At 40.1% G+C, this 72,089-nt stretch overlaps 2 protein-coding genes across 2 annotated transcripts; one reads left to right on the forward strand and one right to left on the reverse strand.

Annotated features, from left to right (window-relative positions):
• Positions 1–17,933: 17,933 nt before the first annotated feature.
• On the forward strand, positions 17,934–25,499 carry LOC113881728 (boLa class II histocompatibility antigen, DQB*0101 beta chain). Its single transcript, XM_027524786.1, has 5 exons — positions 17,934–18,132; positions 19,386–19,655; positions 23,288–23,569; positions 24,068–24,178; positions 25,143–25,499. Exons 1-5 carry the CDS (start codon positions 18,024–18,026, stop codon positions 25,154–25,156), a joined length of 786 nt encoding a protein of 261 aa, XP_027380587.1. The 5' UTR covers positions 17,934–18,023; the 3' UTR covers positions 25,157–25,499.
• Positions 25,500–43,515: 18,016 nt separating this feature from the next.
• On the reverse strand, positions 43,516–49,566 carry LOC113881513 (SLA class II histocompatibility antigen, DQ haplotype D alpha chain). Its single transcript, XM_027524519.1, has 5 exons — positions 49,404–49,566; positions 47,088–47,336; positions 46,360–46,641; positions 45,945–46,118; positions 43,516–45,793 (listed from the first exon to the last, which is right to left on the reverse strand). Exons 1-4 carry the CDS (start codon positions 49,483–49,485, stop codon positions 45,964–45,966), a joined length of 768 nt encoding a protein of 255 aa, XP_027380320.1. The 5' UTR covers positions 49,486–49,566; the 3' UTR covers positions 43,516–45,793; positions 45,945–45,963.
• Positions 49,567–72,089: the final 22,523 nt, after the last annotated feature.

Below are 72,089 nucleotides of genomic sequence, written 5' to 3' on the forward strand. Positions count from 1 at the left end.
TCTAGGTGTCATGATGATCGAGCATATCTCAAAAGTCTCTCAAAAGACTTGTCTCCTGACCTCTCATACCCCACTGACTTCCAGTTCCCATGAGCTACTGCTCCTTACCTTACAAACCAGGATTGATTACAGGAGTGTGGAGTGGGTCCTTCTATGCCAAGAAAAAGTGGAGAACACAACCTATAACATGAAAGCTTCTGTTTCCCATCTTAAATTTTTCTCACAGGATTAATTGCTTCCTAGGAATATGGTAAATAAATTTCTGACTCTCATTAATCTTAATATAAATTAGGTTCTGTTTCAAAGCAGTTAATTTTATTCAACAATTGTCTTTTTTTTTTTTTTGTAGCTGGACACACATACTTTAATTGTTTAACTTTATAACCACTTGTAAACATCTATAGAAAAACTTGGGCTTCCCAGGTGGCACATTGGTAAAGAATCAATCTGCCAATGCAGGAGATGCAAGAGGTGTGAGTTTGATTCCTGGGTTAGGAAGGTCTCCTAGAATAGAAAATGGCAACCCTCTCCAGTATTCTTGCCTGGAAAATTCCATGAACAGAGCAGCCTGGTGGGCTACAGTCCATGGGGTCACAAACAGTTGGACACTATTGAACGACTGAGCACACACAGAGAAACTCATCCTACTTTTCTTATTAATAGCTATTTTTGTACATTTATTACTATTGAAAAATTTTAAAACATTTTACTAAAAAATCTATCTTACTGATATTTAAAATAACTCCAAATCTGTAACTTGTTTGGGAGATCAACAAAAGTTTTCCTGTTCTGGAACATGGTATCTTTATTTATTTATTAAACTACTTTCTGTCTTTAAGTCAGCTCCTCTTCGATCCTATGGACTGTACAAATGACTGGTAGTTTATTACTTTGATATTTTGTGCATTAATTGCTCTTCAAAATGATTTGTTTTCCAGACCAGACTTAGTGGCTTAGTCTGCCAGGGACAAGTGACACTGCCTTATTAACTGGAGAAGAAAGTATTTAATGGTTTAACTTAAACACAACTTCTGTAATTTTTTAAAGCAATATTCCATATTTGGTTACTCTGTAGGCAAGTAAATATTTTCTGCCACCAAAAAAGCCTTCCTTTTTTCCAAGAGCAGGCATATGATTATTAATAAAAAAGAGTCCTCGGTGGTTATTTAGTTTTTCTTCTTGTCTTGAGTGTCTGGGCTGCTAGTTTGATAAATTTATTTCTAACCAAAGCATCTCTTCTCAACCTCATACAGTGAATTTTGATTCACAACTATTTCAAGCTTATCTATATTATAGTAATTTCCCACAGTGAGATCTATCTATCTATCTATTTATCTATATAGTTTTGGAGTATTATCAGTACAGAGTGCCCAGATTCAAACATAACTTTCAACAAGTTGTCTTTCTATAAGATGCTTTCAAAATAATCAAAATTGATTTGATCCATATAGACTTAGAGGGATTTGGATGGATTTGGATGATAATTTGGCATCATCATCAGCTTGAATGTTTTTCTGAGATCCTGTCTTACATCTCTGACAATCCCAAGACTAAAATTGAGAGTCATTTCCATGAAATGTGTCCACAGACACCATTAAAATGGTCACATTCTCCTTTGTTTTTCTTCATGCTTTTCCTGGTTTGTTTTAAAATTCAGCTTATTTGGAATAATTAATGCATGTTTATGACAAAAATTTGGTACTAAGAATCATTATAGTAGAAAACTTATCATCTATCTCCCAACCCAAACACAGAGTTACCAAGTGTGCCTCTGAAGAGGAAGCAGTTGTTAGCACTTTCTGTTTATCCTTACAGAAATATTCTAAATATATACAAGGAAAAATCATCTAGTCCAGCTATTAGCTGAATCAGTTCAGTTCAGGTCAGTCGCTCAGTCGTGTCCGACTCTTTGCGACCCCATGAACCGTAGCATGCCAGGCCTCCCTGTCTATCACCAACTCCTGGAGTCTACCTAAACCCATGTCCATCGAGTCGGTGATGCCATCCAACCATCTCATCCTCTGTCATCCACTTCTCCTCCTGCCCTCAGTCTTTCCCAGCATCAGAGTTTTTTCAAATGAGTCAGTTCTTCACATCAGGTGGCCAAAAGATTGGAGTTTCAGCTTCAATATCAGTCCTTCCAATGAACACCCAGGACTGATCTCCTTTAGAATGGACTGGTTGAATCTCCTTGCAGTCCAAGGGACTCTCAAGAGTCTTCTCCAACACCACAGTTTAAAAGCATCTATTCTTCTGTGCTCAGCTTTCTTCACAGTCCAACTCTCACATCCATACATGACCACAGGAAAAACCATAGCCTTGACTAGACAAACCTTTGTTGACAAAGTAATGTCTCTGCTTTTTAATATGCTGTCTAGTTTGGTCATAACTTTCCTTCTAAGGAGTAAGCATCTTTTAATTTCATGGCTGCAATCACCATCTGCAGTGATTTTGGAGCCCCCTAAAATAAAGTCTGACACTGTTTCCACTGTTTCCCCATCTATTTGCCATGAAGTGATGGGACCAGATGCCATGGTCTTAGTTTTCTGAATGTTGAGCTTTAAGCCAACTTTTTCACTCTCCTCTTTCACTTTCATCAAGAGGCTCTTTAGTTCTTCTTCACTTTCTTCCGTAAGAGTGGTGTCATCTGCATATCTGAGGTTATTGATATTTCTCCCAGCAATCCTGATTCCAGCTTGTGCTTCATCCAGCCCAGCATTTCTCATGATGTACTCTGCATATAAGTTAAATAAGCAGAGTGACAATACACAGCCTTGACGTACTCATTTTCTTATTTGGAACCAGTTTGTTGTTCCATGTCCAGTTTATAGATTATTAACATTAAATCATAATATGTTATACATTTTGATTTTTCTAATTAACCATTTATCTTTAATGTGTTTTCTTATCTGGACTTAAATATCTGCCTCATTTTGAAAATAGCCACTTAGTAGTCTGATAGTTATAGACAGTCATTTAGTTTTCTATCTATGTTCTTTTAAACAATGGTGCAATGAATAACTTAATACATTCATTAATTTATACATCTTCAATATATATGAACAATAAATTGTCAGAAGTAGAATTGCTAGGTTACAGACTTCATGTTTGTAATTTTGTGTCATTAGTGCCAAATTTTCCTTCATTTACAACTCACGATCAGTGTATGAGAGTTTAGTATTACACTTCTTGAGATTTGCTTATTTTATACATAAATATTGATGTCCTCAACTATTTCTGCCTATGTTAATTAGAGTGGGTCCAACTGCTATAACAAATTCATGAATGTATGATGGCTTCAAATACAGAAGTTTATATCTCACTAGGTAACAACAGGTAGTTCATGTTGATGATTAGTAACTCTCCTCTAGGTAGTGCTTCGGGGGCCCAGGCTCCCATATTTCAACATGTCACCTTCCATCTTTAAATGAAAACTAATATTTTAATTTTTTCTCAAGAGGAGACATCAGAAAGGGAGGCAATTGTGATCTGGAAGACTAAAAGAAGGTTAGTGAGATTTTCTACAGTGTCCACTGCTATAATTAACCTTGTGGCTGTAAGTAATCTTTATCATGGATTTCCTTCACAAGCCATTCTTGATTCCCCTCATCCTATGAATTTAGTTTAGATTATTTTTCTGCCTTGATTATAGAGACTACCAGCCCATAGATGTCTGTATTCTTATTTACTCTCCCCTCGTTGGGTTATGATTGTTTTAGCATCTGTTGTCAGTCATTACCATACATAAAAGTACTAAAAGACTGTCCAGTAAAATTCATGGGTTGCAAATATATTCCTCTCTGCCTTTATTGTATGTGAACAACATGTTTTCTATCACAATTAAGATTCATTTCTCCATTCAGTACATTAACTCCTTTGTTTACCTCTTGGTCCACTGGCATGAGCTGGCAATCATAGTCAAATTTTATGAAAACCTTATTGTATAATTTTGCAGAAGCATTTCTCTTCCAGGAATCAGGATGTCTACATTGGAAGAGCCCAAGTTTATAAGAACAGTTAGCATAAATTCCACACCTAGGTTTCATGGTAAGGAGAGTCACTCCATCTTGGTTCACATCTTTAGTTTAAGGCTGATATCACATCTTAGAGGACAGTGTCCTCCAGTCAACCCCGTTCAATCATTCTATAGGGTAGATACATTTTTATAACGGGCCATGTTGCCCATTGCCATTACTCCTTTGTTATTAAATGGGTTCTGTGATCTGAGGCAATTTTGTGGCTGGGTATTATCCCAATAAATATGGCATATCATGTATCTTTGGATGGTAATAATCCTGGATACACTGTGGGCAAAAATGCTGAACCCATATGCAAAAATATATACCAAATCTAGGAAGGAAAAATCACTTTCCCACCAAGATGGAAGGTTTTGATACAGTCTGCTGCCAATTAACTTGATATTCCCAAGGAATAGTGCAATATTTAAAGTTCAGGGTCATTGTCTATTTTTGGGAAGTTGGGCCATTGCACTCAGTGCATGTATATTTATCTTCCTTCCCTACTATGATGACCATGCTATTCATGGGCTCAATGCGCAATCACTGCTGTGGCCAATGAGAGAGGCAAGAGAATATCCATAGGATGAGTTGTCCTTGTCACTTTCAAGAGTGATCTTTGATGTAGAATGTGAAAGAAAGTCTTAGGAGAAAGAATAGCACATGAGTGACACTTTGCTATTCATTCACAGAGATCTACTTATGTACCTCTTTCACATTTTTCCTGCCCCAGATCTACTACACAAGTTCCTTTTAGAAATTTGATCACTCAGGTAAACTATTCCCCACTGCCCAAGAGTGAGTATCTATACCTCAGGCCACATTTCCTGATATTCTAAGGTGTTAACCAACTCCTGGAGAGCCATCATCAAGTGAGGCTGTGATATAGCAGCAAATAATGTCACCGTGCAATCCAACCCTTTTGAGAACTGAGTCAGAATTCATTTTTCCTTCGCTAGTTATTTAAACAAAGTTGTCATGATATATATGTAGGCTCAGGGAGAGATGAAAGCTCAGTAGAGGTAAGTAAGATGTGGGAACTTAGACTGTCCATTCACTAATGTACCTTGGATATATTCAAATCTGGCTCCATATATATCATTCTATTTACACAATGAATTGTGGTTGTGTATGCCCAAACCTATTACTCTACGAATCCTATAACATCCAGCATCAAGTCACACATTGCACACTCATTTAATATTCTAAGTGCTTATAGAGAAGAAGATGCACACTTGGTCTTATCTTTAGGGGATGTGAGTTCATGTAAACTTACTATTACAGAAGTTTTCTGCTGGTCAAATTTTGGAACATATGGTGTGATAGAAATGGTCAAAATTTTGAGCTAGGTCTTTCACTTTAAGCCGTGATAGAGTAATTAATAAGAGATATCACCTACTGATATAAACAACTAAAAACAGGAAAAATATACAAGGTGATTGTTTTCAAATTTTGGACAACAAGTTATAGGGATTGTGATTCCTGCGAGAGGAATATAAGCCAAGAGAAATACTATATTTGGTTTGGATTTCTTCCTAAAGTACCTTTTCAAAACATGGCACATAGGAGGAAGTCTCAAGCAGAAGAGGATGAATTTGATGAGTTGAAAAGAAAGTGATTTGAGTTTGGGAAGTCTAAGAAGGATAGACTTTCAGTTCAGTTCAGTCACTCAGTTGTGTCCGACTCTTTGCGACCCCATGAATCACAGCACGCCAGGCCTCCCTGTCCATCACCAGCTCCCGGAGTTCACCCAAACTCACATGCATCCAGTCAGTGATGCCATCCAGCCATCTCATCCTCTGTCATCCCCTTCTCCTCCTGCCCACAATCCCTCCCAGCATCAGGGTCTTTTCCAGTGAGTCAACTCTTTGCATGACGTGGCCAAAGTATTGGAGTTTCAGCCTCAGCATCAGTCCTTCCAATGAACACCCAGGATTGGTCTCCTTTAGGATGGACTGGTTGGATCTCCTTGCAGTCCAAGGGACTCTCAAGAGTCTTCTCCAACACCACACTTCAAAAGCATCAATTCTTTGGTGCTCAGCTTTCTTCACAGTCCAACTCTCACATCCATACATGACCACTGGAAAAACCATAGCCTTGACTAGACAGACCTTTGTTGGCAAAGTAATGTCTCTGCTTTTCAATATGTTATCTGGGTTGGTCATAACTTTCCTTCCAAGGAGTAAGAGTCTTTTAATTTCATGGTTGCAATCACCATCTGCAGTGATTTTGGAGCCCCCCAAAATAAAGTCTGACACTGTTTCCACTGTTTCCCCATCTATTTGCCATGAAGTGATGGGACCAGATGACATGATCTTAGTTCTCTGAATGTTGAGCTTTAAGTCAACTTTTTCACTCTCTTCTTTCACCTTCATCAAGAGGCTTTTTTAGTTCCTTTTCACTTTCTGCCATAAGGGTGGTGTCATATACATAGCTGAGGTTATTGATATTTCTCTAGGCAATCTTGATTCCAGCTTGTGCTTCATCCAGCCCAGCATTTCTCATGATGTACTCTGCATATAAGTTAAATAAGCAGGGTGACAATACACAGCCTTGACGTACCTCTTTTCCTATTTGGAACCAGTCTGTTGTTCCATGTCCAGTTCTAACTGTTGATTCCTGACCTGCATATAGGTTCTCAAGAGGCAGGTCAGGTGGTCTGGTATTCCCATCTCTTTCAGAATTTTCCACAGTTTATTGTGATCCACACAGGATAGACTTTGAAGGGCATTTATTAGAGAAAAACAAAAGCTGAAGAAAGAGCTCCAGAAATCTACTTGGTGTCCCTTTGAGTCTCTAACTTAATATGAAATGGAAATTCATTAACCACAAAGGGACTCTATGCTCTTTCTGATTAAAACTTGAATTCTACTCGGTGTGTGTCTCCTCTAGGAACTCTTCAGGTCACAGCTACTGGATTACTCTTTTCTAGACCTTGTAGTTTCACCCTATGAATTATTGCCAAGTTCAATGTCAAGGGTCTTATCACCCCTGCTATCCTCTAGGAATTTTATAGTTTCAGGACTTTAATCTGTTTTGAATTAATTTTTGAGTATGATGTTCAGTTTTGCAACACTTGATTGTTGAGACTCTGATTTCCCAGTGTATATGTTTGGCTTCCTTTCTTGTAAGTTAACTGACTCATAGAAGCATCAGTTTAACTCTTGATTTTCTGTTCTGTTTCATTAATCTGTGTGTCTGTTTGTATGCCAGTATCATATATTCTGATTAACTATAGCAATTAGTCAAGAAGAACTATACTACGAATACAGTTTTTAAAAAAATATTTATTTACTTATTTGACCATGTTGGGTCTTTATTATGTCACACATGATATTTTGTTGTAGCTTATGGACTCTCTAGTTGTGACCCATGGAACCAGCAGTGTGGCATAAGGCTTAGTTGCTCTGAAACATGTGGGATCTTAGTTCCCTGACCAGGGATTGAATTTCAAGCCTCAGCATTAAAGGTGGATTCTTATCCACTGGACCACCAGGGAAGTCCCTATAAATATACTAATAGTTTTGAAATATAGTTTGAAATCAGGAGCCTCTATGATGCCTCTAGTTTTGTTCTTTTTTTCTCTAGATTGCTTTGACTATTTGGGATCTTTGTTGTTCTGTACAAAGTTTAGAATTATTTCTTTTATATGTATGGAAAATGCCATTAGAATTTTGATAGGGATTGCATTGAATCAGGTAGATTGCTTTGGGTAGCACGCACATTTTAGCACTATTAATTCTTCCAATCCATGAACATAACATATTTTCAATTTATTTGTGTCTTCTTCAAGTGTTTTGTTGTTGTGAAATTCACTCAGTTGTGTGCGACTCTTTACCACACCAAGGACTATACAGTCTGTGGAATTCTCTAGGCCAGAATACTGGAGTGGGTGCTGCTGCTGCTGCTGCTAAGTCGCTTCAGTCGTGTCCAACTCTGTGCGACCCCAGAGATGGCAGCCCACCAGGCTCCCCTGTCCCTGGGATTCTCCAGGCAAGAACACTGGAGTGGCTTGCCATTTCCTTCTCCAATGCATGAAAGTGAAAAGTGAAAGTGAAGTCGCTCAGGTTGTCTACTTGAAAGTTATACAGTCATGTCTGACTCCTAGCGACCCCATGGACTGCAGTCTACCAGGCTCCTCCGTCCATGAGATTTTCCAGGCAAGAGTACTGGAGTGGGGTGCCATTGCCTTCACCACTGGAGTGGGTAGCCTTTCCCTTTTCCAGGGAATCTTCCCACTCCAGGGATCAAACCCAGGTCTCCTGCATTGCAGGCAGATTCTTTACCAGCTGAGTTGCCAGGGAAACCCAAGAATACTGGAGTGGGTAGCCTATCCCTTCTCCAGTGGATATTCCTGACCCAGGAATGGAACTGGGGTCTCCTGCTTTGCAGGCGGATTCTTTACCAACTGCAGTGTATGAGTCATCCAACTCCTTGGTTAAATTAATCCCTAGGTTATTTTATTCTTTTCATGAAATTAAAAATGGGATTACTTTTTTATTTTCTCTTTCTAAAAGTTTTTTATTAGTGCATGGAAATACATAGATCTCTGTTTATTGATTGTACAACCTGCAACTTTACTGAATTCATTTATTAGTTCTAGTAGCTTTTTCTCAGAGTCCTTACGATTTTCTATATATAATATCATGTAACATGCAAATTAGCAATGATTTTAATTCTCCTTTTCTTAGTTGAATGGTTTTATTTACTTTTATTGACTAATTGCTCTGGTTACAACTTCCAATACTATGCTAAATAAAAGTGGTGAGAGTATGCATCTTTGTCTTATTCCTAATCTTAGAGGAAAAGTTTAAACTTTTTGCCATTGAGTATGAAGTTAGCTGTGGGCTTGTCATAAGTGTCTTTATTATGTTGAGGCACATTCCCTCTACACCGACTTTGTTTAACTCTTTTTAAACCATTTATCATTTATTTATTATTATTATTTTTTACTTTACTATGGCAAAACCAATACCATATTGTTTAGCATTTTTATAAAAAATGGGTGTTGAATTTCGTGAAGTGTTTTTTCTGCCTTCTAGTAAAATGATCATGTTTTTATCTTTTGTTTTGTTAATGTGGTATATCACATGGATTGATATGCAGATGTTGACACTTGTATTCCCTGAAATATACTATTTATCATGGTGTATGATCTTTTTAATTCATTGTTGAATTTGGTTTACTAATATTCTTTTGAGATATTTTGGATCTATGCTTACCAGGGATGTTGTTCTGTAATTTTCTTTTCTTGTGTTGTCCTTGTCTGGTTTTGGTATCAATGTAATGGTGGCCTCATTTATATTTTAAAAGTATTCTCTCTTTAGAGCATTTTAGATATGTTTATTTTTTGGAAGAGTTTAGTAGAATTAATACAGATTCTTCCTTGAATGTTTAGTGAAATTCATCAGTGGAAGCATCCAGGTCCTGGATTTCTTTTTCTGTTGGGAGGTTTTAAATTACTGAACTAATCCATTTATTACTAATCGGTTTTTCAGGTTTTCAATTCCTTAATGATTCAGATTTGGAAGGTTGTACAATTCTAGGAATTTATGCATTTTCTATATTGTCCAAACATTGGCATAAAATTTTATTATTCTCTTATCATCCTTTATGTTCATGGTATTAGTGATAACATTTCCTCTTTCTTTCCTGATTTTATTTATGTGAGGCTTCTCTTTTTTTCTATGAGTCTAGCTAAAGGTTTCTCAGCTTTATTACTTCAAAGAAGTAGTTTTTATTTTCATTGATCTTTCTATTGTCTTTTAGTCTCTGTTTTCTTTATTTCTGTGCTGATCCTTGTTATTTCCTTCCTTCTAGCAGCTTTGAGCTTTATTTATTCTTCTTTATCTAGTTCCTTGAGGTGTAAAGTTAGGTTGTTTATTTAGATTTTTCTTGTTTCTTGAGGTATGCAGTAAAAATGACTATTTTCCTCTTAAAACTGCTTCTGCTGTATTCCATACATTTTGGTATACTTTATTTCCAGTTTCATTTATTTGAAAATTTAAAAAATTTCAATTTTGATTTCCTCATTGATCCATTGGCTGTTCACTAGAATATTATTTAATCTCCACATATATATGTTTTTCTTCCAGTTTTCTTCTTGTATTTGATTTCTAGTTTTGTACCACTGTGATCAGCAAAAATGTTTTGTTTCTGACTGCTTTGTAGTTTCTCTGTTTCTTTCTTCTCTTGCTTTTTATTGATTTTGATTCATGACTTTCTTTAGTAGTATGCTTAAATTCATTTCTTTTTATCTTTTGTGTATTTACTGTAAGTCCTTGCTTTGTGGTTACTATGAAGTTTATATATAACAACTTACATTTGTAACAGTCTATTTAAATTTGATAACAACTTAAATCTGAATGTATTCTAAAGCTCTACCTTTTTATCTCCTTCATGTTTTATGTTTTCGATGTGACATTTTACATCTTTTCATCTCTTGCTTCTCAACCAATTATTGTAGTTAGTCATTTTTTTTTTTTTTACTAGTTTTGTCTTTTAATCTTTTTGCTTTAGGAGTGATGAATCAACTACTTTTTAAGGTATATTTGCATTTACCATTGAGCCTTACACTTGTAAGTTTACACTTGTTTTCTTTTTACTAGTTAGCAAGAAGTCCCTATTTTATATATTTGTATATATATATATATGGTTTTATATATATATATATATATATATAGTTGTTAAGGCCAGTTTAGTTCTGATGAAATCCTTTAGTTTCCTTGTCTGGAAAACTCTTTATCGCTCTTTCAATCCTGAATGACAGTGGCAAGGTAGAGTATTCTTGGTTCAATTTTTTTTTCTTTCAGCACTTTGAATAACTTTCCCCTTCTAGAAAGTTAGTGCTAAAAAATCTGATTATCTTATGGGGGCTACCTTGTATGTAACCCTTTCTTTCTCTTGCTGCTTCTATGATTCTCTCCCTGTTTTTAACATTTTGATTATATGTGTTTTGATATTGATCTTTTCCCAACCCAGGGATTGAACCCAGGTCTACCATATTGCAGGTGGATTCTCTACCAGCTGAGCCACCAGAGAAGCCCATGGATCCCTAAGGATTGATTTATTTAAACTACCAGGTTCCTAGATCTGGATATCAGTTTCTTCCCCAGGTTAAAGAAAATTTTAGCTATTTTTTCTTCAAATAAAGTTTCTGTCTCATTCTCTCTTTCTCTCCTCCAGGAGTCCTAGAGGTAAATGTTAGTCTGCCTGAGGTTGTCCTGTAAGTTCATTTGCTGTCTTCACTGTTTTCCCTTTTTTTCCCCTCCTTTTGCTTCTCTGATTAGGGGAGTTGCTCTGGTCTTTCTCCCAGTTCACTGATTCTTTCCTCTGTTTCACCTGTTCTGCTGCTGAACCTCTTGTGTGCATTTTTCAACTTAGATATTGTATTTCAAATCTGTGTGTTCTGTTTAATTTTCTTCTATATATTTTTTTATCTTTTTGTTGAAGTTCTTACTATGTTCATCTATTTAACTCCCAAGTTTGTGAGCATCTTTTTTAAAAAACGTATTTTAAGATGTGAGAATGTCTTTCCATATTTCTTGTAGGATTTTTTTTTAAGTGAGCAATAACCTCAGATATGCCGATGACACCACCCTTATGGCAGAGAGGGAAGAAGAACTAAAGAGCCTCTTGATGAAAGTGAAAGAGGAGAGTGAAAAAATTGGCTTAAAGCTCAACATTCAGAAAATGAAGATCATGGCATTTGGTCCCATTACTTCATGGCAAATAGATGGGGAAATAGTGGAAACAGTGGCTGACTTTATTATTTTGGGTTCCAAAATTACTGCAGATGTTGATTGCAGCCATAAAATTAAAAGACGCTTACTCCTTGGAAGGAAAGTTATGACCAACCTAGACAGCATATTAAAAAGCAGAGACATTACTTTGTCAACAAAGGTCCATCTAGTCAAGGCTATGGTTTTTCCAGTAGTCATGTGTGGATGTTAGAGTTGGATTATAAAGAAAGCTGAGTGCTGAAGTTTGATGCTTTTGAACTGTGGTGTTGGAGAAGACTCTTGAGAGTCCCTTGGGCAGCAAGAAGATCCAGACAGTCCATCCTAAAGGAGATCAGTCCTGGGTGTTCATTGGAAGGACTGATGTTGAAGCTGAAACTCCAATCCTTTGACCACCTGATGCGAAAAACTGACTCATTGGAAAAGACCCTGATGCTGGGAAAGATTGAGGGCAGGAGAAGAAGGGGATGACAGAGGATGAGATGGTTGGATGGCATCACTGACTCAATGGACATGAGTTTGAGTAAACTCTGGGAGTTGGTGATGGACAGGGAGGCCTGGCATGCTGCGATTCATGAGGTCACAAAGAGTCGGACACGACTGAGTGACTGAACTGAACTGAACTACCTTTTTTATGAGTTTTTTCCTTTTTCTTTCACTTGGAACACATTCCTCTATTTCTTCATTTTGACTGACTTTCTGCATTAGTTTCTATGTATTAGCCGAAACAGCTACCTCTTCCAGTCTTGAAGTGTTTGCCTTGTGTAAGATATGAACATTACAGCAATGTCATCACTTTACATAGAAAAATCTCAGTTTCTATTTATATTGGCTCTTAAATCTTTTAAAATTGCATTTGTTTAGTCAAGATTTTAGCATTTTAAGGGCTCTTTTGCTAATTTCTCTGGAGGATCAATTCATAAAATTTACAAAATTCAAACAAAATGTTTTAAAACTATTTATGATGTTTATTCCAATCTATATCAAAATAAGTGTTAGTCGTTCAGTCATGTCTGACTCTTTGTGACCCCATGAACTGTCGAGGCTCCTCTACCCATGGGATTTTCCAGGCAAGAATACCAAAGTGGGTTGCCATTCCTTTCCCCAGGGGATCTTCCTGACCTATGGATCGAACCCAGGTCTCCTTCATTGCAGGCAGATTCTTTACCATCTGAGCCACCAGGGAAGCCAATTTATATTAAAAACATTTAAAACAACTTCTGAAGTTATCTGTGAAGTGTAATCGACCCGTTTTCATTTTGTCTTTACAAATACACTTGATATAAAGCTTCATGGAAACTGGAGCTGTTTGTTGACAGAAAGAGTGGAGTTCCAGGGAGGGAGAGACTAGGGCCTATGGGAGAGCAAGAGAGCCCCAGACATTTGGAGGTCTATGATTCTCAGGCCTCTAATACACTTCCAAATATGAACTTACGCAAACATCAGGAACAGAAAAAAAAAATGAAAAGAGTTTAGGGTATGTTAATTTTGGTAAATTTACCAAACTGGTCATTGGTACATGGGTTCCTCTGTAAACCAGGTTTTGGTAGATTGGGTTCATCACATTAACCTGGATCTTTTCTGGATCACAGTAATCTACAGGCCCTCTACAAAGGTAACTTCTAAGGTAGCTCCATGAATAGATAAGCATGTCATGGCACTCTGCTGCTTAAATTCCTTCTGCTTTTCTTGTTAAACCGATGAAAATCCAGGCAACTTCAATGGTACTATGATCAAATCTCACAGAGCATAGGGTACTTGAATCCCATCCTCTAAACATACCAAACCACAGGTTGTGAATGATCTCTGACTCCTCAGCCCCAGTCTTGCCAAACTTCTGTGTCTGCATTCAGGTTTGTGTCTTTGCCTGGAATGATCACAGCCTATCTTCTGAGCCAAAATTTCCTCTGAGAACTGCATCTGAAAAGCCTTTCTTTCAACCGTTTCATGACCTCGACACCATTAACTCCCCATCCTCATCTTCTTGAAAAATTATTATTTGTGAATTAATTCACAAATAATCATCACCTCCTAGGTCTGTGTTTCCAACCCTTTCCAAGAGAAGAGAAAATAACTGAACCAATGCTTTTCATTATCTGTAGTTTTAAATGTCCCCTGAAGCTTGAACACCACAGTCTTGTCTTTAGTCGGTAGTATCTGACATTCTCCTTAATGCCTGTTGCAAAATTTTTTCTCTTTTATTTTTCCCATTTATTTCTCCCCTCCAATGTTTGGACTCCTAGAAGCCAGGAGTCGTCTAGGAGTTTCATCTTTGGAACCCAGGACATTAACTTTGGAAGTGTATAAAAATATTGGTAACTGACAGTAACCACCATCTAGGGTCTGCTGGCTTTTGGGGAAGGAAGACAAAGCCACTAGAGACCAAAGCACATAGATGTGTCAGAGCTCAGACACAAGGGGGACTCCTGATAATGAGGGCTAGGAAAGTAGGGCACTCAGGCATGTGGAACAGGACAGGGTTTAGATATTTGGAAGAAGCTACAATGAGGAGTGGCCAGTCCCTCTTTCTCTAAATCAAATCAAGATGTGTGACATATAACCTTAGACTCTCTGTCATTAACAGTCTTATGAAACACACAAAATTGCATTCACTTTCTTCTTCTTTCATCAATTTTTGTTAGATTCTGTTTTGCACTCAGTTTCCACATTTATGAGCCCACCAAAAAGAAGACCAGGTTCTGAGATCTGAAATTATAGTTAAAATGGCAGTTCTTTGCAAGGGTACTTACGGGGTTCAGAGAGGGAAAAATGCAGTGAATTCATGATCAAATATGGCTAATGATCTTTCCCCTCTGTTTTTCTCCATAATGAGGTAGGAGTTAGGGGTCTGAAACCACAATGATTCTGTCATCTGAATAGAAATGAGAAATAACACTTTGTTAATGACCTCAAGAAAGATGAACTGACTACTGTTATATTAAAAATCAGTGTGTATGCACCTCACCATAGATTGCAGTGCACATCGACAAATTATATCTGTTTTCATGAAGTGGTCCTATGATGTGTGTATTCTTTCTGCCAATGAGGCAAAACTAAGTCTTTCAGAACTGAAGTGGCTTATACATGGTCACTCTGTTACTAATTTGACTCTTCCTTCAGATTCTGTAAAATGTGATTTTAAAGAGATAACTTTGTGCAAGTCCTTTGAGAAAGGACTTTCTATATGTCATGGAAAATTTTTATAATGGATTACCTAAGTGTTGATATAGGGGACATATATGAGTAACTTCACAAAGATTTGGAAAAATTTAAGGATAATGGCTTGACAATTTTATATTAAAGGGAAATAATATTCGGGGGAGAAATAATTCTAATTATATTACTACTGGCATTAAGGAGGTTATGGAAACTTTCATAATATACAATGAATGTTGCTTCCTGAATTGAATGCAAAATAGGGTCCTGGATGGCCCTTCTGGACAAGACGATTATTACTTTCACAGTTAACCCCACTGACCAAGTACAGATTCCAGTGGATGCTGACCAAAGAAGATGATTTCTCCCTGAATTTTCACAGGGACGTAGTTCACAGCTTTTATCTTCCACTCCGAGGGAACAGAGGATGTACCATGAGAGCTTCCCTACAGTGACCTTCACCCATATCAATGACTGTTTCTAGATCCCTCCATCTACTGAAGTGGGATACACACCGCCTCATCCTAAGCTCCCTGCCTCCACAGAGTGATTCAGGTAAATACTTGGAATCAGACCAGGCCAGGCCAGCAGTGACGGCCCTGAGTAACTCAGCACAGATAAGGACAGTGCAGAGAACTCTAGAAAATGTAGAGAATGTTACCTGGCTTGGGGGAAGCAGCAGGCAGACGCCCAAGCCACAGCCTTGCAGATGAGGTTGTAGCCAATCAGAAAAAAGATTTTAAGCTGACACGTGTTGCCAGTTAAAAAGGCTGTGTGAAGAGGCCTGTAAAAAGAGGGTAATCCCCAGGTCTGAGGCAGCCTTCACTGCACAGTCCCAGAACAGGGCGGAGGGAACTTCCTCCTTAGGACAGGAGTGGGGGGGAAGGGCCAGAAGCCTCTGTTTATTCCTAGAGACCCTGTGGTGGGCCTGAGGGAACTGAGACACTTTTGGAATCCCTCTCTGACTGTTCTTTGTTGCCCCACAACCCAGTTACTGGTCTGAACTTGATGTTCCTATTTTATGCTTTTATCCCATCCTGGAACCCTCCTTATTCTGGAGCTACCCTGGTCCTGAGTATACTAGAGTAGGTGGAAGCCCAGTGACAGATTTCCCAGTCTCAGGTGCCCTGAGACTATACACCTAATTCAGAATATTGAACTAACTCATTGCTTTCATGTGCAACTAAGGGAAACTTCTTGTCATTGCCTCTTCCCTATTTCTTTTTACCTGGTAAACTCTTTGTATTCTGCTTTTAGATCATCTCCTCTCTTCTGAAAGAAGAACCTAAAATTCAGGAAAGACAGAGAAGGAGAGAGAAATTAGAGGGAGAGACACTTATTTTCTTGTTCATTGATATATGCCAGACACTGTTCTAATTGCTCTGTAACCATTTTATACTGTCCTTAGACATGGGCAAGAGAAGTCTGATAAATAAGACGTTTATTTAATAAAGCACATTGATACTTCTGCCACTGAGATTTGATTCTTACGGTTGGCACAGCTCTCTAAACATCAACAGAATTCAAGCCCCAGGAAATGCTTCTTCACAATTTTGCTCTCTATCCTCAAAATTGAAGTTGACAATATCTTAATGCTTTTATGTTAGTTATGTTAGTGGACTATGCCTTTGCACAATCAGACTGTTCAGGAAGAATTTGAGCGGATGAAGATATTTTAAGAGAAAAATCAACTTAACTTTCCAAATACTTTAACTCAAAAGGCATAAATGCAATAGATTCTTTTCTTTTTTATAAGTGTGTTAGTTGCTCAGTAGTGTCTGACTCTTTGATACTCCATGGACTGTAGCCCATCAGGCTCCTCTGTTCTTAGAATTCCCCAGGCAAGAATACTGGAGTGGGTAGCCATTCCTTTCTCCAGGGGATCTTTCCAACCCAGGGATCAAACTCAGATCTCCTGCATTGCAGGTGGATTCTTTCTCATCCGAGCTACCAGGGAAGCCCTAGATTCTTATGTAATGAAAAATCACTTGCCAACAGGGCTGGCTGTCAATTTTTTAAAGTTTTGGCTGTGCCCCATGACATGCAGGATCCTAGCTTCCCAGAGATTGAGCCCACACTTTCTGCAGTACAGGGCAGAGTTTTAATCACTGGACTGCCAGGGAGGTTCTGATTGTCATTTTTTTTTTTGCTTGTTTTCTTGTTCCACATATTAACCTGATATTGCGAACAGTTACACATGGCAGCTGAGGAACATTCTGTAATATTAAACAAGTCATATTACCCTTAAGTTTGTATATATGAAGGTCTAGATATAAAATGCATGAAACATGATTCACATTTTATAGAGAAGTTTTAGGCAAAAGGTTCAGTATTTTGTTGACTCTCATAAAGCACATCAATGGTAGAACTGCAGCTCAAAACTATTTCCTTCAAGAACTCTGTTCTTCCCACCCACAACTTAAGGATCTTCAGGGTATCTAAGACAATAAAAGTAAACATCTCTGTGACAATAATTTTCCCTCTCTGAAATATGATCCCCACTTATTTTCCCTTGTGGCTCACACAGCAAAGAATAATCCTCTTGCAATGCAGGAGACCTGGGTTTGATTCCTGGGTCATGAGGATCCTCTGGAGAAGGGAATGACAAACCATTTCAGTATTCTTGCCTGGAGAATTCCATAGACAGAGGATCCTGGAGGGCTACAGTCCATGGGGTTGCAAAGAGTGGAACACAACTCATTAATTAACACTTTCACTTTTATTTTCCCATACCCCAAATTCTAAGAACAATAGGTTTTAAATAAATATCACAGAAATATCTACTCTTGAATCTTTTTTTTTCATTATTTAAACTCCTAAGGCATTCAATATTCAGATATTGTATAGCTGAGAGAACATTTTCATCTCAATCCAGTGTAATTTGATTAGGACACTGTGCCAGGCATTAGATTAAGAACCTTCAAAAAAAAATGTCTACCCAGAAACAGATGAAGTTTTTCCGCTCCACTGCTGATTGGTCCCTTTTCTAGGGACTCTCCAATCCTGCCATACATGGAAGCTCTCATAGGCTTTTATTCTGTGAAGTGGTCTCACCAGATCCACTGTGTTTGAGCTGTGTTGACTACCATTACTTCTTCCTTTGTTCTCAATTATGTCTGGGATGGTGGCTCTGCGGATCCCCAGAGGCCTCTGGACAGCAGTTGTGATGGTGACCCTGGTGATGCTGAGCACCCCAGGGGCTGAGGGCAGAGACTCGCCAAGTAAGTGCAGGGCAGCTGCTCCCTGGAGCCACCACTCTGGGGAGCAGGCTCTGAGGGACCCTTGGGGTGGGGTGTGATCTTGGGATACTGTCTTTTATCACACATTTCCTCCCATTGGGAATGAGGGCTATGTTACATTCTCATTTCCACCTTCTAAGGACAAGGTGAGGACAATTCCCCCCCACAGGTTTAACCCTGGGAATGTTGTAACAGGGAGGAGGAGACATAGTGTGTACCTACTACAAGTGCCAGGACAAAGTGAGCATGGGTATTTTTTTTAAAGATGTGACTTTCTCCAAAGAAGGCACTGCAGAATCTGTCATTTCAGGGTTCTCCAAGACCTTGTCTGCACTTACTGCTATGGGCTGGGGATGTGTAGGGCGGCCATGGTCTCTTCAGACTCAGCATCTGAGGGGAAGACTATATATTCCTGACTCTCAGTGGAGGGTTTGTGGAAGCAAACTTTTATTTCTTGAGTGGAGCTGCCTGGGTGACCACAGACAGAATTTTAATCTCAAGTTTCACTGATTTGTAGTCAACTGGTGACTTGAGTGATATTCAGAAACTTGAGGATGGACAGGATTTAGGACAAAGGAGAACATAAAAAGAGAATACATATTTGATTATATATTAGCTCTAATCTAATTTGAAAGTCCATACTCTTTCTGTGAATAAACTGCCCTTTTTAGGACTGGGGGGTGAGTGGGGTGGGGTTTGCTGGTCCCTTCAAACCACACAGGAGTCGGGTGCCGGTGGCAGAAACTCAAGAGTAAGCCAAGGCGTTGTAAGGACACTTGCTGGGGACCAAGAGAATACTCCTGTCAGGAGGAGGACAAGCTTAATTCTACAGGTCTTTTGCCATCCCTTGAACTCTCCTGCTCTCGTTTGTCTCTGAGGTTCCCAGGAGTTCAGGGTAAAATCGGATTTCATGTGAGAATCTTTAAGTACAGAGATGGATGCAAAATCAACCTGCCGTCCTGTTTACTTGATTCTGAGCCTCTAGGGATCACAGGTCCTAGGGCTCCCTCAGCGTCAGGCCTCCTCACATCCTGGGAGCCTGGGGAGGAACCGCTCGAGGACCCGGGTTCACAGCAGAAGGCGCAGGGCCGGGCTGGAGAGGAACAGGGGTTGAGAGGCGGCGGGTTTCAGGTTTAGGGACCCCGCTGGCGGCGGCCGGCACCTCCCCATCTGGCCGAGCGGCTGCCGCGTGGGGCTGTGGAACTGCGCCTGACCGAGCGGCTTTTTCCCCGCAGAGGATTTCGTGTACCAGTTTAAGGGCCTGTGTTATTTCACCAACGGGACGGAGCGGGTGCGGCTCGTGACCAGATACATATACAACCAGGAGGAGTACGTGCGGTTCGACAGCGACGTGGGCGAACACCGGGCGGTGACCCCGCTGGGGCGGCCGGCCGCCGAGCACTGGAACAGCCAGAAGGACCTCCTGGAGCAGAGGCGGGCCGAGGCGGACACGGTGTGCAGACACAACTACCAGGTGGAAGCCCCCTTCACCTGGCAGCGGCGAGGTGAGTGCCGGCCGCCCCCCCGCGGGGCCGCCCTCCACCCGAGACTCAACGCGGGATGGGGCCGGGTCTCCGGGGGCGGGGGTCGGGTCTCCAGGGAGGGGACCGGGTCTCCGGGAGGGGTCCCCAGGCCCGCGGATGGGATAGAGAGGCGCTGAGGGACAGGGGACCGAGGGCACAGCGTGTGGGGCGGGGGCATCGAATTTGGCAGCCCTGGAACCTTCCCTGCAGAGGCGGCCCGGCCTGCCTGGTGTGGGTCACCTCTCGAAGGTCCCGTCCTGTGCTGTTGTTTCCACTCATTCTGCACCTCCCCGCCTGGTGCCTTTGGCGTATTTGCTTCCTGGAGGCCTGACAGCTCAGCCTGGTGGCCTTAGGGTTACTTCCGGGTGCTCTTAGGGCAACTTAAACTCTTGGTGATGTATTACAGTCATGAAATAATACATTTTCACTTTTTGGTTTCAAATTATTATTCACCGTAATCCTGGTTTCTCAAATGGATATCACTATGTCACTGGGCCTGGACTTCTTTCAGCCACGGGGCTGTCTTAATTATCCCTGTGTGCCTAGTCTGACACACTGGCAGGTAGTATAAACTCTATAAAACTTTGTTAAATTAATGAATAAATGTACTCGGTTGCCTATCCACTTAGGCTCAAGAGAAACAGAAAGGTAAATAGGGCCTTAAAAATGACTTTATCAATTATTCTTTACTATTTTGCTCAATGCTTTAAAGTAAATTCTTATTGACTTGAATGGATTTAGAATTTGTGAATGCAAAATTAACAATGTAGAATTTGTGAATGCAAAGTCTGAGGGAAAAATGGTTTGCTAAAAAAAGCCCCCAACACTTGAATGGTATTGTAAGAGAGAGTTTTAATTTCTTAGAAAAGGTCAACAAATGGCATAGTAGAAAGACTGAAGTTTTGGGATAAATAAAGTAATGCCATTAAATTACTGAATAAACATTATTTCTAGTTTCTTTTGGCCTAAACCCTGCCTTGCTCCCTCCCCCCCCCGCCCCCAACATTTCCATCCACTTCAGGAATTATACCCATGTAATAAGCAGCTAGTTCTAGACAATTATCTTACCAAACACCATCTGTATTATGCTACTTCATTTCACAACTACCTTAACAATCAGCATCACCATTTTATATACACTATTTGTTGTTGTTCAGTCACTCAGTTATGTCTGACTCTTTGTGACCCCATGGACTAATATTGGTACATAATAAACAGCTTAAGTAATTACATCATAATTATTCCCTAAGTTGTGAAGTGTTCTCCGAATACAGAACAGTCATCATGTTCTTTACTACATGTGTATAGCGTCTAAAAGAAGCAAAGCCTCCGTTAAAGTCAGTTATGACCAGAAGCAGCAGTACCAGTCTGTTTCTGCCTGTTTTCAATGGTAGTGGGATGAAATGATATATTCAAGGGGCTGAAAACTCACTGATTAATCCCTAGTTTGACTCCAGTGTTATCTATACACGTTCATATAACTTTTAGCTCACTTCACAGTCTTGCCTTCTTCTGCATCCTAATGTCACTGAGTACTTATATTGAGGGCAGGAGGAGAAGGGGGCAACAGAGGATGAAATGGCTGGATGGCATCACTGACTCAATGGACATGAGTTTGAGCAAATTTGGGAAGATAGGAAAGGATTAACTGAAGCCTGGTGTGCTGCAGTCCATGGGGTCACAGAGTTGTACAGACTTAGTGACTGAACAACAACATATATTTTTGTTAATTCAATTCTTTTTCATGAAAATTATTCTAACATTTTTCTCTTGAACTTGTGCCTTCTACCTTTACTCCCAATCTGTTTAAGATGAACAGATTTTATAAGTCCACACAGCTGATTATGACTTCAGTCAGAGCCCAGGAAGAAGAGCCTGATCAAGAGTCAAGACCAAAACAAAAGCATTCTTCCTTCCAGATGATGGCTCATGAGTGACATGTAACTGGGGGTAATGCGACTGCCTGCTCACCTCAGCAAGTTACAGTTAAATGTTTATATAACATTCTCATTAGCTCAGGCCAACTGCTGCAAGAATCTCAGAATATTTTCTATAGAGAATACATGTGATAATGTCTGATTTCAGAACAAGACAGTTATTCTTAATAGCAGGGGAATGGAGTAGGACAGGGAGCCAGTAGTTACACTTGAATATTAAAAGAAAAATAGGGAAAAAGAGGAAATGAGAGAACATAACATGTTATCAAATAACTAAACCACACGTGAAGTATTTACTATGGTTTCAGGCTAAGAGAATGAGGGTGATTCAGTACAATGCCTAGAGAAATAAAGGATAAGATGTGTTAAAGAGATTGGGAGGTATGTTGCATTTGATGATGAGTAGCAATCCTAGAAGATAAAGGAATTGAGACATAGTCAAACATTTTATCATTGTTACTTGTTTTTAAAGTCCCCTTTCCTTTACTTCAAAAATTACAAACTTTTAAAATAACATTCTTTTTTTGTTTGTTTCTAATATTAGATTGCAAGTTCTGTGAAGTCAAGGGCCATGTTCTTGTATATATCATTGGATTCCCTGTGCTTGTCAAATTTATGTTTGTTGATTGTATTAATAAATGAATCAAGGAATGAATAAAATATAGGTGGCATATATGATGTGGAGATGGAAGTTTATATATCATTTAAAATTATATGTGTAGCTAATTTTATTTATTTATCATTATTATTTTTGGCTGCACTGAGTCTTCATTGCAGCGCTTGGGCTGCAAGCGAGGTTTTAGTTGTCCCACCATGGATGGAACCTGTGACCCCTGCATTTGGGAGTGTTGAGTCATCCACTGGACCACCAGGGAAGTCCCTGGAAGTTTATGTATCTTAATGCAATTTGTGTGTGTGTGTGTGTATGTGAGAAGTTCACTGAAGTATGGCATCTGAGCTAAGGTTAGGCTAAAAGCTGAGAGAGGTGCTTTGTTGACTGGCAACATGTAAGAAGTACTCTTGCTCTCAAATTTTGTTAATATTGCAGGCTAAGAATTATAGAATATAGCTTGTTTGAGAAGCATTACTTGTAGGAAGGATGGAATAGTCATTGTTTTCCTACTTTGCTGGACATAGAAATGTCTATACTTTCTTAATTCTTAGTCCATGTTGCTGTTCCTGAGGCCATGACTAATGTTGATCATCTCAGCCAGCAGGTAGGAGTCAAAGCTGCAGGATTTTCTCTACTGTGGGGAGCACAGGGACTAACAGAAAACAGTATCACTGTCCCAGCACAAGTCACTAGTGCTGATCCTGATGGTGACCTTTAGTAGGTGGGGGAGAAAACAAGTCCAGGTGTTTGTTTTTTTTTTAATTTTTAAAAATTTCACAAATAGTGGTATAATATAGCAATTTATAATTTTAAAATGCTCCATCATCAATTAGTATTGACAGAATAACTCCCATAGAGCGATTACAATGATTTTTTGAGACTGAAAAGGAAACTGACCAATGTGTTTATCCAAGCTAATGAGGTGATCCAGCATAAATCTAAATCCAAGGCTTGGAATCCAAGGATCTTTCCACTCTGGTCCCAAGGAAGGACTCCTGCCCGTGGCAGATGTGCTGTGCAGTCTCATGCCTCATTGTGTCTTTTCCTGTCTGTTCCTCCCTCAGTGGAACCTACAGTGACCATCTTCCTGTCCAGGACAGAGGCTCTAAACCACCACAACCTGCTGGTCTGCTCGGTGACGGATTTCTATCCAGGCCAGATCAAGGTTCGGTGGTTCCGGAATGACCAGGAGGAGACAGCCGGTGTTGTGGCCACACCTCTTATTAGGAATGGGGACTGGACCTTTCAGCTGTTCATGATGCTGGAGATGACCCCCCAGCGAGGAGATGTCTACACCTGCCGCGTGGAGCACCCCAGCCTCCAGAGCCCCATCATGGTGGAGTGGCGTAAGGGCACTTGGTTTCCTTTCACTGTGGGCCCTACAGGACAGAGCAGACAGAGCTTCCCCAGTCCGTGCCCTCTCATCCCTTGTCCCCAGCATCACTACTGAACTGGAAATCACAGGACACAAGAGTGTTCATGCCTCCTAGCACAGGCATTAGAAGAGCCAAATCACATTGTCTTTTCACATACAGGGAGCTCACTCTACACATCATTGCCCCAGAGCCCAGCCTGGTAGCTCTGTAGAACTGACTGGTGACCACAGTCTCAAAGTCTAAGGTTATGGAAGTCTCCCTGAGAGCAGGGATCCACTTTCACCTTCTCTCACCTGCCCACTGTGTCCAAAGATCCAGTGGTGGGTCCCTCCCCTGGGGGTGGTCAGAATAGAGAGCCAGGTTCCCCTGACACCTCCACCTCCTGATTCTCAGACTAGACTTCAAGCTTCATAAAGGGACACCGTGAGATGTGGGGACAAATGCTGACACTCAGGCTCTGCTCCCCAGGGGCGCAGTCTGAATCTGCCCAGAGCAAGATGCTGAGTGGTATTGGAGGCTTCGTGCTGGGGCTGATCTTCCTCGGGCTGGGTCTCATTGTCCATCACAGAAGCCAGAAGGGTAAGGAACTCTGGGGAAATGGGAACATGGGCTGTGATTGAGACAGTCTGTTCAGGGCAGCCTCTGCCTCTGGATGTAGCTCTTTCTTCCTGATCCTGAAAGGGGGAGGTGATGCTGGGGGTGGGAGGAAATGAGCAACCTAGGGAGACATTGGAGTCTGACTTTACTGATTTGAAAGGGTAGCCCTGCCATGGAGATGACAGGTGGGATTTATTCTAAGACTTCCTTAAAGTTCATCATTGTCTCATGGGCTCATTTCTGAAAACTTCCTCCATTAAGAGGGTCAGAGCACTGGTTTCCTTTCCTTCTAGTGACAGCTTCATTCATTTGGGGGAATTTTAGCTTAGGGCAGTTAAGGCATGTGGTCAATGGATAAGAAAGAAATACATTCCCCTTGAGTTGCTTATCTCATTTCCCTTTGGGGTGAGTAAGGCAGTGGCTGTTTGTGTCATGAGAACTTTTGTAGGACATTTGGGCCCCTACCAGCAGGTGCTCTATTTCTGTTCTGTGTCAGTGGGGATTGTGGGGACAGATAAAGGAGGGAAGGGTGTGAGGTGAGTGTGCCTGGGCGCAGTTACTCATTCATGACCTGTTCCCTGCAATGGAATCAAGAGTTAGGGAAGAAGTTTCTGTAGGAGGTTCTGTAGGAAGCTCCTGAGGTTGTTCCCCAGAACCAGGCCATAACTTTGATGGCATCTTTCTGTGACACTCGGAGCCAGAGCTCTGGTTTGAAAGATAGACACCAGGATATCACCTACTTTGTACCACATGTTGGTGGCTACTGCCTGTGGGCATTTATAAGTGATTGAATGTGGTGGAAAGAAGGTGAGCTATCATTGAATTTACTAAAAAATTGAAATCTTCATGTCCCCCAGAAGGACAACAGCTGCTCCCCTGCTTCCTGTGCCTCCTTGTCAGGTTGAAGTGTGGGTCCTGTGTGCTGATCACTCTCTCTCTTTTACAGGGCTCATGCGCTGACTCCTGAGGATATTTTGGGATTGGTGTTTGCTCTTCTATAATGCGTGCCTGACCTTGCCGGGAATTCCCAGATGCTTGTCAGCCTGTCCCACTCTGAGATCAGAGTCGGTCACCAGGTCATTTCCTGTGGCCATCCCCCAACCAAGGATCTGGCTTTGGTGCTGCTTCCTCCACTGACCCTGGAACCTCTGCCTGTGCTTTGTCAGCTGCATCTACTGAGACTCCAAGAGCTTCCTCTGCTCCCATTTTTACCCAACAGAGTGTGCAAAAGAAGCACATTGAAATAATTTACCAGGCTGTAGAGTTTTTTCTAAAATCATAATTAAACATGACTTCACTTTCACTTTTCATGCATTGGAGAAGGAAATGGCAATCCACTCCAGTGTTCTTGCCTGGAGAATCCCAGGGATGGGGGAGCATCGTGGGCTGCTGTCTATGGGGTCACACAGAGTCGGACACGACTGAAATGACTTAGCAGCAGCAGCAGAACCTCCTTAAATGAGTAGAGGTAGGAACTACTGCAGAATGAAGGAAACTATTTTGGGGTGAACCAGCCAACTGAGGACCAGGAGACTAGAAGCACCACTGTGTGCCATGTAGGGGTGGGTGGACAGAAGAGAAAGAGAATAAACTTTTCTCTGTCTACACCTTTGTCATTATGTATCTGCATCTCTCTATTTTCTGCATCTTTCTTTCTTACCACCTCACATCATATCTCTGTTTCTGTGTTTGTGTGTATGACCCTATCTCTGTTGTATCCTATCTCTGGATTGTCTTCCAGAGTTTTAATTATTCTAGGAAGGATTCTGTCTGGCCCAGCCTTGGTAACATGCACACCTTTCAGAAACATCATCCTGTACATGGCATGCAGACTCCTGGCATTGAGCCCATTCCCCTGATTAAGAAATGACTTCCCAACGTGGAGAGTCTGCATCAGTCACATGGAGTATTCTGGTCTACAGAGCCTCCTTAGTGTGGAGTGGCGTAAGGGGAGTTTGTTTTTTGTGGACCCCAAAAGACAAATGGCAGAGTTCCCTCTGGCTCTAGGGTCTCTCATTGGAGGTACTGACTCACATTCATCCCAACCCTCATGTCCTGCACAGTCATCTTATGGCACCACTCAGGTGAAATTCTCAGAAGATAGAGTTCCCCTGTCAATTTGTGATGATATTTTCTTCTCAGGTCACTGTACCTGGTGGCTCCAAAGACATTGATCCAGCCCTAGAGGCTAGTCTTCATCTCAGACCCTGGGATTAATCACTAAGATGTGTGGCTGGGTGCTTATCTTTGAAGTTATGGACAGCTATGCCTCTGAGGACGAGACATCCCCTTTTCCCTGATCACTCATCCACTCACTGTACCTGAGGGGGCAATGGCAGGTCATTCCCTCTCCTGGGAAGTTCAGGCTTTCTTGAGATCTTTATCTCTTGTACCCCAGGATGCACTCCAGGTCATCAGCCAGGGACATGGTGGAGTGTGGGGACTCCAGATTCTGCTTCCTAAGGAGGTCCTGGTCTGAATCTGCCCAGAGCAAGATGCTGAGTGGAGTCAGAGGTTTTGTGCTGACTTTGCCATCTTCCTTAGGATGGGTGTTGCCATTCACAATAGGAGTAAAGAGAGAGTGATATCATGGGAAAATTGGAAGGGCTTGTGAGGGGGGTCCAGGGAGACGGGCTCAGTATGTAGCTCTTTGATTTTGATCCTGCAAAGGCAAGAGACAGGACTGGAAATTGAACCAGATTCACAGTTTAGGGAGACATCGAGATATGACTTTTTAATTGAAATACAAGACCTTTTCACAGGAGTGAAAAGATGAGTGTATTCTATGACATTCTTACAGTTCAACTTTGTCACACATGCCCCATGCAGGAAGATTCCTTCTTAATGAGAGGTCAATATCTTCTTTAATTCCTGTCTGTGACAGTTTCATAGAAATAATTTTTTTTTTTTGCATCCAGATTTCATTAGGAAATATAATCCTTTATTGATCATTTAATTTAAAATAACAAGTATGTTTTTGGGAAGGTGAAGTAGAAAAGAATAGTTTTATTGCTTTTCCAGGCAAAGGGGCCACATAAGGCTCCTGCCTTTGAAACAAGTACATCTTTTATATACAAGTATGCTGGCCAAAAAACTCAGTCTTAGTAAACATGTAGCTTGGAGAAAAGTACATGTACCAGAGAACAATCTGTTTGTCATGAGCATTTGGCCTTATCATCAATTACATCAGTCAGTATGTCTTTCAGGGACAGTGGTGTTCAACAATATTTCATGAGCTTCTGTACATTTCCCAGCCTCCTCTGCAGTTAAGTTGGAGTCATGTGACTGGCACCAGCCAATGAAACTTAAAAGTGGGTGTAAGTTCTGCATGCTCTCCCTGTTATTGCAAGCCTGGAAAGCATTGTTGAGGTGATGGTGTACAAGATGCTGGAAACTGTATAACCTGAATTCCTTGAATGACTGCAGAATGGAGTCCCTTTTAGTGAGCTAAGCCATTGAGATTAAATTTTTACTGCAGTTTAACATCTTACAGTAACATAACTTTGCTTGACTATAATGCTTACCTGAAGAATAAAGTTCTTAAGTTAGAAGATGAGCCAGTGGAGTTAATGGAAGTTAAGAGATGATGAATTTTTAAAAACATTTATTTGTTTGTTTTTCTTCTACCCGACAGTATAAGTATTCCCAGTGACTAGAACAGTGCTTCTGCAGGGCATGCTGTTGAGAGGGTAACAAGTAGGAAAGCCAGGGGTCTCCAAACGGAGGAAATAGGCTACAAGCGTCTCTTAAAATTCTGTGTTGCCATGATGACACCTGGTTCCACCAGAACTTAATTTTTCTCAAACCTTGGGCTGATAATGGCCCAAAAAACCAGTATTAATATCAATTGTTTTATGGCTGGGGGATGACACACCTCATGCCATACTATCTCAAAAATGCATATTGTGGGAGAGGGGCCCGGTGAGAATCCTTCAGCTTTGAGGTGTCTCTTTTATCTGATTAATAGCTTTCTAAACATCCGGCGCTAGTAAATAATGCTCAAAATTCTCCAAGCCAGGCTTCAGCAATACATGAACTGTGAACTTCCTGATGTTCAAGCTGGTTTTAGAAAAGGCAGAGGAACCAGAGATCAAATTGCCAACATCTGCTGGATCATCGAAAAAGCAAGAGAGTTCCAGAAAAACATCTATTTCTGCTTTATTGATTATGCCAACGCCTTTGACTGTGTGGATCACAATAAACTGTGGAAAATTCTCAAAGAGATGGGAATACCAGACCACCTGACCTGCCTCTTGAGAAACATATATGCAGGTCAGGAAGCAACAGTTAGAACTGGACATGGAACAATAAGCTGGTTCCAAATAGGAAAAGGAGTACGTCAAGGCTGTATATTGTCACCCTGCTTCAGTCAGTTCAGTTCAGTCGCTCAGTCATGTCCGACTCTTTGCGACCCCATGAATCGCAGCACACCAGGCCTCTCTGTCCATCACCAACTCCCGGAGTTCACTCAGACTCACGTCCATTGAGTCAGTGATGCCATCCAGCCATCTCATCCTCTGTCATCCCCTTCTCCTCCTGCCCCCAATCCCTCCCAGCATCAGAGTCTTTTCCAATGAGTCAACTCTTCGCATGAGGTGGCCAAAGTACTGGAGTTTCAGCTTCAGCATCATTCCCTCCAAAGAAATCCCAGGGCTGATCTCATTCAGAATGGACTGGTTGGATCTCCTGGCAGTCCAAGGGACTCTCAAGAGTCTTCTCCAACACCACAGTTTAAAAGCATCAATTCTTCGGCACTCAGCCTTCCTCACAGTCCAACTCTCATATCCATACATGACCACAAGAAAAACCATAGCCTTGACTAGACAGAACTTTGTTGGCAAAGTAATGTCTCTGCTTTTTAATATGCTGTCTAGGTTGGTCATGCCTTTCCTTCCAAGGAGTAAGCGTCTTTTAATTTCATGGCTGCAGTCACCATCTGCAGTGATTTTGGAGCCCCCCAAAATAAAGTCTGACACTGTTTCCACTGTTTCCCCATCTATTTCCCATGAAGTGATGGGACCGGATGCCATGATCTTCGTTTTCTGAATGTTGAGCTTTAAGCCAACTTTTTCACTCTCCACTTTCACTTTCATCAAGAGGCTTTTTAGTTCCTCTTCACCTTCTGCCATAAGGGTGGTGTCATCTGTGTATCTGAGGTTACTGATATTTCTCCCCGCAATCTTGATTCCAGCTTGTGTTTCTTCCAGTCCAGCGTTTCTCATGATGTACTCTGCATATAAGTTAAATAAGCAGGGTGATAATATACAGCCTTGACGAACTCCTTTTCTTATTTGGAACCAGTCTGTTGTTTCCTGTCCAGTTCTAACTGTTGCTTCCTGACCTGCATACAGATTTCTCAAGAGGCAGGTCAGGTGGTCTGGTATTCCCATCTCTTTGAGAATTTTCCACAGTTTATTGTGATCCACACAGTCAAAGGCTTTGGCATAGTCAATAAAGCAGAAATAGATTTAACTTATATGCAGAGTACATCGTGAGAAATACTGGACTGGAAGAAGCACAAGCTAGAATCAAGATTGCTGGGAGAAATATCAATAACCTCATGTACACAGATGACACCACTGTTATGGCAGATAGTGAAGAGGAACTAAAAAGCCTCTTGATAAAGTGAAAGAGGAGAGTGAAAAAGTTGGCTTAACCTCAACATTCAGAAAACGAAGATCATGGCATCCGGTCCCATCACTTCATGGGAAATAGATGGGGAAACAGTGGAAACAGTGTCAGACTTTATTTTGGGGGGCTCCAAAATCACTGCAGATGGTGATTGCAGCCATGAAATTAAAAGACGCTTACTCATTGGAAGGAAAGTTATGCCCAACCTAGATAGCATACTGAAAAGCAGAGACAGTATTTTGCCAACAAAGTTCCATCTAGTCAAGGCTATGGTTTTTCCTGTGGTCATGTATGGATGTGAGAGTTGGACTGTGAAGAAAGCTGAGTGCCAAAGAATTGATGCTTTTGAAGTGTGGTGTTGGAGAAGACTCTTGAGAGTCCCTTGGACTGCCAGGAGATCCAACCAGTCCGTTCTAAAGGAGATCAGTCCTGGGTGTTCTTTGGAAGGAATGATGCTAAAGCTGAAACTCCAGTACTTTGGCCACCTCATGCGAAGAGTTGACTCATTGGAAAAGACTCTGATGCTGGGAGGGATTGGGGGCAGGAGGAGAAGGGGATGACAGAGGATGAGATGGCTGGATGGCATCACTGACTCGATGGACGTGAGTTTGAGTGAACTCCAGGAGTTGGTGATGGACAGGGAGGCTTGACGTGTTGCAATTCATGGGGTCGCAAAGAGTCGGACGTGACTGAGTGACTGAACTGAACTGAACTGAAACATCTGGCTAAAGACTAGCGGGGGAAGGGGCACTCTCTGTCCCCCTTCTGATGTCTATGTCAGAAACTTTGTCCCTTTTCATACTTTAATAAAACTCTGCTATGCAAAAGCTCTGGAGTGATCAAGCATGGCCCCTGGTCCTGAAGCTAAATCTTCTGAGATCAAGAATCCGACACCATTCACTGTAAGCTAGCATTGTCCTGATCTACCTAGTCTCCACCTTTTGGGAATGAAGGGTTTCTTCCCTCAGTTGTTGGGAATGTTCCTGACTGATACTTCTCAGCTGTTTGTCCTCCTTTGGAATTACTTTAGGTGAGGAGAGCTGTCTATCCAGGTTTGTTCCACTTCCCAAGGGAATTCACCTCCAACGGCAGCTCATTGCAGGGCTATAAAGGCCGTGAGTCTTGCCTTAACTTGTGTCAACTCTGAAGGACTCTTACAGCTTTGGAACTCCCTGGGATTAAGCTGAGGACATTTTCTTGACTGCATAATGGCCTAGCTTCTAAAATCAAGAGTCATCCTATGTAATTCTTGTTTTAGTTTCTATTAGAATTTAAATATGTTTATTTTTGTGTCTTTTTCCCTTCAGTATGACCAGTGTTTTTATCACTCTTCTTAGAAGTTGAAGGTATTAGTGTCACTATGCTTTCCTTCACCTCTTCTTTTATGCTTCCACTTGCCTAATTGTGGTGTCAGGTCTTTTAAAAAATACATTGTCAAAGTTGGAAATATTGGCATTCTCTGTAATAGTAGTTGTCTTTTGGCTTTGCTCATAGCTTAATTTTAAAAGTTGGGTGGGGGGAAGTTCTTTATCACTTTTAAAACAACTTTATGGTCCAGAGGAGCTAAGATGGTGGAAGAATAGGACAGGGAGAACACTTTCTCCCCCACAAATTCATCAAAAGAACATTTAAAAGCTGAGTAAATTCCACAAAACAACTTCTGAATGCTGGCAGAGGACATCAGGCACCCAGAAAAGCAACCCATTGTCTTCTAAAGGAGGTAGGAAAAAATATAAAAGACAAAAAAAGAGGCAAAAGAGGGAGGGACGGAGCTCCGGCCTGGGAAGGGAGTCTTAAAAAGAGAGAAGTTTCCAAACACCAGGAAACATTCTTACTGCTGAGTCTGTGCCTAGCCTTGGAAGCACAGAGGGCAACATAACAGGGAGGAAAAATAAATAAACAATTAAAACCCACAGATTATGAGCCCTGTGGTAACTCCCCCAGCAGAGAAGCAGCGCAGACGCCTGCATCCGCCATTAGCAAGTGGGAGCTGGGCAGGGAGGCGCAGCGTGGGCTGCATTGCTTAGAATAAGGATCTGGCCTGAATACCCCGAGCGCTACCTGGGCGAAATAATTTGGGCTAGCAAACCAGACTGTGGGATATATACCATGCGAAAAGCCAGCCCTAACCTAAGACACCCCCAGGCCCACGCACAGAACAAAGGACTGTACAAAGATAGCCAGCTGCAGACCATCCCCCTCTGGTGACAGGCAGCCAGAGCCGGAAGGGGGCAATCGCAGCCCCAGAGAGACATTATCTACAAAACTGTAAGCAGGCTTCTTTGCTAACTAAAACTTCTTGGGGGTCTGGACGGTCAACATCCGCATGAGAAGGTGCACCGGTTGTACACACAGATAACTGAGCAGCGGGGAGGCGATAAGTCGCAGCAACCGTGCTCGCCAAACACCTCATCATTGAAAGACGAGTATATGTCTTGTCTTTCTTGTTTGAGCTGCTCAGACCTGGGAAAGGCACAAAACGCAGGCCCAACCGAGTCTGTGCCTCTGAGGACTACTTGAGTGCCTGAACCTGAGCGGCTTAGACCTGGGAGGTGCAAGCAGCCCAGGGCCAGCTGCAGATGGTGGCAATCTAGAGCCTGAGCAATGTGGGCAGGGAGGCTACATGCGCAGTGAGCGGGGGCAGACCCAGTGTGGCTGAGGCACTGCGAGCACACGCCAGTCTTATTTATTTGCAGCGTCCCTCCCTCCCCACAGCACTACTGAACAAGTGAGCCTTAAAAAAAAAAAGGTGTCCACCACCGCCCCCTTTGTATCAGGGCGGAAATCACATACTGAAGAGACCAGCAAACGGAAGAAGCTATAACAGAGGGAACCGCCTTGGAAGCGACAGGCAATAGATTAAAACCCCGTGGTTAGTACCGACTACATAGGAAGGGGCCTATAGATCTTGAGAAATATAAGCCAGAACAAGGAACTAGCCGAAAATGAACTGAATCCACAATACCCACAACAACATCAGAGAAAGTCCTATATATATTTTTACTATTTTTACGATCATTGTTTGTTTCTTTTTTTTAATTAAAAAAGTTTTTTTAAGTCCTCTCTTACTCCTTTAATTTACACTTTTATAACCTACTATTACTTTGCAAAAAAAAAAAAGACCCCCCCTTTTTTTAAAAAAGGCAAATTTCATATATATATATATTTTATAATTTTTGTGACCTTTTTTTTTCCTTTTCTTTAACATTGTATTTTTGAAATTCCAAACTCTGTTGTAGATTTTTAATTTTAGCTTTTTGGTATTTGTTATCAATTTTGTACCTATATCTTCTTTATAATTTTTCTGACTTTATTTCTTTTTGTTTTTTTCTCTTTCTTTTTCTTCTTCTTTTCTTTAACATTTTTTTTTGAAATTCCAAACTCTACTGTAGATTTTTTAACTTTTGCTTTTTGGTATTTGTTATCAATTTTGTACCTGTATTTTCTTTATAATTTTTGTGACTTTTTTTTTCTTTTTCTTTTTCTCTCTTTCTTTTCCTTCTTCTTTTCTTTAACATTGTAATTTGAAATTCCAAACTCTACTCTAGATTTTTAATTTTTGCTTTTAGGTATTTGTTACCAATTTTGTACCTTTAAGAACCCAATCTTCAGTACCCATTTTTTACTAGAGAGCGAGATTACTGGCTTGACTGTTCTCTCCCCCTTTGGACTCTCATTTTTTTTCCACCAGGTCACCTGTGTCTCCTCCCTAACCCCTCTCTACTCTACCCAACCCTCTGAATTTCTGTGTGTTCCAGACGGTGGAGAACACTTAGGGAACTGATTACTGGCTGGATCTGTCTCTCTCCTTTTCATTCCCTCCTTTTATCCTCCTGGCCACCTCTGTCTCCTTCCTCCCTCTTCTCTTCTTTGTATAACTCTGTGAACATCTCTGAGCGGTCTAGTTGTGGAGTGCACATAAGGAAGTGATTACTGGTTAGCCGGCTGTCTCCTCTATTGATTCCACCTCATCTCATTTGGGTCACCTCTAACTCCCTCCTCCCTCTTCTCTTCTCCATGTAACGCTGTGAACCTCTCTGGGTGACCCTTATGGTGGAGAAGCTTTTCATCTTTAACGTAGATGTTTTATCAATGGTGCTGTATAGAAGGAGAAGTTTTGAGACTACTGTAAAAATAAGACCTATAACTGGAAGCAGGAGGCTTAAGTCCAAACCCTGACTCCAGGGAACATTAATTGACAGGAACTCATCAAATGCCTCCATACCTACACTGAAACCAAGCACCACACAAGGCCAACAAGTTCTAGGGCAAGACATACCAAACAAATTCTCCAACAACACAGGAACACAGCCCTGAGCTCCAATATACAGGCTGCCCAAAGTTACTCCAAAACCATAGACATCTCATAACTCATTACTGGACACTTCATTGCACTCCAGAGAGAAGAAATACAGCTCCACCCACCAGAACACCCACAAGCTTCCCTAACCAAGAAACCTTGACAAGCCACCTGTACAAACCCACACAGAGTGAGGAAACGCCACAATAAAGAGAACTCCACAAACATCCAGAATACAGAAAGGACACCCCAAACTCAGCAATTTAAACAAGATGAAGAGACAGAGGAATATCCAGCAGGTAAAGGAACAGGATAAATGCCCACCAAACCAAACAAAAGAGAAAGAGATAGGGAACCTACCTGATAAAGAATTCTGAATAATGATAGTGAAATTGATCCAAAATCCTGAAATCAAAATGGAATCACAGATAAATAGCCTGGAGACAAGGATTGAGAAGATGCAAGAAAGGTTTAACAAGGACCTAGAAGAAATAAAAAAGAGTCAATATATAATGAATAATGCAATAAACGAGATCAAAAACACTCTGGCGGGAACAACTAGTAGAATAACAGAGGCAGAAGATAGGATTAGTGAATTAGAAGATAGAATGGTAGAAATAAATGAATCAGAGAGGAAAAAAGAAAAACAAATTAAAAGAAATGAGGACAATCTCAGGGACCTCCAGGACAATATTAAACGCTACAACATTCGAATCATAGGGGTCCCAGAAGAAGAAGACAAAAAGAAAGACCATGAGAAAACACTTGAGGAGATAATAGTTGAAAACTTCCCTAAAATGGGGAAGGAAATAATCACCCAAGTCCAAGAAACCCAGAGAGTCCCAAACAGGATAAACCCAAGGCGAAACACCCCAAGACACATATTAATCAAATTAACAAAGGTCAAACACAAAGAACAAATATTAAAAGCAGCAAGGAAAAATCAACAAATAATACACAAGGGAATTCCTATAAGGAAAACAGCTGATCTTTCAATAGAAACTCTTCAAGCCAGGAGGGAATGGCAAGACATACTTAAAGTGATGAAAGAAAATAACCTACAGCCCAGATTATTGTACCCAGCAAGGGTCTCATTCAAATATGAAGGAGAAATCAAAAGCTTTACAGACAAGCAAAAGCTGAGAGAATTCAGCACCACCAAACCAGCTCTCCCAACAAATACTAAAGGATATTCTCTAGACAGGAAACACAAAAAGGGTGTATAAATTCGAACCCAAAACAATAAAGTAAATGGCAACGGGATCATGTTGCTGTTGCTAAGTCACTTCAGTCGTGTCTGACTCTCTGTGACCCCATAGATGGCAGCCCACCAGGCTCCCCCGTCCCTGGGATTCTCCAGGCAAGAACACTGAAGTGGGTTGCCATTTCCTTCTCCAATGCATGAAAGTGAAAAGTGAAAGTGAAGTCGCTTGGTCGTGTCGATTCTTAGCGACCCCATGGACTTTAACCTTCCAGGCTCTTCGATCCATGGGATTTTCCAGGCAAGAGTACTGGAGTGGGGTGCCATTGCCTTCTCCAATACTTATCAATAATTACCTTAAACGTAAATGGGTTGAATGCCCCAACCAAAAGACAAAGACTGGCTGAATGGATACAAAAACAAGACGCCTATATATGTTGTCTACAAGAGACCCACCTCAAAACAGGGGACACATACACACTGAAAGTGAAGGGGTGGAAAAAGGTTTTCCATGCAAATAGGGACCAAAAGAAAGCAGGAGTAGCAATACTCATATCAGATAAAATAAACTTTAAAACAAAGGCTGTGAAAAGAGACAAAGAAGGTTACTACATAATGATCAAAGGATCAATCGAAGAAGAAGATATAACAATTATAAATATATATGCACCCAACATAGGAGCATCACAATATATAAGACAAATACTAACAAGTATGAAAGGAGAAATTAACAATAACACAATAATAGTGGGAGACTTTATTACCCCACTCACAACTATGGATAGATCAACTAAACAGAAAACTAACAAGGAAACACAAACTTTAAATGATACAATAGACCAGTTAGACCTAATTGATATCTATAGGACATTTCATCCCAAAACAATGAATTTCACCTTTTTCTCAAGTGCACACGGAACCTTCTCCAGGATAGATCACATCCTGGGCCAAAAATCTAGCCTTGGTAAATTCAGAAAAACTGAAACCATTCCAAGCATCTTTTCTGACCACAATGCAGTAAGATTAGATCTCAATTACAGGAGAAAAACTATTAAAAATTCCAACATATGGAGGCTGAACAACATGCTGCTGAATAACCAACAAATCACAGAAGAAATAAAAAAAGAAATCAAAATTTGCATAGAAACTAATGAAAATGAAAACACAACAACCCAAAACTTGTGGGACACTCTAAAAGCAGTCCTAAGGGGAAAGTTCATAGCAATACAGGCATACCTCAAGAAACAAGAAAAAAGTCAGATAAATAACCTAACTCTACACCTAAAGCAACTAGAAAAGGAAGAAATGAAGAACCCCAGGGTTAGTAGAAGGAAAGAAATCTTAAAAATTAGGGCAGAAATAAATGCAAAAGAAACAAAAGAGACCATAGCAAAAATCAACAAAGCCAAAAGCTGGTTCTTTGAAGGGATAAATAAAATTGACAAACCATTAGCCAGACTCATCAAGAAACAAAGGGAGAAAAATCAAATCAATAAAATTAGAAATGAAAATGGAGAGATCACAACAGACAACACAGAAATACAAAGGATCATAAGAGACTACTATCAGCAATTATATGCCAATAAAATGGACAACGTGGAAGAAACGGACAAATTCTTAGAAAAGTACAACTTTAGAAAACTGGACCAGGAAGAAATAGAAAATCTTAACAGACCCATCACAAGCATGGAAATTGAAACTGTAATCAGAAATCTTCCAGCAAACAAAATCCCAGGTCCAGACAGCTTCACAGCTGAATTCTACCAAAAATTTAGAGAAGAGCTAACACCTATCCTACTCAAACTCCTCCAGAAAATTGCAGAGGAAGGTAAACTTCCAAACTCATTCTATGAGGCCACCATCACCCTAATACCAAAACCTGACGAAGATGCCACAAAAAAAGAAAACTACAGGCGAATATCACTAATGAACATAGATGCAAAAATCCTTAACAAAATTCTAGCAATCATAATCCAACAACACATTAAAAAGATCATACACCATGACCAAGTGGGCTTTATCCCAGGGATGCAAGGATTCTTCAATATCCACAAATCAATCAATGTAATACACCACATTAACAAATTGAAAAATAAAAACCATATGATTATCTCAGTAGATGCAGAGAAAGCCTTTGACAAAATTCAACATCCATTTATGATAAAAACTCTCCAGAAAGCAGGAATAGAAGGAACATACCTCAACATAATAAAAGCTATATATGATAAACCCACAGCAAACATTATCCTCAATGGTGAAAAATTGAAAGCATTTCCTCTAAAGTCAGGAACAAGACAAGGGTGCCCACTTTCACCATTACTATTCAACATAGTTTTGGAAGTTTTGGCCACAGCAATCAGAGCAGAAAAAGAAATAAAAGGAATCCAAATTGGAAAAGAAGAAGTAAAACTCTCACTGTTTGCAGATGACATGATCCTCTACATAGAAAACCCTAAAGACTCCACCAGAAAATTACTAGAACTAATCAATGAATATAGTAAAGTTGCAGGATATAAAATCAACACACAGAAATTCCTTGCATTCCTATACACTAATAATGAGGAAATAGAGAAATTAAGGAAACAATTCCATTCACCATTGCAACAAAAAGAATAAAATACTTAGGAATATATCTACCTAAATAAAGACCTATATATAGAAAACTATAAAACACTGGTGAAAGAAATCAAAGAGGACACCAATAGATGGAGAAATATACCATATTCATGGATTGGAAGAATCAATATAGTGAAAATGAGTATACTACCCAAAGCAATTTATAGATTCAATGCAATCCCTATCAAGCTACCAATGGTATTCTTCACAGAGCTAGAACAAATAATTTCACAATTTGTATGGAAATACAAAAACCTCGAATAGCCAAAGCTATCTTGAGAAAGAAGAATGGAACTGGAGGAGTCAACCTGCCTGACTTCAGGCTCTACTACAAAGCCACAGTCATCAAGACAGTATGGTACTGGCACAAAGACAGAAATATAGATCAATGGAACAAAATAGAAAGCCCAGAGATAAATCCACGCACATATGGACACCTTATCTTTGACAAAGGAGGCAAGAATATACAATGGATTAAAGACAATCTCTTTAACAAGTGGTGCTGGGAAAACTGGTCAACCACTTGTAAAAGAATGAAACTAGAACACTTTCTAACACCATACACAAAAATAAACTCAAAATGGATTAAAGATCTAAACATAAGACCAGAAACTATAAAACTCCTAGAGGAGAACATAGGCAAAACACTCTCTGACATACATCACAGCAGGATCCTCTATGACCCACCTCCCAGAATATTGGAAATAAAAGCAAAAATAAACAAATGGGACCTAATTAAACTTAAAAGCTTCTGCACAACAAAGGAAATTATAAGCAAGGGGAAAAGACAGCCTTCAGAATGGGAGAAAATAATAGCAAATGAAGCAACAGACAAACAACTAATCTCAAAAATATACAAGCAACTCCTACAGCTCAGTTCTAGAAAAATAAATGACCCAATCAAAAAATGGGCCAAAGGACTAAATAGACATTTCTCCAAAGAAGACATACAGATGGCTAACAAACACATGAAAAGATGCTCAACATCACTCATTATCAGAGAAATGCAAATCAAAACCACTATGAGGTACCATTTCACGCCAGAATGGCTGCGATCCAAAAGTCTACAAGCAATAAATGCTGGAGAGGGTGTGGAGAAAAGGGAACCCTCTTACACTGTTGGTAGGAATGCAAACTAGTACAGCCACTATGGAGAACAGTGTGGAGATTCCTTAAAAAACTGTAAATAGAACTGCCTTATGATCCAGCAATCCCAGTGTTGGGCATACACACTGAGGAAACCAGAAGGGAAAGAGACCCGTGTACCCCAGTGTTCATCGCAGCACTGTTTATAATAGCCAGGTCATGGAAGAAACCTAGATGTCCATCAGCAGATGAATGGATAAGAAAGCTGTGGTACATATACACAATGGAGTATTACTCAGCCATTAAAAAGAATACATTTGAATGAGTTCTAATGAGGTGGATGAAACTGGAGCCTATTATACAGAGTGAAATAAGCCAGAAAGAAAAACACCAATACAGTATACTAACGCATATATATGGAATTTAGAAAGATGGTAACAACAACCCTCTATACGAGACAGCAAAAGAGACACTGATGTATAGAACAGTCTTTTGGACTCTGTGGGAGAGGCAGAGTGTGGGATGATTTGTGAGAATGACATTGAAATATGTATAATATCATATATGAAACGAGTCACCAGTCCAGGTTCGATGCACAATACTGGATGCTTGGGGCTGGAGCGCTGGGACGACCCAGAGGGATGTTATGGGGAAGGAGGAGGGAGGAGGGTTCTGGATGGGGAACACATGAATACCTGCGGCAGACTCATTTTGATATATGGCAAAACCAATACAATATTGTAAAGTTAAATAAAATAAAATTAAAAAAAAAAAAACAAAACAACTTTATGTAATCATGTTAGGCTTGCCTCGGAGCTTCAGTAGTATGATTTCTTTTCTTGTCCTGGGTTGAATCCACTGTTTCTTGGATTCCTTGCTTTACTATTTTCTGAATAACAGCCTCACTTTTCCAAGTCATATTCTTAATCAACAAGTCATTATCTTAATCAACAATCAGTAAAACTATGTGTGGTAGGCAAATTTATATCCTTTCATTTCTAACATTATTTTTATTCTTTCTTCATGCCTGATCATGATTTTGAAAAGGTACACATTTGTTAATAGAAATCATTTCCTTTAGAATTTTCAGACCTTTCTAATTATCTTAATTATATAATTATAGTAATATAGTATAATTAATTATAGTAGTAGCTGGCAATCTGATTTTTGTCTGTTGTAAGTTTGTTTTATTTTTTTCCAAAACCAGGATGCTTTATGGTCTTCTTTTAAGCCTTGAGCTCCTGAAAATTTTTAAATGATGTATTTAGGAATGAGTCTTTTTTCACTAATTTTGCTAAATATATGATAGTCCCCTTGCATGCAAAGAGTTAGGTTCTTCATATCTGGAAAATTTCCCATTGCTATTTGTTTTGGTAATGCTGCTGCTGCTGCTAAGTCACTTCAATCATGTCTGACTCTGTGCAACCCCACAGATGGCAGCCCACCAGGTTCCCCTGTCCCTTGGATTCTCCAGGCAAGAACACTGCAGTGGGGTGTCATTGCCTTCTCCGTGTTTTGGTAATATTGTATCTTAATTTTTTGTTCCTCTCTCTAGCTCTGTTACTTGATGTAACAATAGACTTTCCTGAATGTATTCTCTATGTCTTATCTTTTCTTCTATATATTACGTTTCTTTGTCTTCTTTTTTTAATTTCAGAGAGATTTTCTTGGTTAATTTTCCAAGCTTTATGTTAAATTCTTCATTTTTAGCCCCCATTATTAATTTTCTATTGGTAAAGAACCCACCTGCCAGTTCAGGAGACATAAAAGACATGGGTTTGATCCCTGTGTCAGGAAGATCCCCTGAAGTAGGAAATGGCAACTCCAGCATTCTTGCCTGGAGAATTTCATGAACAGAGGAGCCTGGTGGACTACAGTCAAGGGGATCGCAAACAGACATGACTGAGCACGCACAAGCAAGCAAGCATTACTTTTATTAGATGCAGTATCTTTTTTCCTTCTGATAATTCTAATTAGAAAGGTTTTAAAGTTTGTTTAAACAATTTTGTTTGTCCTTTTTTTTCCAGTTTATTTGTTCTTACATTGAACTTTCTTTACTAAGTATGTGATGATTTTTATTCTCATCTTTTATTTCATGTTGTAAGATTTTCTCAAACATTTGCTCTGCCCTCCTTAACTTTGTTCTTTATCTACTATGCACCATCTTATTTCATCTCAAAATACATTTCTTCGAGTCTCTTCTAAACTCTACCAAATTTTACGTGGTGTCTGTGCAATACTCTTTTGTGTTACCTTTTATTTTTCGTTAAATTTTTCAGAGCTTCTGATTATATCTTTGTGGAATTATTTCATGTGTGTATATTTCTTCGCCTGGAGTGTAAATTCTTTGAAGACAATGAATATATCTGTTTTCATGTTATTTTAATATACTGAGAACATAGAATTGTATGTGTGATAACATTGGTATTCAACCATTTTTGCATTACTAATTAAATTAATCATCAGGTTACCAGAGTTTGGGGATTAATTCAGCCAATAATAAAGGGAAAATTACTTTGCTTACCTTTACTATTATTCTTTGTTGCATATATATATATATCTTTAGGGTTACATTTCTGAGAGGTTCCTATAGTCTGGATTAGCATTTGTATACTCCAACTTTCCTAAGTATGATAAAACTGAAGAAAACTTTAAAAAATGACATAACTTTAAATAGAATGCCCCTCTGCCTACTTTTTTTTGCTTTCGCTGATTTTTTTTTTAAACTTTGTATTATGGAAAATTTCAACTACATACCATAGTAGGGAGCATAGTATCATGTGTCAGCAATCCAGCTTTAACAATTATCAACTCATAGGGAATTTTGTAAACCCATCTACTTAATCTTACACTCAGACTTGGAAAATAATCTCAGAATCATATCATTTCATTCATAAATATTTTACTGCAAAAATATAAAATGTAATGAGTTTTTAGAAATAATAATGCCATGAACATACCTAAAATTAGATACATAATTCCTTAGTGTTTTTAGTGTTCCAGTTTTTCTGATTGTCTCACAAGAATTTTTTAAGTTATTTTATTTGTATACGAATCCAAACAAAGCTTAGCATTTGGTCCATATATTTTTTTAATGTATAGTTTATCTGTTCTTTATTTTTCCTAGCAAATTATTTGCTGAAGAAGTGGAATTATTTGTCCAGTAGAACTTCCCATGTGCTTAATCTTGTTGGTTGCATCCTTCTGATATAATTTACCATGAGATTTATGGTTTGGGTTCCAGAAAATAACAATAACACAAATTGTTAACATTTGTTGACTGCTTAGTATGTGCCAACTATGTGTGAAGTGCCTGGTTTGTATATTAAATCCTTCAAAATCCTTATCTGTATGTGGTAAGTACAAACTTGATATATTTTTATGTGATTTTCAATTTGTAAATTTAAAATAGCATATTGAATATTAAAGTTTTATATTATGCATGTACTCTGAAATAATTCAAATAATTGTTCAAGAATCATATAATTTGAAATCATGAGGACTGATTTCCATCTTTGTTCATAGTAATGTCATATAGTGGCTGATAAAAATAAATATTTGCTCTTATTTTTTGGAATTAATTTTATTTCTGTTAAACTTACACAAAGACTTAATGAATGAATCCCTTTAATAAAATGCAACTACCATGAAATTTGTTTTCCTTAGTATCTCATGGGCAAGGAGTAAAGCATATGTCTATTTCCAGGACACTGATAGTAATGCTATACAATATAACCCTATATTATGATAACACATATAATGTAAACACACATACTACCTCCAATATTCTGGGTTGTTAGCTGGTGAATCATTATATTTATATAACATTTACTTGAAATTCTATTGCCAAAAAATTCTCAGCCTATTTATGTATTTTTAGGTGACCTACATTTCTTTCCATATTAAAATTGTTATTTTATACATTTGAGATGATAATTACCAATCTAATTTTATTTAATCACTCATTTTAGAGTAGGTTTATTTTCATAGCAAAATTAAATGGAAGGCAAAGAGTCCGACACAACTGGCGACTGAACTGAACTGAACTGAACTGTAAGAGATTTCCACATATCTCCTGCCCTTACTGTAACTTCCCTATTATAAACCTCTCCTAATAGTGGTACATTTCTTACAAATGATGAACCTACACTGACACATCGTTAGCATGCAAAGTCAATAGTTTATATTAGGAGTCACTCTTAACGTACGTTCTGTGGCTTTGTGTGACATGTATGTACTATTGTAGCATCATACAGAGTAGTTTCATTGCCCTAAATATCTCTTATGCTCTATTACCTATATTTTCATCACCAGCTCTGGTTCAGATTCCCTGCATTTACTAATTCCTTGTCTGGACTTTAAATTATTCTCTTGCTTCTACCTCACAGGCAGCTTTTAATTCTACTTCCCACTTTTCCTCAAAATAAGCATGGATAAAGATCTGTTGCATATACCATAGCTTGACTAAAAATTCATAGGCCATAAGGAGGAGATATATCTTTTATTAGAGAGTAAAAACACAAAGTCAAATATTACAACTTGCCCTGAGTTCTCTCAGCAACCCCTTCATCAGTGATGTGTCACTAACCACTATACCCTGTCTATTCTCTAAGCCTAACCCAGTCCCACCTCCTCTCATTTTGGAGAGGAAAAAAAAATTCTCCAATAACATATGAAAAGAAGTTCATGTATATCTCAAAGTTTGAATATCTTAAATCATTAAAGGGCTCAGAAAAACAATTTTCATATAACATAATCCATCCTTTTAAATAAAATATGGATATAACTAACAATGTTTTCTTCTGTATTTCTATACTATGTATACTATGTATAAGGTACTTTCTATATAACAAGACTATTCAAATTCTGTCAATAACTCTGCAAAGAAAGTATTACCACTCCTACTTTATGAATGGGAAAATAAGATTCAGAAATGCTAGATACTTTGCCTAATGTTATAATTTAAAATCCTAGCTACAAAGTGCTGAATCCTGTATTTGGATTTAGGTTGCTTTGCACTAAAATCTGCTCTATCAGTTACGGTGTTCATATTGTGTCTTTTTTCCCAGACACATTTTTAAACATTTTTTTGATTTAAATATATTAAAAAAAATCTTTACAAGGTAAGTCAGAAAGAGAAAAACAAATATAGTATATTAACACATACATATGGAATTGAGAAAAATGATATGATGAACCTATTTGCAGGGAAAGAATGAAGACACATTCTTTCAAGGAATGGATTTGTGTTCCAATCACATTTTAAGCTCAGTGATGCAGATGGCCTGGGCAAGGACAGTTTCATACATTTCATAGTTGTTCCATAAAATAATCTGCAATGCAATGTATAGACTTAGTAATTGCAGAGTGGAAAGACTGAGACAATGAACCTAAATAATTTTCAGCGGCAAAATGACTCCAAGTCAAGTCACATACACTCCCAAGAGTGAGGCCTTGGACACACTGAGGACAGCCAGAGACTCTCATCTGTTGATCCATCCCCACTACAAGGACTTCGAGACTGTGAGTCTAGAGGAGGATATGGCACCCAAAGCTGCTGCCACATTATCTCTTCTATGCTATTCCTCCAGAGATTTCTCTCTTGTAAGCTTATATTTCCCTTTGCCAGGAGGGGTGAGGAGCAGGAGCTGAGGATACTGATCAGTTATTTCCAGGGCAAACAGGGATGCACCGAGATTCAGTGAGCCTGACTTAGGCTTATCTGCCTAGGAGCATCCTGGAGCCATATTCACTCTATTGTTCCACACATGCCACGTCAGGAAAAGTCTATATGGTTTTCTAGCAGGGATTCGCATAAGACATGAAGCAAACTACAGTTGTGTTCTTAAATATGCCTGTGGTTTCTACATCCATCCATTTTCCCATTGCTTCTAACCCTAAATAAGGACAAAGTACTTGGTCCTTCTCAGGCACCTGCTTTATTGTCTTATTCTAATGTTCTCCTAACAAACATATTTCTTTTCCTACCTATATAATTCTTATCTCTTCAAGTGTGAGAGGGAGAGAAGAAAGTTTTTCTTATCACCACTAATTCTTTGACAATTAAAAGTTCTGAAAACTAATTTTGACTCTTGGTACTTTAGAGATTCAAAATTCCTTTTTCCCAACTGATTTCTCTGTCAAAATTTTTAAAGTGATATTAAAATAAGTATCACTTTACTTTTTGGTTTTTGTATTTTTGTTTTAACAAATCTGCACCAAAGGCAGAGAGTATATATTACCTTCATTGATGTCTGAATTTGGGGTGTGTGGCAGTGGTTAAGGATGGTAAAAAAGGAAGACAGAAATCTTAACTCCAGCTAAGATACCAAAGTATTATCAGTCTCTACAAGCTGCTCCTGTGTTACTGGACATGAAACATAATCTGGGAAATGAGGTTAAATGGGCCTGAAGCAGAAGATGCCATGGTTCTAATCAGCCCTGAAATGAAAGATGGGAAAAAGTAAAGACCTCATAAAGGCATTTATTTCTTCCATGGATATATTAGTTTAAGGTCATTGGTGGATTAGGTAGGTGGGTGGGATATCTCAGGGATCCCATAATAGGTAACAATGGAGAAAAGAAAAAATTAGAAGGTCACGGGGAGAATCCCAAATGTATGTGAGCTCTGAGATGATACAGCACCTTAAGTCTCAGAGAAGTATGAGGAGGAGGGTAGAAGGAGAGAAGGTACACGATGGACTTGGTCAGAGAATAATTCTAGGTTATCCATTTTTTCTGTTCTCGAAGATGGACATTGCACCTGCAACAGGAAAGACATGAGATCAGTGGGTTCCAGGGGGCTCCTGTGCCACTGTCATGCTGTTTCCCAATTTAGCAACTTTCAACCACATTTGTGTCCACAACCTCTTCCCACTTTCCCTTGTCTGTACTATGTCCCCAGGAATTCTTACCTTCCTTCTGGAGTGTGACTCACAACGGCCCCTGGTGTCTGGAGGGGCCGCCTGAGCGCAGACCTCGGATGATGAGGACAGTGCCCACCACGATGCCCACGAGGCCCACGGTCAACCCCAAGGCACAGACCACAGTCTCTGTCAGCTCTGACATAGGGGCTGGAATCTCAGGTTCTGTGAAAGTGAAGTTGTAGAACTCAGAATACAGAACGTTTTTGTGCATATGGGTGGGATGGGGCGAGGAAGGGTTGGCTCCACACACTTGGGGAATGGGGCTTAGGGAGGAGAGTGAGGTCTGTCATTAGACACCCTTGGAATGTGAAGTTTATGGCCATGAGATTTAGCAGATAATAGGCAGGGTGTTCTGGACTTGACAGAGAAAAGAATGTTCCTAAAGGGTGGAACTCGTACATACCCCAGTGTTTTAGCAGTGGCTTATCCAGGCCCCAGTGCTCCACTTTGCAGTCATAAACATCATCATCAGAAGGAAGGAAGGTGAGGTAACTGATCTTGGCGAAGGAATGATCATCCTTGGAGAGGAAGCTGGTCTCAGAAATACCCTCTATGACCAAGTGCCCGTTCCTCAGCCATGTAATGTTGATCACAGGAGGAAAGATGTTGTCCACGTGACAGATGAGGGTGTTGGGCTGGCCCAGCATTACAGGAGACTTGGGAAACACAGTCATCTCAGGAACCTCTGTGGTGAGGAAACAGCACAGATGTGAAATGGGAATATCACTGCCCATTGCCTCTGGAGGAGCCCTCCCAGCAATGTCTCCCAGTCTAATAGTGGAGGAGCTCTTGCTTCCCTTCTGTTTGGGAGGCACCATGTGTTGCTTCTGCTTTATCCCTGTCCCTCTGTTTTTTGATGACCTGCCTGTCAAGTGGGAGGTCTGTGGGACCTCTCCATGAAATATTCAAAGACTGCATTATGGGAGTAGGGATCTTTCTATCATATGGAAATACGTGAGTTGGAAGAAGGCAGAGGATGAGGGTTCAGCTATTACCATGAGAAAATGTGGTGACTCCTTGGAAGAGAGAGAGTTTTATAGAGTGGTGAAGGGTATCTATCCCTAGGGAAAAGGGAGTGAGGCCTGGTATGAAGGGTAGATTAATAAAGAGAGGCAGAGTGGGGACACATACTGTTGGTAGCAGCAGTAGAGTTGGACCTTCGAATCATGATCTCCAAATTGTGCTTCGTCGTAGCTATGTTTCTCAGCGCACCCTGAGGGTCAAAACTTGTAAATTTACTAAACACAGGCAGACGCCAGACAGTCTCCCTCTTTTCCAGGTCCACGTAGAACTCTTCATCTCCATCAAATTCATGGGTATAGTAGCCAGAGGGACCATATGTGTGGTAGACGTTTATGCCATAGGCACCAATGTGGTCAGCTGAGTCGGAGTGAGGAGCAAGAAAGGGAAAAATAGAGAAAAGACCCTTATTAAGCAAAGTGAAAGAAGAAATTGACTATCAAACATTGTGGGCTTCATTTGTGGCCCAGTTTCTAGACAAAATTCCCAGTACCTGCTCCTTCTTCGCTCTGTGTTGATAGTTGTCCAGTTAGTTAAAAAGCCTTGCAACAAAGCCTCCTTATCTTTACCATGAATCTTGACTCCTTTTCCAGACAGGAATATATGTAATATCCTTTTCATCTGATACTTGTCCTGGGCTACCAACTGTTGCTGAAGAACATCATTCCACTGTGTCAATTGGAACTAATTCACTTTTACAGTTTTAGCCTCAGCTGGATCCATGGTCCTGCTCAGTAGTGGTCCTTCTGCTTTCCTGCACCATTTCTTTTCATCCCTAATCTGTATACCCTCTAGGGGACAGAAATCACGTCTTTTCATCTTTGAATCCCCAAAATTTAGCTTGCTGTGTTCTCAAAAATGTGTATTAAGCGTCAGTTGTTATTCTTGAGAATTACAGAGATTTGGGGGAAGACTGACAGACATAGGTGGCCGAACCATAGGGAAGTCAGAATCAGCAGTGAGCAGAGCTGCATTATGGCTTGTGAGCCTTAAGTGTTGTTGCTTTTGTGAGTGCCTCCTTTTATAAAAATATTAAAAATGTATTTTATAGCCATATGATACAAAGATAAACGTAATTCAGTTTGGATTAAAATTTAAAGCATTTCCCCCTATTCTAAAAGTCTGCTTTTCTTCTAATTTTTAAGGAAACAATTTTTATGAGCCCTACAAGCAATGCAGGCCCTCGGCACTGTGCCCACTGCGCCTAGTGTGTAAATCAAGGCGGACAAGGATGCTCTGGTGCGATGAGGAAGAAGGGAAAATTGGAAGTGCTCTGGAGAAGCAGGTGAAACTTGCACTACCACACAAAATTAGAGTGATAGCTGCCGTAGTTAATAATGTTGTTGAAGGTTAGAGTAATCTTTCTTTCACCTCCCCTTTAAACCACTTGGCTTTTCTACTTTGGTTTTTACAAACCCACTTTTTCTGTCTATGAAACAATAGAGATATGAGCCAGGGATGGATCCTGGAAGGAAAGGAAGATGAAGAAATGTAAGAAGAGCGGGTGGAAAGAGGGGGACAGCAAGGCAGAGGGTCCTAAGGGACCATGTAATTAACCTGTGCTTGCCCAGTTTCCCTATACAGGTCTTCATTACATGAACTGAAAGATAGGCAATTTGGGCTGACAAATTGAGAATAATATAATTTAATTCTCCAAATTTTTCTTCAAAAAGTTCTTAATTTTAAAATAAAATTAAATATATCCTCTACTTTGTTTTAGAAAAATATGAAGTTATACTTGTGATAGTAATAATTTAAAAATAAGAATAATCATTGGTATTTATGTGTCTTCATTACTTGGAAAGCATTTCTATATGCCTTTTTTATTTGATTATTTGTGAGGTGACACAAATTAAATAACTGAGATTAAGTGAGAACCATGTGGTAAAATGCTTTGTCTAAGATGCTCAGCTGGGCTTGCTCACCTACCTGTGCTAGAATGCCAGCATAGAAATGTATGTAGATCTGAGACCAAGTAAAAGTTACTCTTCTTCATATCCACACAGTATTCATAATTCATGAAACTATATACCCCAATATAAACTTTAGGAGAAATACATGAAAACTTCAAAAGTTATTCAGAAAATTTGGGAGCAATAGCTCATGAAATTTTTTCTAACAAAACATCTACTTGTGAAAACATCTCTAATCTTTGAGACAATTGTGGTGAATGCCCTAGAGCCCTCCAGAATGTATTCACTGGATCCAATATCAGAAACAGAGCATGCAACAGCACAGGTAACAGAGAGAGTGGGTCTGGACCCTGATTTCCTGAAGGTGCAATGACGGTAACTTTTAGATTTGCTTAATATTGAGAATGCTTCCAGGAATCTCTATTTCTAGGCCAATCCCCTCTCCCTCCACCCCCACCCCTCCAATTCCCTGCTCCCTAATTTCAGTCTCCATATCCTTCAACCGCGCACTCACCCACAATGTCTTCACTCCCAGAGGGACCCATCATGGTGGTCAGGGCGAGGGCCCCCCAAATCAGGGCTCTGTTCAGGATCATCCTGTTCTCAAGGTGGTCTCAGCAGTTGTTCTGAGTTGCAGAGCAATGATTGTGGGTTGAGTTGAGAGGGAATTCTAAAGATATCCAAGCCACACTCTGTCAGGTTAGGTTTTGACCAATCAGAAAAATCCTCTATGATGACACCTCAGTTGCCAGATGAAGACTTTGTACTAAGAGGCCTGGAAGGGACTGGGAAATCCCCTGGTTCTGATGCAGCCTCCACTCAGAGTGGACAAGAGGGATCTGTCTATGAAAGGTGGGAGAGTACTAAATCAGAATCTTCTCATTTATGTGTGTATGCCTGCTGGTGATGAGGGGTGGGGATTTCTGAACAGCCTCATGGATAGATGAAGATACAGCTAATTTGATGTCCAACAGGGCTATAGCTTCCAAAGAAATCTTCCCTGAGTTGTTCCCCCTCCCTGGCAGGTCCCATTCCCTCCCCTTTCCATTGACTCTGTATGTAGGTTAACTGTCTTTCTCTTTGTTTCCATAGTGATATGGAATTCTCTAAATACTGAATTGATCTAAGTGATTTCTGCCAAGTGGTAGCCAAGGAATACCTTTGCCTTTTCTACTTGTAGAAATCCAGTTGCATAAATTATTCTTCTCATGCTCTCAAAAGCTCCAGTATTTGCACTCAGGGGAATAAAAAGACTTGTAAGGTCATATAGTGCTGCCTAAAGTAACTGCGTGATGTTTCATTTGAATTTTTCCCCTGCCTTGAGTATTCTTTATGTTCTATATTTTGGTGAACCTACCTACATTTAAAGGAATTTGGGGATCATTGATTACATTAAAGGACATTCTTGTTGACTTGCTGTATAATTAAGTACATCAACTCAAATACTGAGGGTAGAATTCAGGGAATTGTCCTGACTTAGAAAATTAGTTTTCTTCCTTTACTCTATATTTTAGAATTATTTATCCTGCCATATCAAAACTCCAGATATTTGTGAGGGACTAATGATGAAGCTAAAGTGAAGTGAGTGAAGTAAAGTCGCTTAGTTGTGTCCGACTCTTTGCGATCCCCTGGACTGTAGCCTGCCAGGCTCCTCTGTCCATGGAATTCTCCAGGCAAGAATACTGGAGTGGGTTGCCATTTCCTTCTCCAGGGGATCTTCCCAACCCAGGGATTGAACCCGGGTCTCCTGCATTGCAGGCAGATGCTTTATCCTCTGAGCCACCAGGGAAGCCCATGACTTTAGACCTTTGACTTTAGACCAAGCTAAAGTCAAAGACAACTTTTAGAGGGGGAACTTATTTTTTCAAAATAATTTATGTTTGTGTGTGTGTTATGAAAGCCACAGGTTAATGGGGGTTCCATTTGGAATCAATCACCCTGTCCCTGTTAGATGTTCCTCAGTTTCTCAGCACTGTCTTATCTCACAGTGACAAACACTATAAAGAAGAGTGAGACAGAAAAAGCCCTGGTGTCTAGAGCTGCTTGTAATTAGGCCTTGTTGTTGCCAGGGGCTGGCCTGCTACTCACAGCTAGGTTTTGGTATTTTCTTGTTGAACATAAGCAATGTTGTACAACAGCATCAGACAGCCATTCTGTGACCAGGATGGATCAAAACAGAAAACAAGGACCCTCAGAAATCATGACACAGACAAAATATGAACAACAGTGTCCAAATCATGAAAATGACCAAGCATACTTCTGTCCTAGATAATATGAATGACCTCTGCTTCTTTACGAATTACAGCTTTAGCCTCAGTACCTTCTAGGTAAGAGTTACTTAGATGGCTGATTATAGAATTACCCCACTCCACCACCTATTACAATTCCTGACAGAATCTAGTTGAGAACAAAGTCATTGTTTCTTAAATCGTCCTCAAAATCACCAACACAAGCCTAAATCCTATAGTAGTTTAAGGGTCAGTTTCATGTGTTGCCAAGGCTATGGTCCTCAGTTATTCACTCAAATACTTATCTAGGTGTTGTTCTGAAGATATCCTGTACATGTGATTAAAGTTCATAATCAGTTGACATTAGGTAGGAGAGGTTATTCTAGATAACCTGGGTGAGCCTGGACCAATGAGTTGAAAAGTCTCAAGAACAGAGCGAAATTTCCCTGAGGGAAAAGAGATTCCACTGTGGGCTACAGCATTAGCCTGTGCTGAGAGTTCCAGCCTGCCTTTCCTGACAATAGCCCATCTTATGGTCTTGCACTTCTCTAGTTCACCCTCAATTCAGTTCAGTTCTCAGTCATGTCTGACTCTTTGCAACCCCATGGACTGCAGCTTGCCAGGCTTCCCTATCCATCATGTCCACCAAGTCAGTGATGCCATCAAAATATATCATCCTCTGTCATCCCTTCTCCTCCTGCCTTCAATCTTTCCCAGCATCAGGGTTTTCTCCAATGAGTTGGTTCTTCGCATGAGTTAGTTCACCCTCACACTGTGTAAACTAATTCCTTGCAATAATTCTCTTAATAGATCTCTCCAAAAAATTCTGCTTCTTTGAATCCAACATCATCACACGAAGATACCCCATGATTCTCCATGGTGAGTTCATGAGCAATAAAACCAACTCGTTCATCCATGGATGTATTTCTGATGGACTTTGACTGAAGACATTAACAGCACTTCATTATATTGTTGTGAGGAACATACATATACTGCACCTGGAATGAAAAATTCCCAGGAGTTTTTAACTATACTTGTAATACATTACGGAGAAGGCAATGGCAAGCCACTCCAGTATTCTTGCCTAGAAAACCCCATGGATGGAGGAGCCTGGTAGGCTGCAGTCCATGGGGTCGCTACGAGTCGGACGCGACTGAGCAACTTCACTTTCACTTTTCACTTTCACGCACTGGAGAAGGAAATGGCAACCCACTCCAGTGTTCTTGCCTGGAGAATCCCAGGGACGGCAGAGCCTGGTGGGCGGCCGTCTATGGGGTCGCACAGAGTCAGACACAACTGAAGCGACTTAGCAGCAGCAGCAGCAGCAGTAATACATTAATATTAATATCATCTCCATTTGACAAGGAGAACACTGAACTTCAGAAAATTGAAAGTATTTGTCCAAGGTCACACAACTGATGAGTGCAGAGCTGAAAAGTGGCAAGGGCAAACAATGAGTAGGGAGGGGTCACCTGTGTGACTTCAGAATACAATGTCCTAACATATTTAGGATAGACATTTGACCCTATAGGTGGTTTAATCGTTCTTTTTAGTCTCTTCTGTTATGGATGGATCAGGAGAAATTTTCAGGTTCTACTTGGGATATGCTCTTTTTACCACAGCATCCTCCTTTCTATGCAGTAAATAACATATTTCTCTCCCTCTCTCTCTCTCACTTTTTTTTTTTTTTCTGTATCCAGATTTACCTGCTTGACATTTTACAGAAATCACTTTTGATTTAGCAAATGGTCAGAAGTTTTCTTGATGGTGCGTCAGAATTTCACCTACTAACACTATAGTTAGAAAATGCAACTCAAATTAGGAAGTTAGGATGTTAAACCTCAGGATCAGAATTGTATCTTGGGTGGGAAGTTGAAGACCAGTCTCAGATCTCACATTCTGTGGGATGCAGGGAAAGCCCAAGCAAGACAATGTCACTCACTAAGAGAAGATGGGCTCTCTGCATTTAATTTGACTCTGTATTTTCTTTCTCTGCTATGAGACAATGAATTTTGTCCTACTTGTTTCTGTCTTCAGGTCATAATTTTAACATAAAGTAAACTTATTAGTGAATTAGACTCAGATAGAGGAATGATATACCACTTTGACAAAAACCAATTGCCACCTTTGTCTAAGAGGAAAATAAAAGACCCTTTTCATAAATTAATGGTGGAAATAAAAATTGCACTGCTGCTACTGCTAAGTTGCTTCAGTCGTGTCTGACTCTGTGCGACCCCAGAGACGGCAGCCCACCAGGCTCCTCAGTCCCTGGGATTCTCCAGGCAAGAATACTGGAGTGGGTTGCCATCTCCTTTTCCAATGCATGAAAGTGAAAAGTGAAAGTGAAGTCTCTCAGTCATGCCTGACTCTTAGTGACCCCATGGACTGGAGCCTACCAGGCTCCTCTGTCCATGGGATTTTCCAGGCAAGAGTACTGGAGTGGGGTGCCGTTGCCTTGAAAATATTAATTTTGTCCAATAATTTTCCTAAAAATTTCCTGCTATGGATTTAATACCTAAAATTGGCAATGTAAATGGAATATGTCATTGTAACTTACATCTTTGGTCTCCCACTAAGAAATTACTTAGGTAGAACTCATGTTACTTCTAATTAACATTTATAACATTCTCTAAGAAGCTGTATATTTTCAAATTCTTCAGTTCTGACTTTCAACTGTTTTGTCCTGATCCAACCCTAGTTATCACAATTAGTGAAATTTTACTAAAAATCTCAACCTCTACCATCTTGCAGTAAAGATGTGTCACAATAACAACAGAGTTCAGAGTAGTAAGGTAAAAAAGAAGATGGGCTTTGTACTTAAATGAATAAGTGTTCAATAATGTTTTTGATTTTGTTACCTGTCATCTTGGGCAAGTCACTCAAAATATAGCCTTAGGGTATTATATCATAAAAATGGGATGAAAACTATTACATGATAGTTAATATGGATAAAATGAAATAAATACATATAAATAATAAGGTTTAAATACAGTCTGGTGCCTGGAACATGGCAAGTATGCTCAAATGAGAGCGACTATATAATGACAAATATTCTTCAAGAAAATTGGAGGTATCAAGGGACATTTTCATGCCAGGATAGGAACAATAAAGGACAGAAATGGTAAGAACCTAACAGAAGCAGAAGAGATTAGGAAGGTGGCAAGAATACATAGAACTATACAAAAAAAAGTCTTAATGACTCAGATAACCATGATAGTGTGGTCATTCACCTAGGGCCAGACATTCTTGAGTGTGAAGTGAAGTGGGCCTTCAGAAGCAATACCATGAACAAAGCTAGTTGAGGTAATGGAATTCCAGTTGAGCTATTTCAAATCTTAAAAGTTGATGCTGTTAAAGTGCTGCAGTCAATATGCCAGCAAATTTGGAAAACTCAGCAGTGGCCACAGGACCGGTAAATGTCAGTTTTCGTTTCAACCCCAAAGGAAGGCAATGCCAAAGAATGTTCAAACTGACACAGAGTTTCAGTCATTTCACATGCAAGCAAGTTTATGCTCAAAATCCTTCAAGCTAGGCTTCAACAAGTGTTTCCCAGGTGTTTGGTAGTGGTAAAGAACCCGCCTGCCAACATAAGAGACATAAGAGACACCAGTTTGATCCCTGGGTCGAAAAATCCCCTGAAGTAGGAAATGGCAACCCACTCCAGTAATCTTGCCTGGAGAATCCCCATGGACAGAGAAGCCTGGCTATAGTCCATGGGGTCACAAAGAGTTGGACATGACTGAAGCGACTTAGCGCACAGCACAGCACAGACTTAGCGCACAGCACAGCACAGACTTAGCACACAGCACAGCACAGACTTCAACAGTATGTGAACTGAGAGCTTCCAGATATACAAGCTGGGTTTACAAAAGGCAGAGGAACCAGAGATCAAATTGCCAACATCTGTTGGATCACAGAAAAAGCAAGGGAATTCCAGAAAAACACCTACTTCTGCTTCATTGACTATGCCAAAGCCTTTGACTGTGTGGATCACAATAAACTATGGAAAATTCTTAAAGAGTTGGGAATACCAGACCACCCTACCTGTCTCCTGAGAAACCTGTTTGCGGGTCAAGAAGCAATAATTAGAACCGTACATGGAACAACTGACTGACTCAAAATTGGGAAAGGACTATGGCAAGTTGTATATTGTCTCTCTGCTTATTTAATTTATATGCATAAAACATAATGTGAAGTGCAGGGCTGGTTGAATTACAAGCTGGAATCAAGATTGCCAGGAGAAATAACAACAACCTCAGATATGCAGATGATACCACTCTAATAGCAGAAAGTGAAGAGGAACTAAAGAACCTCTTGATGAGAGTTAAAGAGAAGAGTGAAAAGGTTGGCTTACAACTCAATATTAAAAAAAACTAAGATCATGACATCCAGTCCCATCATTTCATGGCAAATAGAAGGGGAGAAAGTGGAAGCTATGACAGATTTGATTTTCTTGGGCTCCAAAATCACTGTACACAGTGACTGCAGCCATGAAATTAAAAGACACTTGCTTCTTGCAAGAAAAGCTATGACAAACTTAGACAGTGTATTAAAAAGCATAGACATCACTTTGCTGACAAAGGTCTGGATAGTCAAAGCTATAGTTTTTCCAGTAGTCATTAAAGATGTGAGAGATGGACCATAAAGAAAGCCGAGAGCTGAAGAATTGATGCTTTTGAACTGTGGTGTTGGAGAAGACTCTTGAGAGTCCCTTGGACTGCAAGGAGATCAAACCAGTCAATCCCAAAGGAAATCAATCCTGAATTTTCACTGGAAGGATGGATGCTGAAGCTGAAGCTCTGATATTTTGGCCACCTGATGCGAAGAGTTGACTCATTGGAGATGACCCTGATGCTGGGAAAGATTGAAGGCAGGAGGAGAAGGGGATGACAGAGGATAAGATGGTTATATAGCATTACTGACTCAATGGACATGAGTTTGAGCAAGCTCCAGAAGATTGTGAAGGACAGGGAAGACTGGGGTAGCAAAGAGTTGGACAGGACTTAGCAGCTGAACAACAACTCCTTGTATGTTGAAATGATAGTATTTTGTATATATTGGATTAAAGTATATTATTACAATAAAAAAGACAACTTAGTATTAGCATAGGATTCAGTTCAGTCACTCAGTCATGTCTGACTCTTTGTGACCCCATGGACTGCTGCATGCCAGGCTTCCTTGTCCATCACCAGCTCCTGGAGCTTACTCAAACTCATGTCCATTGAGTTAGCAATGCCATCCAACCATCTCATCTTCTGTTGTCCCCTTCTCCTCCTGCCTTCAATCTTACCCAGCATCAGGGTCTTTTCAAATGAGTCAGTTCTTTGCATCAGGTGGCCAGAGGATTGGAGTTTCAGCTTCAGCATCAGTCCTTCCGATGAATATTCAGGACTGATTTCCTTTAGGATGGACTGGTTGAATCTCCTTGCAGTCCAAGGGACTCTCAAGAGTCTTCTCCAAAACCACAGTTCAAAAGCATCAATTCTTTAGCACTCAGCTTTCTGTATAGTCCAGTTCTCACATTTATTCCTGACTACTGGAAAAACCATAGCTTTGACCAGACAGATCTATATTGACAAAATAATGTCTCTGATTTTTAATATGCTGTCTAGGTTGGTCATAGCTTTTCTTCCAAAGAACAAGCATCTTTTAATTTCATGACTGCAGTCACCATCTGCAGTGATTTTGGAACCCCTCAAAATAAAGTCTCTCACTGTTTCCATTGTTTCCCCATCTATTTGCCATGAGGTGATGGGACCGGATGCCATGATCTTAGTTTTCTGAATATTGAGTTTTAAGCCAACTTTAGACAAATCAATAAATGGAACAGAGCAGTCTAGAAATATAACTACTTTTATTCTGTCAATTGATGTTCAATATAGGTACCTGGTAATTTAATAGGGGAAGACTGATCTTTTCAATATATGGTACTATATAAGTTAATATCTGTACAGAAAAATTAATCCTAACTCCTAATGTTAGGAGTTAAGATTAATTCAAAAATTAATTCAAAAGTGTCTCGAATTTATTAGCTAAAACTGAAGTGTGTAGAAGAAAACAGGACAATATCCTTGGATTTGAGGTGGCAGTGACTTAGAATGCAAAACCACTAACCATAAAAGATTGATTTTTTAAAAGATTGGTTAATTGTATTTCATGGAAATTGAAAACTTAAGAAACACCATTGAAATGCAAGCTACATAATAGGGGAAAATACTTACATCATATATCTGATAAACTGTATCCAAACTATTTCAAGAATTCCAATAATTCAGTAATAAATAGACAAAGATGTCAATAATAATAAAAAGTGAAATATTTCATAAAAGACTTTAGGTACCTTGCCAACAGATGAATAACAAATGTTCAACACCTTTAGTCATCAGAAACAAGCAATTGGTATTGTCCTTCCTCCCTTTCCCAGAGTAGCATACAATATGATCCTTTCTTGAAAGTGAAAGTGTTAGTTGCTCATTCATGTCCGACTATTTGCAACCCCATGGACTGTAGCACACCAGGCTCCTCTGTCCATGGAATTCTCCAGGCAAGAATACCAGAGTGGGTTGCCATATCCTCCTCCAGGGGATCTTCCTGACCCAAAGTTTGAAACTGTGTCTCCTGAATTACAGGCAGATTCTTAACCAAATGAACCACTCGGGAAGCCTTACATGCAGACTAAAGCAGATAATTATTTGCTCTGAGTTTCTGGAACAAATGAATTAGGGAGAGGATTTGCTGAGGTGTTATTTTTAGTGTTTTGAAATTAGACTTTGTGATCAGGCTGTCTGTGTCAGCCACCGTAGCCTGAGGTCAGGGTTCTGCTCCTTCTTTCCTGTAGTTCTGTCTTTGACTCTGCATCTGCCCTAACACCAGATGCCTCACCCTGTTTGTTTCCTAATGTGCTCACTTGGATCCCAAAGTCTGTAGCTCAAGAGTCTTTCTCCCATCTGATTGTGACTGATTGTAAAGTAGACTAATTGTAAAGCTTTAGTGCAGAGGTTCTCAGCCAGCTCGGTGTAAGAATTACCTGGGAGATTTTAAAATATGCTTGAGCTGTATTCTCAGATGTTCTCATTTAACTTGCTAGGAAGGAGTCTGAGCATCAGATGATTTTTATGTGCAGCTCTGTTTGAGACCACTGCTATGAAGCAGGGTTTCTAGAACTTTATTGTACATCCAAATCATTTGGGGATAATGTTCAAGTACGGATTCTTATTTACTAGGTCTGGGTGGGTCCTGAGATTCAGCTTTTCCAACAAACTCCCAAAGTCTACAGATCCCTCTTTCAGGGGCAAGTCTCTGCAATAAGATTTCTAATCTCTGCACTATTTTATTTAATTATAATTTAGTTTTAAACATTTATTTTATTAAAACTACTCACACTAGATGCAGTATAATTCTTTGTTGTTAGGAGACTGTCTTGTGCATGGTAGAAAGTTTAGCAGCATCCCCTAGAGCCATCCAGATCTTTAGATGTTTTTTAAAACCAAAAATGCCTCCTGTGTTGTCAAGTATCCTCTTGGCAGAGAGTGGAGGGGACTGCTTTGAGAATCATTGCTCTATAGTACTAGTCCCCAAGTTGGCTGTATCCTGGCATCATCTGGAGACCTTTAAAGATACTGATGGTTGGGTCATAGATCCTCTCTCTCTCATAGATTTTGAATTAATTGATCTATGGTATATCTGGGCATCACAGGCTGAATCTCCTTTGGATAGTGGAAACTCCAGGATATTCTTATATTTCATTTTCCTTAAAAGCAGATTCGTGGAGGGATATACTGGTGGTGGCTTGAAGGAGATGATAGTTCTAGTTTGCGTCGTGATAATCAGTCAGTCCTAAAGAAAATCAACCCTGAATATTCATTGGAAGGACTGAACCTGAAGCTCCAATACTTTGGCCACCTGATGCGAAGAGCAGACTCATGGAAAGGACCCTGATGCTGGGAAAGACTGAAGACAAAAGGGGGAGAGGGTGGCAGAGGATGAGAGTGTTGGATAGCATCACCAACTCAATGGGCGTGAATTTGAGCAAACTCCTGAAGATAGTGGAGGACAGCTGGCATGCTGCAGTCCATGGGGTCACAAAGAGTCAAACATGTCTTAGTGACTGAACAACAACTTGATATTCAAGGTATAGTAAGCTTCTTTTATCCAAAGCTTCATTATCTCGAAACTGTTTACTACTTCAAGTTCCCCCTGATAATAAGTAAATAGATTCTCTGGTTTAGTTGCTTAGTGGAAGAAATGAGTATAAAATACAGTCTCTGATCGATAATGTATATGGGTATAGATCAGTCTAAGAGTTGAGGAATCTGTCTCCAGCGTATATGAATGTGTCAGGCTGGACTATTAAAAGATGCCTTGCATTTCACAACACCTAGGGTGTGGCTGGAGTTCAGGTGAACTCTGATTCTTTATTGGGAGACTGATGGCAACCAGAGTGGGTTGGGGCTGCATGAGTGGGGTGAGTTGGGTGGGGAGGGTGTTAGCCAAGCTGTTGAAGTTCAAAATAAAATATTAGTAGCCTATGAAAATGATGTCTCTGAGATTTTTGAGAAGTTTGTCAAGTGAACTGTAATCACTTTACTTGTAGAGTAGATACTTAAACATAGAGGCTGTGCTTTAGGACCTGTAGATCCAAATTTTGTTAAGTGGGCAAAGTCTGGACAAGAGACATGCACAAGTCTCTAGTCCAATCTAGAGCACAGATTCAATTAACCATGTCGATCAAGTACACAGTTTTCCTTCTCCTACTGTTGCCAACTTCGTTTTTTTCTTTCTGAATCTAGAAGGTCATGTGACCTGTAAGTCATGAGCTTTTAGGACATGGTAGTGAATGGCCCAGTTAGCAATGAGTTTGGAGAAGGCAATGGCAACCCACTCCAGTACTCTTGCCTGGAAAATCCCATGGATGGAGGAGCCTGGTAGGCTGCAGTCCATGGGGTCGCTAAGAGTCAGACATGACTGAGCGACTTCACTTTCACTTTTCACTTTCCTGTATTGGAGAAGGAAATGGCAACCCACTCCAGTGTTCTTGCCTGGAGAATCCCAGGGACGGGGGAGCCTGGTGGGCTGCCGTCTATGGGGTCGCACAGAGTTGGACACGACTGAAGCGACTTAGCAGCAGCAGCAGTGTCCTTAGCCCCATAATCACATTAAAAAGATGATGTTGCAACTACTCTTCTATAATATGTAAATTGGTTTTCTCACTCCCCACCCCATGGATTACTATAGTGAATAAAAAGAGCATCTTAGAACCATTCAGATCTTTGCGCCTGAAAAGGAGAGATTCTTGGTCCTTCAGAAAACTGAATACAAGCTGTCATAAACCTGGAAAAGTTTACTTCTTTAAAATACCCTGGTAGTCCAGTGGTTAAGACTTCACTTTCCAATGCAGGGGGTATGGGTTTGATCCCTTGTCGGGGAGCTAAGATCCTACATGCCTCATGGCCAAAAAACCAAAACATAGAACAATATAGTAACAAGTTCAATAAAGATTTTTACAAAAATGATCCATCTAAAAAATTCTTTAAAAAAAAAAAATACCCTAGCAATGGAGTTTGAAAGACTGATGAGACAAGTTTTTGAAGGTGATAGCCTGAACATCTGATATGGAAAGGGTAGATATGTTTGTGAAAGTCCCTCCTCCAGGCTGCAGGCATATGAGGCAATCATAGACTTAGAAAAATGTATTTATGTATTAGACTCTGTGGGGTCTTAGTTGTGGCACGTGGGATCTTCACTGCTTCATCTGTGATATTCTGTTGTGATGCATGGACTCTCTGGTTGTGGCACAAGGGTTGTGGAGTGCATGGACTCAGTAGTTGTGGTTCATGGGCTTAGCTGCTTCGTGGCATGTGGGATCTTAATTCCCCTGCCAGTGATCGAACCCATGTCCCCTGAATTGCAAGGTAGAGTCCTTACCACTGGACCTTCCGGGAAGTCGCAAGCATAGACTTTTGAGAAGGCTTTTTTCCAGCCTTGTATTTCTCAAATACCTTGCATATATCACTGACATTACTGATTGGGTGTGAGGTGACAAGGGATTGTCAATTTATAGTCAGAACAAAGGTGAAATTCACTATTCAAGCGTACAGCTCACTTCCAAGATAAATGCAGACACCATGAAGTCCCATCTGCCTTTGTTTTATCAAGTAGGGCTGGAGAGTTAGTTCATACTTGTGTGTCCCTTCCAACTACTGACTTTAGGAAAAGTTTCATCCCCTCGAAATACAGAAATATTTGAGAAATTATTGTCTCTTTAAAAAAAGGAAATGCATGCTTAAAAAGGAAACATTTTTGAAAATTAGACAGTGTAGTTGAGAAGACAGTAATTATAAACCAAGTGGTGAAGTTAATAAAGTGTTCATTGGTCTTATTTAGTTGTCATGCCTACTGACTTTTAGAATCACATTGTTAATTTTACAGTTTCAAGTGGCATCTGATTTATATTTTATCTCTTCAGCTCTTCATGCTACGTTAGATACATTAGTAAAGTTTGTTTACATTCTTTGCTTCTTACATATTACATTGTGTTGTTATTGTGAAGACAGACACTTCTGTACACTGTAGTTCCATTACTGTGAGTTCTCTAGATAACTTTGTTTTCCAGAGACAAGTGATGTTACCCTATACCTGATCCTCATTGGCTGGAGATAACATGTTCAATGCCACATCGCTGTTCCACTTAAATGTAACTTCTACAAATGTTATTTGTCAGTTTTAGCTTATGTTTTCTTTGTGGGCAAGAAGTGGTGGTGGGGTGAGACTTGAGCTGAGCAAGACAAGGCTGTAAAGCTACTCTGGATGTGTTTTGTCTTTCCCTCTGGTAATTTGAATCTGTCTCTGGGATTTATTTCTTTAGGTCCAAACTGTAATTACTAATATGGTGATCAGAGATAATGGAATAAATCATCTCCATATAAGAAAAACAAAATAATACAAAAAAGAAACAGCAGCTTTGAAAATTAAGCAATACAGTAGAAAAGAAAGCTAATTATTTTATTAAAAATTGCTCAATAGAGTAGCAACCTTATATAAGTAGATACTTTTTAATATTGATTTTTGAAAGCACAATATCCCATGTAGCTTTTGATGGAAGCATCATGATATCTATGTGTTATATTCTTTTCTCAGAACAACATATTCTCCCCTGCTTATTCATATTCTTTTGTGGTCTTAGAAAAGTTTTGTAATATTTGCGGTAATGACACCTTGTTAAGTGTATGACTTTTGCTCTCGTTGTTGTTGTTCAGTCACTCAGTCGTGTCCGACTCTTTCTGACCCCATGGACTGTAGCATTTGCCCTCATTAATGGATATTTTTTTCTTTTTAAAAAAGTTTTTTTTAAATTAATTGCTTATTTATTGGCTGCACTGGGTCTTTGTCGCTGCTTGCGGGCTTCTCATGGCGGTGGCTTCTCTTGTTGCAGAGCACAGGCTCTAGGTACGCAGGCTCAGACAGTTGTGTTACATGGGGCTCAGCAGTTGTGGCACTCGGGCTCTAGAGTGCAGGCTTAGTGGCCCTGGGCTTAGTTGCAAGTGGGATCTTCCTGGAACAGGGTTCAAACCCATGTCCCTTGCGTTGACAGGCAGATTCTTAACCATTGCACCACCAGGGAAGTCCTTCTTTTTCTATTACTACTTTTTCTTATAGTCTTTCATGGTTAAAAGAAAAAGAAAAAAAAAAGTCTGCCAGAGACAAATGATGCTGCCTCCCATATGGTCTTAACTTGCCTGAGAGGCAAATTTTCAATGTCTCATTTTGGTTTCAGCTAAACCCAACTTCTGCAAAGTTTGTTTGTCATCAAAGTGTGGCTAGAGGAGAAGCATTGTGGAGACTGGGGGTGAGGAAATGTAGATAGCACTTATGGGTGTTCCTTCTAGGGTGCTCTGCTTCTCTGTCTAGAAAAGTGTACCATGTGCAAAGAGAAGAGATGGGCTTAGCAGTCAGCTGAGGGAACATGTGTTGTGTTACCCTTATAATATAGGTCACGATCAAGTGCTGGAATTTAAACCAAGAATGGGCTCTCACTCATACACCTGTAGAGAAATGACCACCGTAAATACAAACATCTTAAAGTGTTTCTACTTCTGGAAATGCTGAGGATACTTCATTTCTTTATGTCCACTTAGTCCTAAGTGAGTTTCATGATATGCCAATTAGGTCTCATGGTGTAGGCTCCTGTTTACTAAACTGTATTTGTTCATATATATACAGTTAAGAATATGAATAACTGTATTTATAGTTCACAGTTTAGGACTGTAGTGTTGGAGAAGACTCTTGAGAGTCCCTTGGGCAGCAAGGAGATCAAACCAGTCAACCCCAAAGGAAATCAACCCTGAATATTCATTGGAAGGACTGATGCTGAAGCTGAAGCCCCATTTACTTTGGCCACCTGAAGCCAAGCGCCGAGTCATTGGGAAAAACCTCGAAGCTGGGAAAGATGGAAGGTAATAGGAGAAGGGGACGACAGAAGATGAGATGATTGGATGGCATCACAGACTCAATGGACATGAGTTTGAGCAAGATCCGGGAGATGATGAAGGACAGGGAAGCCTGTCATGCTGCAGTCCATGGGTTCGCAAAGAATCAGACACTACTGAGTGACTGAACAAACAAATATGCTCATAAAATCAACTGTGAATTTGACCCACTGATGTGACAGTGACATTTTTTGGCATTGCCTTTCTTTGAGATTGGAATGAAAACTGTCCTTTTCCAGTCCTGTAGCCAATGCTGAGTTTTCCAAATTTGCTGACATATTGAGTGTGGCACTTTAATAGCATATCTTTTAGGATTTTAAATAGCTCAGCTAGAATTCTACTTCAATTAAAAAAAAAAAGGCCAAAAATATGCATAAGGATATAAAAGTATGCTTGAGAGCTCACTAAGGTTGGAAATTTACATATTTATGGGCACAATTCCAGGGGAACCATGAATGCCTATGGGAGAAGAAGAAAGAGAATAGACACAGTGGGGATGGTGCGGGTAGATAGCTTCACAGAAATTCTACATAACGCTCCTTATTCAAATATTCCTTATAATAATTTCACTAAAGTGGGATGTAAATGGAATTTCTTTCCCCTCATCCCTGCCCCACCACCATGACTTTGAGTGTGCCTTTTGAACACTTTAGTCTGCCAGAGACAAATGATGCTGCCTTCCTTTCTTCATCCTATTAGCTAGAAAGGAAAGTATTTCATAATACATCACAATTCATGTAAATGTGGTTTATGCAAAGATTTATGTCAATATCCTTCCTCTTCAAACACAGTCCTGGCCTAATAGCCACTTCCCAAATATCTCCTCACTTCCTACAAGAGTCAAATAGATTATTAGTTTCTCCGAGGTTTTTCAATGTAAGTTTTCAATAGTGATATAGTCTTTGATCAATCCTCCAACAATCTTCATGTAAGATGTAAAGAACATAAGAAACTATTAATAAGGAAGTGAATCAAATGAATGTAGGGTAAGGCTCCCAATTGTGAAGGCAGTTTTCACTAAGACTATATTTTACAGGGTACTTTCTGAACATACGAATCTAACATATCAGTAATAACATTGTAGAAGCATCTCAAAAAGAAAAAAAAAAAGCATTTAGGAAACTCATTGCAGTAAGAAGGATCTGCAATTGGCATAATAGTGAGGACTGTGTCCAGCTCTCAGTCGAACAGAATGAGGGCCCCTGTTTCAGTATCTGACAGAGGCAGGTTTTGAATGGTGAGGACTGCATTATCCAGGGGGCAGGATCTACACAGTTCACAGTTGAACAGGGATTGGAACAAGGCTGACTGCCAGCTCTGGGGCCCAGGCCATGGAAAAAGCTCCCTGCTGGAGGCCAAACCTCAAATTCTGTGCAAATGTTGGACCATAGTAAGGGTATAAGTATATTTTCTGAAACAGTGAACCCTTCAGGGTCTGCATTAAATTAGCAGATGCCCTCTCTCCCTTCACCCCACCCAATGGCAAATCTGGTAAAGCAACCCTAATTTGCTTTGTACTACAGGATTTGCTAAATGTGGTGGCTGATATTTTGAGTCAAATAGCTATTGCTACTGATTCAAGAACAGTGTATAGTGGTAACTCGAGTATAAGAATAGAATTATCCATTGATATAAAAATTTACCTCATAGCTCAGTTGGTAAAGAATCCACCTGCAATGCAGCAGGCCCTAGTTCAATTCCTGGGTTGCAAAGATCCGCTCGAGATGGGATAGGCTACCTGCTCCAGTATTTTTGGGCTTCTCTTGTGGCTCAGCTGGTAAAGAATCTGCCCGCAATGCGGGAGATCTGGGTTCGATCCCTGGGTTGGGGAGATCCCCTGGAGAAGGGAAAGGCTACCCACTCCAATATTCTGGCCTGGAGAATTCCATGGACTGTATAGTCCATTGGGTGGCAAAGAGTCAGACATGACTGAACGACTTTCACTATGCACCATAACCTCTGGAGAGATGACCATTGTAGTTTCTTGCTTTATAAATGTGGTGTCGCCAGGATGGATTGGGTGACATTTGCAAGTTCCCCCAGGGTTAGGTAGCAGCCACTCCTAACCATCCTTCTCCCTATTGCTACAGGCACTGGGCCCCAGTAGTCCATGGGGTCGCAAAGAGCTGGACATGACTGAGCAACTTTCACATACAAATTTACCAGTGACAAATAATCTGTCTCAATGCCTATACTTATACCTGTTCTTTTCGAGTGTTGAATAAAGATATACATAATTTCAAACAGAGGGACACTGCTTGGGCTTCTCTGGTAGCTCAGCTGGTAAAGAATCCACCTGCAATGCAGGAGACCCCGGTTTTATTCCTGGGTCTGAAATATCCCCTGGAGAAGGGATAGGCTACCCACTCCAGTATTCTTGGGCTTCCCTTGTGGCTCGGCTGGTAAAGAATCCTCCTGCAATGAGCGAGACCTGGGTTCAAGCCCTGGGCAGGGAAGATCCCCTGGACAAGGGAACAGCTACCCACTCCAGTATGCTGACCTAGAGAGTTCCATGGAGTATATAGTCCATTGGATCATAAAGAGTTGGACATGGCTGAGTGACTTTCACTTTTCACTTTCACTGTAACAAGATTGGTACCACAAAATGCTCATTTTTAGCTTTCTTGGGTTTTCTCTCTTGTGGTTTGTTCTCTTTCTTACTTCTGCTGAGGCATTCTCAACTAAGCTTATAAATTTTGTAGCCTGTTTCTTCCAGTAATTTCCTATACCTAAATTTTAAGACTAGTAATCCTTTCTGACACTTGGACACCTAAAGGCAGCATCTCTCTCTTCCCTTTACTTACCAATCTTTCTATGAGCTGGTGAGTCTGGAGGTCACCAATACAACCTGGCAACAATAAGTTTCTCTGCTAGTTATCTTCACTGTTGAGATCTCCTTAATATGGGAGTCCTCCCTATTTCCCTTGGGGAAAATGGAGGACATGACTGGCTTTGTGGGGTTGGTCATGGGAGATCAGCTGCACTGTGTCAAGTAGTTCAGTGAAAGGCACTGGTGTGTTCCCCTACTCTGAGTGTTTTGATCTGAATGACTTCATATCAAGGCTCTGAGGATCCCTATAAATGATAAAAAGATTCTGAGAATGTTTCTGAGAACCTTTTCCATAACAGAATTCTGATTACTTCAATTTTTTTTCATTTGCTGTTATCGTCTTTGCCTCTCCGAGCATCCTGGCATGGCTCCTGGTCCAGGTGTGTAAGGGTAGAATTTCTGTGCATTGTATGTGTATTTATACATTTACTAAATTTAACTGCTAGCTGCATGAATTTACACCTCCACTACCAGTGTATAACTAATCCCATTATGGACTTTCTTACCAGTAGTTGGTATTTTCAGACTTTTTCATTTTGTCCATCTCTTGAATATTAAATGGTGCCTCTTGCTGGTTTCAGAATGCATTTTACTGATTACTAGTAAGGTTGTGAATCCTCACATGTGTAGTAGACTGCTGTATTTCCTTTTTAAAATCTAAATCTAGCCCTTCCAGTGATATTATTTCTTATTATTTTTATAAATATAAAAATAGACACATATCTAGATAGAAATAAGTTTATAGGTTTTTGAGTTTATTCAATTCAAATTCAATCTCAATTTTCTATATAAGTTCTATGTATTAAAATGATTTCTCCCAATTTGTTACATATTTCAAAAACTGCCTTAAAGTTGATATAATTTTAAGAAGCATGTAATAAAGTCAATTTTCAATATTTTACAATGTTTCTGCCATTGTGTTCCTGTTAAGAAATGCTTCTTCACCTAAGCTCATAAAAGCAAACTATTTTTTTTTACTGGAAGTTAAAAAATTTTCTTCACATTTAAGTATTTATTCTGCATAGCACTGCCTTTTGTTATGTGGTCTGGGTCCAATGTTGAGTGTTCCCTCTGTGACCAAATCTCACAGGATGATTTATGAAAAACTGCACTATTTCCTAAGTGAATTCCAGTGCTGACTCCAGTATGAATGGGTTGGTTCTGGGCCTTGTTTGTGTCTATTTGCCTGTCCCTGGACCAATCTCACTCTCTTATTTATACTCGTTTCATACCATTTTGGTCAGAGTAAAAATTGAAGACTTGCTTTGTGACCTAAACATATGGTCTATCCTGGAGAATGTTCTGTGTGTACGTTTGGATGTTCTATTTATGTCCATTAGAGCCATTTGATCTAAATTGTCATTCAAGTCCATTTTTTTCTTATTAATTTTTTAATATGATGATCTATTTGTTGTTGAAAGTGGGTTATTGAAGTCTCCTACTCTTGTTACATTGCTGTCTATTTCTCCTTTCTGATACATTAATAATTGTATTTTAATCAAATATATTGGGATGCTTCAAGCTGAAACTCTAATATTTTGGCCACCTCATGTGAAGAGTTGACTCATTGGAAAAGACTCTGATGCTGGGGGGGATTGGGGACAGGAGGAGAAGGGGACGACAGAGGATGAGATGGCTGGATGGCATCACCGACTCGGTGGACATGAGTTTGGGTAAACTCTGGGAGTTGGGGATGGACAGGGAGGCCTGGCATGCTGCGACTCATGGGGTTGCAGAATCGGACACGACTGAGGTACTGAACTGAACAGCCATTGATTTCAACAGTTCCCTGGGGCATAAATTCCTCTATAAACAAATCCAATCAAGTTGTGACTTCTTCTGTGGGATAGTTTCTGAGGTGTTTGATATTTGTTCTGACTCCAAGAGGGCACCTCTCCAGTGTCTTATTCCCTGGTTTTTACTTGCAAACTAGTCAACCTTTAGTCTAGGCTACATCTTCATTAGATCCATGAAAGACAACTCCCAGTTGTCTTTCACTGCAGCCACTACCTCTCTGAGAGTACCTTTCTGTAATTATTTTCAGCTAGTGAAATGATCAGTGACAGTGGAATAAAGGTTCAGTGTTTATTAACATTTCTCATGTTCCAGGAATCAGTTGGGTGTTAACATGGGAAATGATGTAATTCAGTCTCTCGATGTTAGTGATGAAGAATTAGAAGCTCAAAAGAGTAAGTCATTGGACAAGGCTATAGATTAGGCCCAAGAATTCCAACCTTATGATAATCAAAACTGCTTTTTCCACCCTATGGTACATATTCACTAACTTAGCTCCAGGGTTCTCTGATCAAGTGAAATGTTGCTCTGTATGGAGGACTTTTAGAAGAAGAAATATTAAATTGAGGTGTGTGAAATTCTTAGAATGAAGATCCATTCAATTTTTATTCCAGCTCCTCTGAGCTCAGAAAAACTAATATTTTCTGGATTTTTGAACTTACACAGAATTAAGTTTGGATCCTAATAATTATGACCTTATATTTCTTAAATTCACTCATTCTTAGTCACTTATTCATTTATTGATTATTTGCCTAGCTAGTTATTGCATGCTAAGAACTATTCTGGGTGCTACAGATTCAGCAGTTAAGAAAAATGCAAGACTGTCATGATGATTAATAGAGAGAGATAATACATCTGGAAGCACTGCTTCTCTAGAGCAAAATCATCAGCATGTGGTAATGCAACTTTCCCTCAAATTGTCCTGTGACAATCAGCAGGTGGGCTTGTGGACTTTTTCACAATTTCCATCTCGTCCACCACAGGTACATATGCATCAGAAGCAGGGAAAGTTCAGTGTCATGACTGTTTCCTCCTCTTTAAAACCTGAGCAGGGACTTCCCACAGATGCACAAAAAAATCAAGCTCCCTCTTCTTTTCCACCCAACACTAAATACTTAGATGTGTGTGTGCATGCTCAGTCTGCAACCTCATGGAGTATAGCCTGCCAGCCTCCTCTGTCCATGGGATTTTCCAGGCAAGAATACTAAAGTGTTCTTGCCATGCCCTTTTCCAGGGGATCTTCCTGACCCAGGGATCGAACCCACATCTCTTCTTGCATCTCCCTTGTTGGGAGGCAGATTCTTTACCACTGAGCCACCTGGGAAGCCCAGTACTTAAATACTCACCATATATGCTGCTTCAAACTACAAAATGTGGTCTTGGTACTTAAACATGGAATATCATTTTTTCCCCATGACACTAGGTTGTCAGCCACTCTTCTCACCATATATGAGTCATTCCATCCCTTCTCCAGCTTTTCCTCAAGACCTGGGATCAGATTGCTGCTGCTGCTGCTAAGTCGCTTCAGTCGTGTCCAACTCTGTGCGACCCCATAGACAGCAGTCCACGAGGCTCTGCTGTCCCTGGGATTCTCCAGGCAAGAACACTGGAGTGGGTTGCCATTTCCCCCTCCAGTGCATGAAAGTGAAAAGTGAAATTGAAGTCGCTCAGTCATGTCTGACTCTTAGCGACCCCATGGACTGCAGCCTACCAGGCTCCTCTGTCCATGGGATTTTCCAGGCAAGAGTACTGGAGTGGGGTGCCATTGCCTTGTATGCTGCTGCTGCTGCCTTCTTAAAAGATTCATCTGCTTAGAGACGACTGATGCTGCTTCATTTTCTTTTCCTATTGGTTAAAGACAAAGTTCGAAGGGATGGGGATTTCTGGAAATGCTTTTCTTTCTTATAATGCCTCAATGTGAAAAGCTCTAATACTTTCCTAAAAAGGAATTAACCTGGACCTGAATGAATAGATGAGGCAGATCCTGGGTTTGAGTGCTGAGCCTATAGATGCTGCCTTTGAAAAGATATGATTCAGAAGAACAGCAAGGAAAAATAAATAACCATGATACTGGCTCGGGGTTGGAAGTACTGGAGGAATGAGGGGTGATTTAATTTAAGGAGAAGCCCTGATTGACTGGAGTGAATGTCTACATTGAAGAACAGTGTGGGATAAGAGTAGACAGACAGAATAATGCTATTGCAATAGTCCTAGTATTAGTCTGGTTTCAAGATTCTGTGAGAAAGGGACAGGTTATGAGTTATGTGCTGAAAGGAGTTTGTGAAAAGAAACAGGATATGACTGTGTGGATTGCCAAGAACTCTCCCCTTTTGGTTTTAAGCATAATTTAGATAGGTGTAGAGTGCTATAAGGGCTTTCCAGGTGGCGCTACCCGCCTGCCAATTTGGGAGACATAAGAGACACGGGTTCAATCCCTAGGTCAGGAAGATCCCCTGGAGGAGGGCATGGCAACCCACTCCAGTATTCTTGCCAGGAAAATTCCATGGACAGAGGAGCCTGGCGGGCTACAGTCCATGGTGTCACAAAGAGTCAGGCACAACTGAAGTGACTTAGCACATGCGTGTACACACATACACACACACACACACACACACGCATGCAGAGTGCTGTAATCAGGATATCTGTTCCTTTTCAAGCATCTCTGGAAAGCCCCTGGACGGGATTAACTGGAAAGGAAATTGCTATGATACTAGTATCCCATTGCTGGTAAAAATTTAATCTCTGTGGAAGGGAGAGAGGTGTTAAGGGCTATCTCTCCACCTGCTGGTTATCATGAGAAAGTGCAGGGACAATGATGGAAACAGAAATCAGTAGTTCCAGGTCCCGATTAAGCATTTTTCAATTATCTCATTTAATCTTTATAACGCATCTGCAAATAACATTTTATACTTTTTTTTGGAAGTGATAGTAGGAGTAAAGGATTTCTATCATGATTTCAAAAATAAAAGAAGATTCTCTCTCTGGAAGCTATAAATTAGTAAAAATGTATTAGTGTTGAAAATTGAGCAAAGTATTCTTCAAGGCTTCCTGTGTGGCGCTAGTGGTAAAGAAACGGTCTGCCAATGCAGGAGATGTAGAAGACTCAGGCTTGATACGTGCGCCAGGAAGATCCCCTGGAGGAGGTCATGGTAACCTATTCCAGTACTCCTGCCTGGAGAATCCCCTGGACAGAGGAGCCTGGTGGGCTACAGTCTGTAGGGGCACAAAGAGTCACACACGACTGAGGCAACTTAGCACACACTTAGCACACACACACGTTCAAGGTGCTGGCATTGCCAGCATGAATGGGACCTACAGACTTGTACCTAGGAGTTCAGAGCCTACCTGCTCTTGTTATAATGCACTGTAACAAGAGCTGTGATAGATTGCACTTAACTGAAAATATAATGGGATAGGACACAGCTATTTCAAGGTTATGATGAGAACTAAATGAACTAAAGCTTCTGGAAGTACATAACTCAGTGCCTTGTAAAAATAATTGACAATTTGTTATTTGATTTTCCCTTCATTTGTCTGTGAAACCAGAGTTGGGACAATAGACCTCATTCACAGTCTCCATCTCTTCTAGGCTAGGAACGGTGGGGAGACACCAACATCACAGCTTTTTATTTGTGCTTTTAAATCATAGGAAGGGACTTCTCACATAGTTTGAAAAGTCAGGCATCATATCTCTATTATTCTAGATGCCTGTCTCCTCCAGTCCTCATTCTACACTTTGCTTTACTCTGCAAACCCTCTTTCCTTGACAACCACCTAACCATGTCTGGGATATTTTTGGCTTTTATTATCAACATCTAAGTTAGTCATCCCAGCCTTTCCTAATTTCTACCCAAGACTTTAAA

The sequence above is a fragment of the Bos indicus x Bos taurus genome, chromosome 23 (assembly GCF_003369695.1).
Source record: "Bos indicus x Bos taurus breed Angus x Brahman F1 hybrid chromosome 23, Bos_hybrid_MaternalHap_v2.0, whole genome shotgun sequence".
Classification (NCBI taxonomy): Eukaryota; Metazoa; Chordata; class Mammalia; order Artiodactyla; family Bovidae; genus Bos; species Bos indicus x Bos taurus.

Coding starts and splice junctions, on each gene's coding strand:
- LOC113881513 (XM_027524519.1), bottom strand. CDS start 49,485: ATGATCCTGAACAGAGCCCTGATTTGGGGGGCCCTCGCCCTGACCACC. Junction 46,642..47,087: donor CTCTACTGCTGCTACCAACA/GTATGTGTCCCC, acceptor TCCTCACCACAG/AGGTTCCTGAGATGACTGTG. Junction 46,119..46,359: donor GCCACTGCTAAAACACTGGG/GTATGTACGAGT, acceptor TCACTTTCACAG/AACCTGAGATTCCAGCCCCT.
- LOC113881728 (XM_027524786.1), top strand. CDS start 18,024: ATGTCTGGGATGGTGGCTCTGCGGATCCCCAGAGGCCTCTGGACAGCA. Junction 19,656..23,287: donor CTTCACCTGGCAGCGGCGAG/GTGAGTGCCGGC, acceptor TTCCTCCCTCAG/TGGAACCTACAGTGACCATC. Junction 23,570..24,067: donor CCCCATCATGGTGGAGTGGC/GTAAGGGCACTT, acceptor TCTGCTCCCCAG/GGGCGCAGTCTGAATCTGCC.